Source organism: Nannobrachium achirus, assembly GCF_963921795.1.
Source record: "Nannobrachium achirus genome assembly, chromosome: 15".
Classification (NCBI taxonomy): Eukaryota; Metazoa; Chordata; class Actinopteri; order Myctophiformes; family Myctophidae; genus Nannobrachium; species Nannobrachium achirus.
Window position 1 is genome coordinate 25,148,319 of NC_137822.1, and position 60,948 is coordinate 25,209,266.

General features: G+C 41.4%; 4 protein-coding genes across 5 annotated transcripts in view; 3 read left to right on the forward strand and 1 right to left on the reverse strand.

Annotated features, from left to right (window-relative positions):
- Window positions 1-8,771, forward strand: part of LOC308300117 (ER degradation-enhancing alpha-mannosidase-like protein 3) — a 20,953-nt gene extending 12,182 nt beyond the window's left edge. For both annotated transcript variants that reach the window (XM_080743900.1, XM_080743899.1), the window contains exons 12-20: window positions 373-456; window positions 1,397-1,521; window positions 1,669-1,834; window positions 2,532-2,689; window positions 2,816-2,921; window positions 3,210-3,380; window positions 3,799-3,964; window positions 4,831-5,022; window positions 5,228-8,771. In XM_080743900.1, the coding sequence (XP_080600026.1) occupies window positions 373-456; window positions 1,397-1,521; window positions 1,669-1,834; window positions 2,532-2,689; window positions 2,816-2,921; window positions 3,210-3,380; window positions 3,799-3,964; window positions 4,831-5,022; window positions 5,228-5,514 (1,455 nt within the window). In that variant the 3' untranslated portion in view covers window positions 5,515-8,771. The remainder of the gene's footprint in view (window positions 1-372; window positions 457-1,396; window positions 1,522-1,668; window positions 1,835-2,531; window positions 2,690-2,815; window positions 2,922-3,209; window positions 3,381-3,798; window positions 3,965-4,830; window positions 5,023-5,227) is intronic.
- Window positions 8,772-13,101: 4,330 nt separating this feature from the next.
- npdc1a (neural proliferation, differentiation and control, 1a) lies at window positions 13,102-41,316 on the forward strand. The gene is made up of 9 exons (XM_080743033.1): window positions 13,102-13,377; window positions 26,476-26,643; window positions 37,036-37,131; window positions 37,409-37,612; window positions 38,615-38,681; window positions 39,612-39,711; window positions 39,912-39,991; window positions 40,463-40,562; window positions 40,952-41,316. Exons 1-9 carry the CDS (start codon window positions 13,200-13,202, stop codon window positions 41,021-41,023), a joined length of 1,065 nt encoding a protein of 354 aa, XP_080599159.1. The 5' UTR covers window positions 13,102-13,199; the 3' UTR covers window positions 41,024-41,316.
- A 9,352-nt stretch (window positions 41,317-50,668) lies between these two features.
- On the forward strand, window positions 50,669-53,720 carry pou5f3 (POU domain, class 5, transcription factor 3; the record flags this gene model as incomplete). Its single annotated transcript, XM_080743513.1, has 5 exons — window positions 50,669-51,460; window positions 51,673-51,784; window positions 52,341-52,471; window positions 52,719-52,883; window positions 53,457-53,720. 5 exons carry the CDS (start codon window positions 50,669-50,671, stop codon window positions 53,718-53,720), a joined length of 1,464 nt encoding a protein of 487 aa, XP_080599639.1.
- A 5,813-nt stretch (window positions 53,721-59,533) lies between these two features.
- Window positions 59,534-60,493, reverse strand: fut7 (fucosyltransferase 7 (alpha (1,3) fucosyltransferase); the record flags this gene model as incomplete). The annotated part of the gene is made up of 1 exon (XM_080743514.1): window positions 59,534-60,493. The coding sequence occupies one exon, from the start codon at window positions 60,491-60,493 to the stop codon at window positions 59,534-59,536; it is 960 nt and encodes a 319-aa protein (XP_080599640.1).
- Window positions 60,494-60,948: the final 455 nt, after the last annotated feature.

The following is a 60,948-nucleotide window of genomic DNA, read 5'->3' on the forward strand; positions in this document are numbered from 1 at the left end:
TGAGCTGTGCTTTAAAGCTATCCACAGAGGCTGCCTGTCTTAGGTGTAGTGGGAGTTTATTCCAAACTGTCGGTCCGTAGAAGCAGAAAGCTGCTTCACCATATTTTTTATATTTCATTTTAGGCACATCGAGTAGGTCAGCACTAGAAGACCTGAGTGGGCGGTTTGGAACGTATCTATGCAGGCAGTCATAGAGGTACGAAGGTGCCAGACCATTTAGAGCTTTATAAACAAGTAAAATAATTTTAAAATCAATCCTAAAAACAACCGGGAGCCAGTGTAGCGACGCTAAGACTGGAGTAATATGTTCTCTCATCTTAGCTTTAATGAAATTCCTCTTCTGAAATCTGTTATTCCTTTCTCTTCCTGCAGGCTTTCACCACAGAATTTCGAGTTCATTGGGGCCAACACCCACTGAGGCCAGAATTTGCAGAAAGCACGTACTACCTCTACAAGGTGTGTGTGTGTGTGTGTGTGTGTGTGTGTGTGTGTGTGTGTGTGTGTGTGTGTGTGTGTGTGTGTGTGTGTGTGTGTGTGTGTGTGTGTGTGTGTGTGCCTGCGCGAAGGTGGTATTAACTCAATTAGCGCCGATCCCGAGAATACTCGTGAAAAATACTCGAGTAGCACATGCTGCCGATCCCGAGTATACTCATGAAAAGTACTCTATTACTGTAACGGCAGTACTCTATTACCTGTTGGTGCGCGGAAGGTCCTGACACGATCGCCCTCGCCGATTCATCATCATCACGGATCCACGAGCACAAAATAGTAATCCCATAACATTGAGGCAGACGGGGAATCTCATCTTTAATGTCCATTATCTCAAAACAACACTTTCAAAGGGAGGATGGCAGTAGATTCTCGCTTATATAACACATGTTGAAAAGCACCGATCCGCCATTACACAACAGTATGTTGATGACGAGCGATTCCGGTGAAGGACGTGATGACGTCAAACCGGAAGTGTTTACGCTATGGACTTCTGGCCTTCAAAATAAGACAACGGTCGTGGATGCAGCCTGCGGGAGGCACGCTGGACATTTTAATCCGTTAATTTCAGGAGCACTAAATGAGTTAATATATGAATTAGGTGCGTAGATGTACGTTTGTGTGCATGATTGACAGGCTGTAGTTTCAGTTCATGTTAATCGAGCTCCCCTGATCACTTGAGGGATACTGGAAGAGGAAAGTGTTATGAAAGCTAGAGCATTATGAAATTGTAACAAATTACAATATTTGACCACAGTAACCAGCAATGTGAAGTCTTGTAGCCAGCAATGTGAAGTCTGTAAGGACAGTAGATGACTTGTTGGTGCATACATACAGTATATCTCTTTATAGTATTGAGAAATGCCTTCATAGAGGAGTGGTCTTAATCATGTGTTGATCTCTTTAGGCCACAGGGGACCCTTACTATCTCAGGGTAGGACAATCTATTGTGGAGAAGCTGAATGCCTATGCCAGGGTGCCTTGTGGGTTTGCTGCTGTGCAAGATGTCCGCACTGGGACTCATGAAGACAGGTTGGGAGTGCAGACCAAATATTACTGAGCACATATTCATTGTACATTTTTTTATTTCCCACATTCCATTAGGATGGTGGTTTGAATCTATTATTGATAAACTGCTTCTGAAATAATTAATGTGTATTTGCATGCATGTTTGTCTAGGATGGACTCCTTTTTCCTGGCAGAGATGTTTAAGTACCTGTACCTGATGTTCTCTGAGAAGAGCCAACTGCCCTTTGACATTGATGACTTCATCTTCACCACAGAGGCCCACCTTCTGCCTGTTTCTCTGTCCACCACGCAGCCTCCTTGGCAGGGCAACAACACTGTGAGGACCGTGCTCAATCACTCACATAGACCATATGAGATACATCTCAGACTTATGAGCTTGTAGATTTACTATTTTTGTTGAACGGTGAAATGTAAAACAATCGCGCCTAGCTGCCTACAGTATGTCAGTATGTCGTTACCATAGCAACCAATGCAGATAGGTCGTCAATGTCTCATTACAAACATTTTACAGTGTGTTTGTAGACAGTCAGTTCCAAAAATCAGATTTGAGAAAGAAATCTGATTTGCCTGCTGTCTGAAAGCCATAGACACTACACACACACACACACACACACACACACACACACACACACACACACACACACACACACACACACACACACCATTATTGCTGCTGCAATGTCTGAAGAGCCATAACAAAAAATATATGTTTTTAAATCTTATCTACCTCTACACAAGATGCAACAATACTAACAAAACCTTGAACCCTGAACCTAGACTGCTCGGTACAATGAGCAAACACAATCTTGCTGTCAACGTATTAACTAAACACTTAATTGTCATTGCATTACATTTTGCATCTTTAAGGCCCATGCACAGTGATTAGAATATTTGCATTTACTCTGAGTGGTAATGAATGAGAACTAACCAGTTTGTAGCTACCAGAGTCAATTTACTTTCTTCACACTGTCTTGCCAAGTTCCTTCTTGAATGTTTACCGTCTTGTGCTCCAGGAGGCTGCCACCTTAACCCAAGAGGAGGACCTATTCACCTACTCCTGCCCCAGCACCCAGACTTTATTTCCCAACAACCCTTCCTTTGCCAAGACCATACGAGACAGCTACAAATACCTTACTGGGGTGGGACGGGCCTTCCATTCCTTGCCTGTCAGGTGTGTTTGTCCACTCACAAGGGAACTGTGAGATTTACTACAAGAGTGAATGGATTGTTAGAAATTGTAGATGTATTTATTTCTTTAACCCCTATTTGTGTGTACATCTGTGTGTTTGTTCTACAGGGAAATTGAACTACCACTCCATGATACTGGTATGGAGCCAGTGGAGTTCCTGAAAAGCATGGGTATCTCACTCACCCCACTGCATGAAGCTGCATCTGGAGAAAGCGTAAGTCTGTTGGTACTTTAGGTACCTCGTACACACAAACACTTTAAAGGTTTATCTTGTACCTGCTCTACATTTCCATACCTACAGTATGGCTTGCTGGGATGATTTTTGTTAGCATGTACCAGGGGTCTCCATATATGGGTAACTGGTCCGATATACATGACTGGCCAGATGGCCAAGAATTGGCACCCTTTAGGGCAAGGTCGCATGTCGCCCTGAGGTGTCTTACTAGTGTTTGACTTATTGATTTATTGATCATTATAACAAGTCCCATGTTGACTGTTTTAGGAGCACAAAGGAGTATACAGAGTGAAACTGGTAGCAGAGGTGAGCCAGGCACCAGAGGAAGAGGTTTTGCCACATATCGTTCAGCTCATATCACCCCCATTTCTGGGTAGGACAGTCCTCACCGCTGGACCTGCAAAGTTTGGGATGGACCTTACCAAAAAGGAGCACGGGGTGAGCTACTCATTTCACACTGGGTGTGATGCTTTTAATAGGTTTAAAGTTGTTTTTTCCCCGTTTTTCGCAGCTGCTTTCACTCTCTCTCAGCTAAGGGGTCCTTGGTCTGATTTTGGATTTCGAAAACGCAATGACAAAACGCACCAACGTGCAACCACCTTTACTGTACTATACCCCGAATGAGCCCTTGATCAGGAACCTTTTTTACGGAAACATTATCTGTGATTTGTTTGTATGATTTGTGAATAGATAATGATATTTTGTGACTCCGTTATGGTCCTTGTAATGTGCCCACCAGAGATTATTATGTTTTCATTCAAATGTTTTTATATGACATTTAACATCTTCTTTTCAACATGCTAGTGTGAACACTGCTGATTTCTCCTCTAACACAAATCGTGCATTTGTCCCCCAGGTAAAGGGGAGCATAGTTAAGGCTTCTCCCTACACGGCATGTGGACCAATAAATAATGCGGCTGAGCTGAAAGGTCATATAGCCCTGGCGCTGCGTGGAGACTGTATGTTCGCTGGCAAGGCTCGCAAGCTGCAGGAGGCCGGAGCCATAGGGGTTATTTTCATTGGTAAGTATTACTGCAGGATCTGGAAGCACATCCACTCTGAAAATGGTCAGATAAATACTTTGGAGCAGGGGTTCTCAAACCTTTTTAGACATTTAATGTGACTCGGTTCTACAGATAAATATTGTGAAAATAGACGATCTACATGCTCACAACGCCTCGCACTGCGAAGCGTTGTGAGCATGTAGATCGTCTATTTTCACAATTTTTGCCTCTTGCTTACTTAATATTTGAGAGTTTGGTATTAAAACGGTCTTGAAAGTCCTTAAATTGTCACTTTATAAATGGGCAGATACCCTTTATACACTTATGTGTGTTTGTTTGTTTACTGTTGAGTGAGAAAAGAAAATGACATTAAGCTAATCATCTGGGGACCCCACAAAATAATTTGGGGACCCCACTTGGAGTCCGACCCCAAGTTTGAGAACCACTGCTTTGGAGCATCTACTTTACGGCTTTACAGCAGGGTTTATAGTTTTTGGACTATTAATAATATCACCTGGACAAACATTCTGTCTTTCTCTTGGTGTCTACACTAGGGCACAATACATGGACACAAAACAGAGTTATATCAACCATTACAGATAAAATAATGTCTGTCATGATCGTGATGTTCTTTTGCCAGAAGTGATTGCGATCATGCAGTCTGCTCTCTCACTTAGATGTGCTCCCCTCGCTCCATCTTTTTCCCTCTCAGTGTAAGCTGTCAAAACCTTTACGGTTCACACTGGGCAAATGCTAGCGGCAGCTTCCTCTATGAGAATATCAATATTTGTGTGTGTGCATGTAGTCATTAGTTTTATTCAGCAGAATTTGAGAAAGTTAAGTGGCGTTTGAAACCCCCTGCCCCCACCTATTATTTGTCCCAGACCACCGTGAGGGGAGTAACAGCGAGGAAACGCCACTGTTCCAGATGGTGGGAGATGGCGACTCCACTGTGGACATCAATCTGCCACTGGTCTTCCTATTCAGCCGCGAGGGTGCCGTGCTCACAGCAGCCCTGGAGGAGCACCATAATGTAGATGTACTGTTGTTGCCAAAGGAGAGGCAGCTGGGACACGGTGAGGGCTTTGATTGAAGAATGTATTAGAAGTTTGCAATAGAGAGGGCCAGGAGATCCGTCCACATTACAAAACAAATGTATTTACAATTGTATCTGAACTGGTGCTGTGTTTGATGTGCATTCTGTGTATGACGTGTGCAACACTTATAGTTGATTTTCTTTTTATCCTCCTCATAATAATAATAATTTCCTTTGCCATCCAGAGAAGCCTCTTGGAATGAACATCAAGTTCCGTTTGGCAGAGGAAGGGGAACTTGATGAGGGGCTGGCTAGAGGACCCACTCTGGAGTTTGTCCTGGAGAAGGGAGAGGTGCTGCTTGAGGAGGAGGAGGAGGAAGAACTCGGAGGAAAGGCGCAGCCAGAGAAACCGTACTGCACAGCAGTGTCAGACGATGGCAGCACTGAGCCATGCTCAGAAGCCGAACAGATTTCCCCTTCAGACTCTTCTCAAAACCTCGACATCAACAGTGGACCAGATACAGATGTTTGATCAAAGCCGATCCCAGAGCAGCCAAATTCCTGTGATACTCGTGTAGTGACAATGTGGCAGCAGCTTCCTAACACTGATCTGTGGTTAGTATCCCAAACAGCACGTGCCTCCGAGCCCTCACTGCCATGGACAGAGCCGTGACTGCCATATCTGCATGTCACTAGCTAGTAATGGAGAGGGGGGCCGTGTGGGGTTGCCACTCTTCTCAACCAACTCTGTAATTGTTAACGCTTCGAGATGGCTGTTTAAGTAGGCTGGCAGTGATGTCCAAACTTTCTTCTGTGTGGTATAGGTCTCTCTTGGATTTCTTTTTTTAATCTGATGAGACTAACCTGGGTAGGTACAAATAGAGAATGAAGTGTGGGTTGAGGTGATATGAAAGTGTTGTCTAAAGCCCAGCCTGTAGAGTTGCAAGTGTAGGCACATCATCTTATTTTTATTATGTGCTGATTATGACGTTTTGAGAGAATTCTCCTTTTCAGCGTTCTTGATGAACACTTAAAGGCAAGGCACGAGAAATGTACTTTTAGTTTTTGCATTTTTTGAAATGCAGTTGTTGTCTATACGTTATTGCACCTTCAGAGTTCTGACTGTTAGAGCTGTATAGAAATGAATTGGCGGACAAGAGGGTTATTTACCTAGCACAGTGGTCTCTCAGTTTAGCAATGTGTGTGGTAATTTCCTCCATTTCAACTAGTTCAATGTTATGGTGATGAGGAATGAGCTATGACCTGGCCGGTTGTCTGCCTTGGTTATAATCTATAACTTCCTCAGTAATATAATGTTTTTAGATGAAGGTTATAATGAGGCCAATTATGAAAACCAGTTTTATTTGTTTTTTACTGGTTGGCTACTTCAGGGAATTTCAAGAGTGAAAGTGACTTGAACTTTGTGCTGAAGTGTGTTTGGGTGCGTGCGTCTGCGTCTATTTTCTATGTGTGTCTGTCTGATTACTGTAACGGTTGCCCTACCTACACCATGACTGACCCTAGCCTAGTAAACGACCAACTTCCGCTATCCAGGAGAAACAAATGAAATGGTTTCCGGAAGAGGGCGGGTACGAGGCTAGACTGACCCTTACAACACATCACTACTGTCAGATGAAAACTCTTCAAAGAGTATCAACTTTTCAGGATATTGACATCCAGTAATTCCTGATAAAAATGTCTGGGCATCAAAATGGGTTCTGTGGGCCTTAGGTGTTGACATGCTATTGAAGTGTCAAGATGTAAGGCCTACTACAATGGGAGCGTAAAAACGACGATGCCAGTTTTTTGGGGGGGTCCGATGCTAAGCCAGAATTTGGGGAGACCTAGATCACCTAAGTTTTCTTGAAATCAGTTTGAAAATATGTAGGTTTTATTAAACTTACTGTTTGAGAACATTTAACTTATGAGCAAACAACTAAATATAAAATATACACATGAACTAAAACTTTATTTTATTTAACCACTTGATCCCTATTCAAAAAGTTTGAAAATAGCAGCTCCACAAGCTCTCTGCGTTTTGATGCAACGTGTTGTGTGCTTGTAGATCTATTTTTTTAAAGCTTTTTTTAAAAGGTAAATCTGGTCACATCGGCTGCATAACGTCCGTTACCGATGTCGTCACAGAAGGTAAATAATGGTCGATGAATCGCCCGAAGCGATATCTGTCTGGCTCTAGTTTCTGCCCACCAGTTGGCACTGGATGCATCGTGACTAGGCTTAAGCCTAATTCCTACTTTATCGCACTTTTCAATGATAAATGTGACCCATAAACAGCACGTTCTTTAATGAGTGAAACCATCGTGCAAGTGCAGTGAAGCATACATTGGGGTTTAGTTTGATATTCAGTCAGGTTGGTCTCTAGTCCCAAAATGCTATGCACTTTGGAACACAGGCACTTTCCTCTAAGGATTATTCTTAAGGATGGCTACACAGCCTGTCTGTTTATGTATGCGTACCAATAGACATATCATCTGTGGTTTTATGTTGATTGCAGAATATTAATTATGAATATGTTTTTTTTTTCTTCGTCGGATCACCATGAGATGTTTTTGTTTTTTTTTAGCCCTAATCAAATTGATCAAATATTAAAACCCTCAAATGTTGATTCCAAAATACAGTAGAATTCATTATGAGTTACATATTTTTTAGAAATTATAATGAGATTGGTATCCATGCAATTCAATCTGCCAAAGTTCTGAACCGGACTGGCCATTATTATTGTAATATGAAATTCTTGCATTATCTCGGGACCAGTCCTGTTGGATCTTTTGTCAAGTGCTGATGATATGAATTGTGTGTCGATCCCGCCCCAACTCTCCCGTTGTCTCTTTCTCTCTTCACAAAATTTAGATCATGACCATTACATGGGCATTATTCTGTTCAACAACTGTATGTACAAATTCTGAAAGATGTTTAACTTTTATATGCAGTATCAATTCATTTTGTAATTTCCTTTGTTCACACTAACTTTAATTGTTTCGCATGGACCTTTTTGTGGTATATAAATGAGGGATATATGATTCAACTACATTGGAAAGTGAGCTGATGTTTCTGTATAAATGGGTCGTTACGGTGCCAGAGTATGATTATGATTATTTTTCGTGCAATGGACCCTTTGTTGATGCTGCTGAAGTTCATGTATTGACTTAACCACTTAAAGCCCATGTGGTCGAGCAGAGTCCCTCAGGGCTCCATGCTAGTGTATTTTTAGTTTTCTGTGGGGAAATCCTTTGCTGAAAATAGGTTGTGTTGTGAGCTTGTTGATATCCTTTTTTCAGCAAACGCTTTCCCCACAATACGGATGCTGGCGTTTAAGTGGTTATTCCAACATGACGGTCTTTAACTTGCAAATATACAAGGCATTGTCAACCTGTATACCTCAGGACTGTGTACATGGCCTTTTAAGACCATTACTTACTCTTTACTCAAAGGAAAGGGCCAGGCGCTAGAAATAAATAATTTTTAGGTGTTCTGTTAAATTATTTTCATTATCTGCCATTTGGAAAGGATAAGCCTAATGTATGCTTTTTCATAATGGTGTTGCTTGCCATAAATAACAGATTTACAAGCGGAAAAATATGACGCCGTCATGTGAAAAAGCATAAATTAGCCTTTACTATTGACGAGAGAAGGTGAAGCTCAAAAAGTGCCAAAGGGACGCATGACATGTTTTTATTTCGTATTTCATATTTTTCTGTACTCTATATGAGAAGTATTTATTTATGGACTGTGAGCTAAGGCAATCTCCTCAATAAATTTACACTCTTAAATTTCCCTTCATTGTCTGTTACTGTATCTTAACTGGTCCCTGATAGTTTAGTCACAGATAACTGCCATAGTTACCTGCTTACCCCTATAACAGGGGTGCCCAAAAGGTAGATTGTGATCTACCAGTAGATCACAAAGGCTGTGCAGGTAGACCATATAACATGCCCCTAATATAAAGGGAAACAATTATAAACAAAAATCACAAAACCCCTCATTTTGGCATCTGTCACTTGAATTAAGGTGACTTGACTTGCCTGTCCGCTCCCTTCACTGCTTCTAAAGTAGGCAAACCCCCACTTGGGTTTCAAGTCCGTAGCATTACAAAGAACCCAAAAACCTGTCACTTCCATTTCCCATTTCACGTGCGTTTGTATCACTTCCATTTCATATTTCAAGTGCCTTTGTATCACTTCCATTTCCCATTTCAAGCGTGTTTGTATCACTTCCATTGTCTTATATGTAACGCCAGTGCCGCTACTATTCCAAAGCCCCCCATCTACATTTTTATGGGGTGGGTAGATCATGTCGAGCTGGTCAGCTAGCTCTCCAGTCAAAAAAGTGTGGGCACCCCTGCCCTATAATAAAGTACATCTAAATGTATTTTTATTGATCATATACATACAGGCACCTGTCTTTGTACCATTCTACCCATTATTTTACTGGTAGCCTAGGTCAAGGGTTCCCAAACTATTTTGGCTCAGGTCACCCCGATAAATATTATTTTCATCCATTATATTCATCATTTTCACTCCCAACACCTTATATTTATGCCATATTTTGGCAATTATGTTGCGAGGAAAACGTTGAGATAATAACCATGTTGATTAGAACTGACTGAAAATAACTTTGTACTTAAGTTTAAAATTATACTAAATAAGTGTCCAAATGAACTCCAAATATTATCAAATTATCTCGCGGCACCCCTGGACTGGCACCCCTGGACTACCATCATCAGGGCACCCCAATTAGGTGCCCTGTCACCCACTTTGAAAACCCCTGGCCTAGGTACCCACCTCCGTTTACTTGTTCAATAATATTTAAGAACAAAATGTAGGAAAGAAATCATTTCCTCGCGACATAAAAAATGGTCCGGGACCCACAAACGGGTCCTGACCCACTGTTTGGGAAACGATGTTCTAATTCAGTGACAGTGGTTCCCAAACGTTTATCCCGTGATGACCCAAAGAAGAAATTAGACATTCGCCCAGGACACAAACTACTGAAATTAGCAGATCTACAAGCTCACAACACAACACTGCGCTGTGAGCTTGTAGATCGGCTATTTTCACAACTTCTTAGACATTTGTTTTCGAATTTATGGAATTTCTTTGTTTTTTCTTTGATTTCTCCATGAAATTACAACAAAAGTAAATTGAATTTTGTTTTTAATTCATGGAAAGAAAATGCTTTTTTTCCTTGCTTTTTAAATATATGGGTGGGTGACGTGACGTAACGTTTTCGCTGTCCTCGGTGTCAAACATGTATAAATAAAAAATATATTTGTCAAAAACCTTCTGAATATTGTGCAGGACATTAAGCTTTATGTGAACTTACTCAAGATTAAAACATTTCATTCCTCATTTCTTCAGAATCTTCAACCAAACATGGCAAAACTCATATGGTGTGACTGTCCTGACCTTGTTTCTCAAAGTGGGAACTTGAATAAAACTAAGAAAAAGAATTGCTAAAAATCATTTGAAAATGAATTTAGGCTAAAAAAAAATGTCTATTTTGAGCCTATATCTTTTCAAAGTCAAAGCATAATGTTTTCAGTCATTTCTGATCAAAAACATTTTGTCCCCCAACCCAAAATCATTTGGTGTGACACTAGTTTGGAAAAATTAAACAGGCAATTATTTGGACACCTATTGGCTAGAGAGGTCCTTCTTCTGTAAGGCTATTCAGCACTCCCAGCACAACTGCAAGACAGGTGTCTGAGGTGAGTTATGATTTTAACATTTTCATGAAATGCCATCTTGTTGAAACGTTGACAAACTCACCATTCTGGATGTCTTTTGGTGTGACACCTTTTCTTTAAAAAAAGCTTAAGTTATTTGAAGTTTTGGTCATATTTCCATGTAGATCTAGGCTGCTTTGTTATAGCTAGCATGCTGTTAGCATGCTAATGTGTACATAGTAGCCTCAAGGTAAACCTAAATGGAGAAAACAGTAATATGGTGTGACACTTAATCATATGGTGTGACATGTCTGCTTGTCACACCATATGACTTGACTGTCACACCATATGATTTATACTGTATTTAACTACAGATATAACAACAAATAACAAAGTTCCATGTTTCTTTTGTACATTTAAACATTTGTTTTAAACATTTTTACATAAAATGTAATTTAGCTTCATTCAGTGATACTTCAAATTCATCAGACAGAGCAGAAACCCCTTCACAGAAACCTTAACATATTGTTTCAATCTAAACAATATTTTCTCTTTGTCTTAAACTATACATTCCATTTTCTTTTGTCAGCTGGAAAATGACAAGTGCTGAGAGAACGAGAAAGTACAGGGAGAAACTAAACAATGACCCAGCAAGGAGAGAGGAGCCAAAGGGGCGAGACTGCATTTTCTACGAAGAGCAGGAGGTTGTCTGTGGCATAGCAGAACCTCAACAAGGCAGCCGGTTTTCTACCCTCACCAAATACGACTGGCTGATGTACAATACAGTCTAAATGTATAATCTAATCTGATCTAATACTTTTGTACTTTGACTCACTGGACTGGACAGTGGACAGTGTTAAGGTAGGACCCGAGACAAAACTAGCGAAAATAGCTGATCTACAAGCTCTCAACACGTTGTGCTGCGAGAGCTTGTAGATCAGCTATTTTCAGAGTTGCGCAACCCAGCACTCTTTAGCTAGTGGAGATGTGGTGTAATGTCATGATTCCTAATTACATTTGTTCAACACAAAATGCTGTGTTCAAGTTCAGGAGACTTCGGAAAAAAGCAATTTACCTGAATGCTGAGTTCTGTTTCCACTAATTGGTGTTAATAAAATGTTGCCTTCAATGCCTTGGCTCCAAGTGTGGCTATGCGCCTTATTGTCCCTTTAGGATCCTTCTGCCGTGGGCCGGCAGAAGACTTAGGTGTGCGTAGCATTCCTGTGCACATCCTCATCATCCATCTACTACTACAATTCTTTCTTATCCCATGTTAAAGCCCTACAATAATATCCTGTTCAGAAATATTAAGGCCATGTTATCCTGGGTAATTGTTTAATCAATCAGTAAAGTTCAGTACTCACTAATAGGTAGGTTAAAACACAGTTTGCTTTGACACATGAAGATATGATCATACGGTGTGACACTAAATCATTTGGTGTGACATTCCAAATAGTGAGAAATCATACCTTTATTAATGATTAAACCAAAAAAATGTTTATGGATTACATAGAGAATATTATCAGGAAGAGTCACAAATATTTGTGTAATTTTAGAGAAAGTTTTGACAGAATACATTTAAAATATGTTGTAAGATCATGAACATGGGCCTCACACAGAGTGTCGATTATGAAAAAAATATACAGATATAATTAATTTTCAAAAAACTATAGTGGATCACTGGTTAGTTATGATAAAGGACTTTGATAAAGTGAGTAACTTAAGAAGGATGTACTCCATTTTCATTTTATGAACAATTATTTTCATGTCACACCATATGACGATTTTAGGCACAAGTACAACAAACTGCTGAATAAAGTCTGATTCCAATAAAATATCTAAAAACAAAATGTATTTCCATAAGGTTGAGAGTGAGTAGAACAAAAGTAAATAACTTTTATGCCTTCAATTTAAAGTTTTTTTAAAAACACATTTTTTGGGGCGTCACGTCACTGACCCATATATTTTGAATAATATTTTTCTTTTTAAATGTAAGAAAAAAGAAAATTAAGGGACCCATAAAAATGTGTCCAAGGCCCACAAATGGGTCCAGACCCACTGTTTGGTGCACAGTGTTCTAATCTTTTAGCAAAGCTGCTGGTTTCCACTTGTCCCACGGCCCCGCCCCCTCGTTAGAGCAGCAGCAGCCAGAGGCGTCAATTGGGTATGGCAAGCTATGGCAGCTGCCATACCTTGGTTACAGGGGGGAAATAATAAAACGTACTGTAATCGTGCCTGTTGCTAAGGTGTGGCAACATGACTGGTGTCTTGCACGCACGCGAGGGCGCGCGTGCAAGACACCAGTCATGTTGCCATACCTTAGATTTTTTTCTGAACTGACGCCGCTGGCAGCAGCTCCACTAGTCTACTAGTAGTACCACACTGTCACTGTCGACTGGAGGATTAGTGCGCGCAGAGCAGAGTGACTGCGCTTGCTGGGCTTGTCGGCGGTGAGTCGGTGTCTTCAAGTCGATATATTTATAGCCAGACGGTAACTGGCGCGGATCCGAGACAGAAACAAGACGTGATGGATGAATGACAACAACCCCTTCCCCTGGTGGTCCTCGCTCTTGGTTCTCTGCCATACAGACAGACAGAACAGAAGGATGCTGCTCTCCGGTCCACGGAACGAACGGCAGCACCGGGCCTCGGTGCTCCTCTCCGGGCTGCTGATGTTTATCATCGCCACAGGCTGTGCGAGTTTTCCAGGTAAAAAACAAAAACAAAAAAACAACAACGATAATATATTTTTTGAAACAGCAGATTATTTGATCTGAAGAAGAAATTGTGACAATTTACAAGAGGATTAAATAACCTGAACACGCGTTTCCATCTTCTTTTTTCTTTCTTTTTTAAATGTGGTATGTTGATCTTCGATGTTTATGTAACACAGCGGGACATCCTGTGAGCTCCCAAGCTGACTGCGCGTAATGCTTGCTTATGCCCACTAGCGGGGCAGTTAAGGAGAACAATACTTCAGTTCTGGAAAGAAGCACCAAAATTTGACAGAGTGTACCTCTTGGGTCATTCTTTAGAAAAATCACATTAGACACTTAATTTTCAAAATGGCCGCCAGTTTTAAAGATGGCCGCCTTTTCGGATATGTTTTACAGTACGCCAGCCAGTTAATATCGAATTTTTATAATATTAGAGTTGTTTTGTAGGTTTTAAAACATCCTGAGTTCATTTATTACACTTATAAAGCAGCCAGAATAACCTTTCTGACTTTTGGTTGGGGTCTTTCCTCACCTGGGACCCCCCAGACAGACCCCTGAGCCTATTTCAGTAATCACTCTGCTCCTGCTCCAGAACAATGTTAAATTAGATCTGAAGTTTGCTCAAAAATGACTAGTAGCAAATAACAGAGGTCTTCCACAGGGGTCCGGGACCCCTGGGGGGGGGGGGGTCCTCAGAGCTACTACAGGGGGCCTGCCAAATCTCGATGAGATCTTTTATTTTTTATTTCTTTATTTGAAACTTCGAATGTTTTTATGTATCCTGGTTTTATGTATTGTACTTTGGTTTATTAGTATTCTCAGTATTATTTATAATGTTTTTGTGTTAAACAGTTATGGTTGACAGCTGTTACTGCAGGGATTGCAATAATGAAGGTATTGCAACATTTCGCAGAACAACATTTCCATTTATTGCACTGCACTCACACTGACCCCACACACACACACACACACACACACACACACACACACACACACACACACACACACACACACACACACACACACACACACACCTTTGTTATTGTCACCCCAAAATCCTCACCTTATCCTCTTATAGAGCCCATGGTCAATTACACCCAAAGAGATTCACTACAATACAGTAATTTCAGACATGCAGGATATATTCGTCTTCATCATCATCATCTTCAATCTTCAATAGTGTTGACACAGTCTCCACCATAGCATAGAGTGAAAGGCCGGTTATTTGAGCAGCTGCACCGTCCCTTACAACCTGCTTTGCAGACACATTTGATGAGCTCAAGTACTGCCTTTGGAGCAGGGAGAGCAAGAAACCTGACTGGAATATACCCTCCACTCTCTGAATTCCATCTATTTTCTTCGATTGGTGGAAGCACAGGGCAATTTGTCAGGTATGATTTATCCTGCATTGTGACAGAGTTGGCACGGAGGTAATGTGGTAGCAGTGCAGCATGAGTTGAAGGTAGCATCTCACCTTCAAGTTCTTTGACAGAAATAGTTCCCATCTGAGTAATCCCAGGGTTGTTGGACCTTTTGAACTGTAAATATGGCATGCAAAATGTTCCGACTGCAATGTTGATGGAAGCTCACCATTTATAAGCTCAGGAGGAATGGCCAATGACCTTGCCAAGGTCCTTGAAGCAGTTAATGGCTTGGTCATCATCATCATCATCAAGTAGGCATTGACCCATGTCTTTTTGGTGATTCCAACAAATGTTCTTCCCCAGTCAGCACCTGAAAAACTGTACGCAAAGGAACCCTTGACATTTGAAACATCCAATAACTTGAACTCACTCGAATATGTCAATTTCCTTTTTTTGTACCGGAGGCAAGGACTTGATAAGGAATCTGGGTATCAGCCTCTTCATGTGTTTGCACCTCCTCAAAATCATGTCCCTTGATGAAGGTATCGTATTATGATGCCTACTTTGTTATACCTGACAAATTGCCCTGCGCTTCCATCAATTGAAAAAAAAATGATGGAATTCAGAGAGTGGAAGGTATGTTCCCGTCAGGTTTCTTGCCCTCCCTGCTGCAAAGGCAGTATTTGAGGGATGGTGCAGCTGCTCGAACAATAACCTGCCTTGCACTCTCCTCCCTGCAAATGCTATAGTGGAAACTGTCAACACTATTAAGGAGGACATGTATAGTAGTGAATTTCTTTGGGTACAATTGACCGTGAGCTCTTTAAAGGACAACTTTAGTTTTTTACAACAAGGGTTCATATTTTAGATTGTAATTAAAGAATATAAAAGATGAGTGTTAAAATGACTTCATTTACTTTTTTCTATTGTTATAGAGATTCTTATTTCAGTGGTTCCCCAACCACTTTTACACAGAACCAATTTTACACAGAATAAGCCCATTCCCAAGATACAACGCAACCTTTCATGGTTGGATGTGACTTATGGGGGCTAGAAGTGTTACTGTAAACAGCAATAAAGAAACTGCTGGCTTATTGTGTCTAAAAAGACATATTTAGCCACTTGTACGCATGCCCCCATGCGTACGCATGCCCCACATTTTAGCACGGTAAACACGATAAAACATTAGAACGAAGCAAATGAAAACATTTTAACACTCACTTTTTCTTTTCTCTAATTACAATCTAAAATATGAACCCTTGTTGTAAGAGGATAGGGTGCGGGTTTTGGGGTGACGATAACAAAGAGGTGTGTGTGTTGTGTTGTGTTGTCAGTGTGAGTGCAGTGCAATAAATGGTTAGATAATAAATGTTAGACTGCGCGCCCAAAGTGAGAAGTTGCAATACCTTAATTCTTGCAATCCCTGCAGTAACACCTGTGAACCTGTCTGTCTAACACAAAAATGTTATAAATAATACTGAGAATACTAATAAAAACTGATTCGGCAGGCCCCCTGTAGTAACTCTGAGGACCCCCTAGGGGTCCCGGACCCCCTGTGGAAGACCCCTGGGTATTTGCTACTACTCATTTTTGCTTTCAGAGCCCAGTTACAACAACTTTAATGCTTCAGTTATGATCTAATTTAACATTGCTCTGGAGCAGGAGCAAAGCGATTACTGAGATAGGCTCAGGGGTCTGTTTGGGGGATCCCAGGTGAGGAAAGACCCCAACCAAAAGTCAGAAAGGTTATTCTGGCTGCTTTAACAGTGTAATAAATGAACTCAGGATGTTTTAAAACCTACAAAACAACTCTAATATTATGAAAACCGTACATTAACTGGCTGGCGTACTGTTCAGAGGCAGCCATCTTGGAAACACGGCAGCCATTTTGATTTTTCAGTGTCTAACGTGTTTTATCATAGGAATAACCCCTAAGGAGTACTTGTGAAAAGTTTTAGGTTTCTTTCCACTTGTGAAGTATTTTAGTGCAAAAATGCATTTATCTGCCCCGCTACACAGTCCACTGTGCCTTCAGCAACAGAGTCAGTATAGGGTATGGCTATAATAAAGTATCTATGGTCACTTCAATTAAACATGTGTTAAGCCACACAATAAGACTGCCAGCAGTGCCCGGATAGAAACAGCTAGTATGTTGAAATTAACATTAATTGAATATAGGCTATCCTTCTTTAGAAGATGATGCATTTGGTCTGATAATTGAATAGACATGCATAATGTGTATACTATAGCCTACATGTCGCCCAAAGCAAAGAACAAAATAAAACAATAAAAAATACAAATTCCACTCTTTTAATTTAAACCCTTATAGTCTATCTTCAAATGGAATACAGAGGTCAAAACTAAAATATCAGACAGTTTAGCCTGAAATAATCACCAAAATGTGCAAATTGATATTGATGTTAAATAAGCAGGCTGTGTGTGTGTGTGTGTGTGTGTGTGTGTGTGTGTGTGTGTGTGTGTGTGTGTGTGTGTGTGTGTGTGTGTGTGTGTGTGTGTGTGTGTGTGTGTGTGTGTGCGCGCGCGCGTGTGTGTGTGTGTGTGTGTGTGTGTGTGTGTGGCTAACTATCTACATATTGTAGTGATTGTCTGATTGTTGATGTCACTTATTAGACTGAGATAGCCTAATGTATGGTTTACCACCTCAGATTAAAAAGTTAGCCTAATCTATCTCTGAGAATACTAACAGCTGGGGTCTTATCTCATCACACGAGGACCATCTGCACACACACACACACACACACACACACACACACACACACACACACACACACGTAGGCCTACGCACGCCCGCGCACACATAAACATGTCATGACTCATGATTCCAAATCACGTCATGGATCATCATCACTATGTATGTATTTAGACCACAATGTATTTACATATTTATTTACTTACACCTGTAAACGTGCGACACAACATTCAAGATGATTCTGATTCTAAAAATCAGCATTAATAAATACACAGTATATTCATTATTTCCATACCACAATACAGGCTACAATCCCGTCTACACCTTTCCCACACTGAGTGTGAAATTAACTCTGAGAGTGTACTAAAGCTCAGTGTAGAAGATAAAGGCTAGGGAGTAGAGTTACTCTGACTGTGAATCCAGTAAAGCCTGTGGATAAAAGCAGCTTTGGGTAGTACGTTAAGTGGACAATGGTTGTGTGTGCACACGTGCGTGTGTGTGCCTAAGGGGAGGGGGATTGCCTGTAACCATTCTTTTCACCCTTATTTCTAGTTAGTTCATTATGTTCAAATAGATCAATACATTTTAAAGTCGTACATTTGAGTGTCAAAATCTGTTGTAGCTAGAAAACCTGTCTGCACACAAAAGTATTTTGTCTAGAAATATAATGCCCCTTGCTACTTAATGACATTTTGTGTTACTTTTCTCCTTAATTAGAAAAGTGAAGATTCTATAGGTCTAATGGCTTGTTTTAACTTTGTGTCTATAGTTTTTCAAGGATAACCATGACTGTACCCACTACCAGTGGCTAGCTAAATTCACATGACTGAACAACTAGAACTAGATGATATTTCTTTTTAGCTTTTCATCACATCACTGTCTTTAGGTGTATCTAGTCTATTTCTAGTCTCGCATCACACCTCCACCAAGCTGTGAAGGGTTCTTTGGTTATGTGCAATGTCATCATTTTTAAATATATCAACTCATTGAGTCAACAGAACAGACAGGGAAATTTCACCACGGAAAGGTGTCAGAAAGCTTCCAATGAACAACAAGAATTTTGAATTCCGTTTTCTACCATAAAGACAGATAAAACCTAGTTTTGTATTTAGGACCATTTCTTTATATTTCAGGGTTAGCTTAGTTATATTGTTAATATTTCATGTTGAGTTGGCAGGCTCCTTTTTACTTTTCTCTGCGGTAAATGTCATTTATTTATTCGTGAAGCGTCTCACAGATATTGAGCTTCGCAGTAGAAACAACACCTCTTGTTTTATCTGCCTGCTTCCTTATTATTCTCATACAACCTGTTCCCTGTTGTGCTGCTCTTCAAATGCCAGGTTTGTCATTCTCCAAAGGCCAAGTTGTACCGGTCGGTGTGATTACTATTCAAAATGCATATAGTCCACCTCTGGGCTATTTAATTTGTGACTTTCAGAAACACACACATTCTTTCTCTCTCTCTCTCGCTCTTTCTCTCTCTCGCTCGCTCGCACGTACGCACGCACGCACGCACGCACGCACGCACGCACGCACGCACGCACGCACGCACGCACACACACACACACACACACACACACACACACACACACACACTGAGCCAGGTATATTTAACCAGTCAGACACCTGACTGCCCTGTAGCAGTTAAGGCTAATTTATTCTTCATCACACAACATGTGATGCTTAACAATACGTAAGCCATTTACCACGAGAGGGTAAATCAGCCAACAACCCACGACCCTCGAATAGTAAATTGCTTTTCTACCTGCACTTCTACCATATAAATGAAAGAAAACACAGTTGTAACTTGCAAGGTTATTTAGTTAGAATCATTAATTGTTCAGTGGGCGGGGTTCATGAGCCAACTCAAGGTTGTTGACTGATTTACCACTGTTTTAAGCCAATCAGAATCCAGTATCTGAACATGTGACCACAAAAAGTGGTAGAATACTGTCTTGTTTTCCCATGTTGGTCGAGTGAAGTAGTGGATTCGTATTAAGCACTTGTTGAAAGGACCATACATGTGCCACAGCATAGCGTAGCGTAGCTTTGATTAAAACAAAAAAATGTTGTGCTTCTAAGCTCACAAGTCACAACCCAATGATGTAAAGAGTGTATCAACTTGGATATTGTCATCAAAGAAATCACAAATATATGTGTGTATAATCATTTTCTCAGAAAAAAAAATGACAGTACAGTTGTTACCAATGCACACAAGACAGTGAAAAGCATAACGATTTTAATTTTAACAACAAAGTAATGAACACATAATTATGTTTGCTACTGTCCCTGCACAGTAACATCCTCAATGATCATTTACTGTAAATCTGAGATTGCATTTTGGTTTAGAACTCATTAAACCTTTGTTGGGTTCTGCATCCTGCTCTGGAGCTGATGACACAGTAATTATCCTCTGCCTAATGGGTTAGAAGCATGTCTGTCAGACAACATAAATTAATCGCAGTGGGAAGAAAATAATGACCGATGCGGGTAATCAGGAGGATGGTAGATCAGACCACTACAAAGTTGTTTAAGTAAGTGTTTTTTTTCTTTATTTTTTCTTTTAAACATAATTTTTATTTTGTCACATGCGCATGTTTACAGGGTCAACATTTTACATAATTTTCATCATCATATTACAGCCCATTTCAATCCTCTGCGGTGTCATTCTTCTGGGTTGTGTATTCAGTACATTTCTCCCATTTCTCAAGAAACAGATAGATAGATAGATAGATATATAGATAGCTTTATTATCCCAAGGGGGAAAATCAGTTGCCCAGAGTCAGCACAGCAGTATAAGGTTATTTACAAAGTTACAGAGAAGTAAGAAGAAAAAAATAAAAGAAACAAGAACAGAGTACAGTAAAGAGCAAGGTACATCAAGAGAGTGAACGAATAATATATAAATATATATACATAAAGTGTCCTTAAGCACAACTATCAAAATAGTACAATGTCCAAATCAAAGTGACCATAGCAGTCAATGCTACAGTAGTTAGTGCAACTAGCAATGACTATTCTTTTGCATCAAAAAAGTACAGTGTCCAAAACAAAGTGACCATAGCAGTCAATGTTAGTTAGTGCAACAAGTATCTCACTATCATGTCAAACACAAGCAAAATACTCAAAAACTACTAACACAACATAATAGTGCAGTGTCAAAAAATCTGTGCGAAAAAAAACAACAACTCGAAAGGAAAATAAACTAGAACAACTCCTCCTGTATCCTGAATCTATGTGTAAATCTCTCCATTACATACGTTTCCTCCACAATGCACAGCCACTGCTCACAAGTTGGGGACGGGGAGTCACTTCTATACCATAATCTCGTTATTATTTTTTTGCTGGCTGCTAGTGTTTAAGAATTTCTGAAAGAGTGTGAGAGAGAGACAGACAGACAGACAGACAGACAGACACACAGACAGACAGACAGACAGACAGACAGACAGACAGCGACAAAGAGAGGATTAAAATCGGTTGTGTGACGTTGGGGTTTCGTCATGAAACTTTTACCTACTGATAATTTCCTCTGCACTCCTTTTCTGCCCTGATTCACTTCCTTGTCACATTATCTCTCTATCTACTACTCAGCCACCAGTTTGTTTCCTGCTTTATAATTAGATGGTGTGTGTGTGTGTGTGTGTGTGTGTGTGTGTGTGTGTGTGTGTGTGTGTGTGTGTGTGTGTGTGTGTGTGTGTGTGTGTGTGTGTGTGTGTGTGTGTGTGTGTGTGTGTGTGAGTGAGAGAGAGAGAGAGAGTTTGTCTAGCTTATAGTCTATACTTATGGGGACGAAATGCATGTTCACACAGTCACCTGCAGGGGACCTCTGACAGTGTGGGGACAAAATAGTAGGTCCCCACAACGGTTAGGGTTAGGGTTAGGGTTAGGGGTTATGTTTAGGGATAGAGGTTAGGGTAAGGCCACAGGACTTGCATAAAATGAATGGAAGTCTATGTAATGTCCCCACAAGTGATGTAAATATATAGTTGTGTGTGTGTGTGTGTGTGTGTGTGTGTGTGTGTGTGTGTGTGTGTGTGTGTGTGTGTGTGTGTGTGTGTGTGTGTGTGTGTGTGTGTGTGTGTGTGTGTGCGCGTGCGCGAGCGTGGGTGCGTGCGTGCGTGCGTGCGTGCGTGTCAAAACACTCATACCCCAATTTCTTCTGAGCGTGTCGGAAAAACAAAAAATCGACACGGAAAGAACCCTGAACCAGTTTATTGTGAGAAATACCGTAGAAAGACGCGTCACGCAGTAGAACTCTACAAAATGTGCCAGATATAGAGATAGTTTCCAGGTATTTTTTCCACTATGGCTTGGGTCAGGGTTTTTCTGCCTCTGGCTGTATTCTGAGAAAGGTGACAGCTTGTGGTGATAAGGTGTGCTTTTTCCACTACGTTGTCGAGGAGTCTGGTTAGTGGTTAAAGTTGTGGAGTAGTGGGTGTAGAGTGGGACACGACATAAATTCCTCAGTGGCGTCCAACTCTCAATGATTTTCCTTTTTGATGATTGAATCACATTGTTTAAGCATATATCAATTCATCGTCACACTCTTTAAAAAGGTATTGACTATTAAAATCCATTTATCTAATTAAGCACTAAACCTTTTACATTTGTTGTTCAACAGTGGAATAATAACAAAAACAGACGCTTCAAGCTGTGATCAAATTGTGATACAATGCTTTGTGAGCCTATTAGATTGGAAATCGATTATTTTATTCAAATTGATTGGTTTTTTTTTTTTATAATAGATTACATTGAACTGAATAGTTCCATTACTAGTTAATAGTTGCACCACTAATCCTTGGTGTTGGTGTAGAAATGCACCCTGACTGGTTCATACTGTATACAAACCAATATACAGGCCAGTTTTCATGCCAGTAGACCTGTGTGAGTTGAGTTGAGTTCATTTCAGTTCAGTTCAGTACAGTTCAATTGAGTTGACATGACTTGACTTTTCAATTGAGTTTCTTTCTGGTGATAAACTTGAAGCCATGAACAAGTATATGAACAAATTTGTTCATATACAGTAACTATAATTTCTCGAGGGACCCTTTTTCAAGCTAAACTTTTCAAACCAATCTTCACTTTAAACTGCATTAAACGCAACACTAACACAGCTGACAAAGCATGGAGGAGGCTTAATCTGTTCCCAAACAAGTTTTCAGGTTTCTGCCAGATGGTTTTCATACCTTACAGAAGGAAAACTTAAGCCATGGCTTCATGGGAGGTATGAAAACCAAATTTGAAAATCAAGCAAACAATGGTACAGTATGCTTTGGAATACAGTAATGTAACTAACATGTACACAACTTAAACATATCAAACATCAGTAATTGTCCTTTAAGACAGTACTGAGGTTATTAAGTAAGCAAACCCCAAAATATGTAAACCCGGGTTGTTGCCTCAAACCTCTGGCACCTGGCATTTTATTTTAAAACACAAAATAAGTATCCTTTTTTGTCAGGGCTGGTATGGCAAAGGGATTAATTGCAGTAATACAACTAGAAAGAATGCAGGTAATTGTCTAATTATCGTGTGCACGGCTCAGAAGAGTTCAATAAAAGGACAAGAATGCCAGCATTCACGGAAGTGTTCTGTGCCTATCTGATTTAAAAGTAGGCCTACCTGTCCCTGAATGACACTTCCTTTAGTGCTGTACTGACATTCTTCTGCTTTTAATTGCTCTTATACCATACATACAGTATGTAGAAACTTTAGTCACCGAATCACATTATTCCCAGTTATCTGGGAATTAGCGTGCATACACTTAGTTACAGTATCATAATGAGCATGAAGAAAACAGTTGAGAAAATTTGGCCTACATTGGAAAAATGACTTATCTTTCTGTCCTGAATCCTGATTCGTCACAGTGCTTTCTGTTCACTGGTTGGGAATTTGGTGTGGTGCTTTCCTTTGAGACATTTGCCAACTGGTTAAATCACATGACGGCATGCAAAGCTTTTCTGCCTTTATTGGATAGGACAGTTGAGAATGACAGGAATCAGGGAGAGAGAGACGAGGAGTGACACGCTTGCAGAAGTCTTCAGACTTGGGAATCAAACCTGTGAATTGCCATCAGGCTAATGTGGTATGCACCTTGACCACTAGGCCAAGTTACCCAGCGACTCTTATTTTAAAGGAAACATTGATTATTAATAGAATATTGTATTCAATTATTGATATTCTTTTTTCTTGTTCAACATGTTTATGTTTTACTATCACATATCAAAAACTCCAGTGCACACCTAAGAGGCTTTACGAAACACTGCCAAACCTCCAGTACAGTTTGGCAGGGTATTGGGTTGCATTGTTAAGCGGTGGTTTCGGGTGGCTTCTGCTGGTTTCTTGCTGTTACGCCTCCTACTCATCCTGTCTCTGCATCTCTTCTATCAATCTGTGTCGCTCTGCGACGGCCTCACCCACATCAGCACCACACTGGTATTCTGAGAGCCCTGTGGGGGACACAAACTGGCCAGGCTGCGTCGCTGAGGCGATAACCTCTGGCTGTTCTTCGAGCCACGAAATCTTTCATTAGGCCTGTCACAATTATTACATAATCCTCTAATCGCAATTATTTGACATAATCGCAATTATTTGACATACCTGTAATCGCAATTATTTTGTCATAATCGTCATAATCGTTTCCATGTTGAAAATGTTTATATTTTATATTTTCAAACATTTTCAAAAATAGTGGGAATTGCAGATCTACAATCTCACAACGATGCGACGCGAGCTTATAGATCGGCTATTTCCACTATCAATGTTCTTTTTTAAGTAGAAAGTTGTCAAATATGTCATCAATTTCTTTGTATAGGTTATGTGTCATATCAGCCATGTGCAACTTCAAAGCCTACAAGCCAAACTGAACGAATGTAATTGTCAACGACAAAAGCACAATTAAATTGCTAATCGCAATTATTTGAGTGACTAAATTAATCGTCATGTAAAATGTCATAATCGTGACAGGCTGATTCAATGAAAACTATATAGGGCTGTCACTGACAGCCCTATAGTTTTGATTGAATCCACTCTCATTCTTAAATGCCAACCAGAGTATTGGTTTTCACCTCCTCCTGGCTATGCATTTCAGCAGCCTGACGCTCTCTAGCCTCAAGGTCAAGTTTAATCTTCTTTCTCTTGTCGTCTAATTTCTTGGTCCTTCTCCTCGGCTTGTTTCTTGGCAGTGCAGATCTTGCCTGGCAGTATCTTTCAGAATCTCTAAAGCACTGTTTCCCAAACACTGGGTCGGGAGTGGGACCCATTTGTGGGTCGCAGACATATTTTTATTGGTCCCTTAGTTTTTTGTCTCCTACATTTTGTTTGATCATTATTAATATTCAAAATATTTACAAAAAAAAAAAAACATTTCCATACAAAATTCTGTGATTCTTTCTCCCCTTCATGAAGAAATGCTATAGATTAGTAGTGAAAATAGCCGATCTACATCTCGCTTCACGCCACGAGATCTGCTGTTTTCACTAATTTGTGTCCCGGGCAAACGTCTAATTTCTGTTTTGGGTTCTGAGCTGAAAGGTTTGGGAACCACTGAACCCTTAACCTGTAGATAAAGGCAGGATGTACTGGGTGTTATGTAATATATATATGTTGGCTATGGTGTTTTGTAGAATGCACAAACTCACGCACGCACGCACGCACGCACGCACGCATGCACCCGCACACGCATGCACACGCACTCACTCACTCACTCACTCACTCACTCATTCACTCACTCACTCACTCACTCACTCACTCACTCACTCACTCACTCACTCACTCACTCACTCACTCACTCTCACACACACACACACACACACACAGACACACACACACAGAGTACATACATAGTACATACATAGTACATACAGTAAATACAGTACATACTCAGTCAGGTTTAATCAGCCAAAACAGCATCCTAGAGAGTCCTGCCACTTGATTTGGAGTGTTTGGCATACTTCCTGTCTGCTATCAGAGGAAGCTGACACAATGGAATATGGGCATCCCGTTTCCTGCCCCCGTCTCTGTTACACGCACACACGGGCGGGCAGGCGGGCACACACACACACACATATGCTCAGTTTGGGTGATATTTGTTACACCTCGATTTAGATCCAGCCATACTGTATATGAGTCAGGATTTTAAAATGTCCCTCATTTGCTCTGCAACCCTCCATCTCTCTCCTGTTCATTTTTCATCCCTCCATGTCACCATCTGTGCACAAGCACATGTGCTGCTTTAGTCTAGTGTAGCCAGAGGATCAGAGATGTCCGCCTACTGACACATCTTTGAAAATCTAAATTCATTGAATGGGCTGCTTGGAATGGATGCTAGAGAAAACCAGCAGTAACAAATCTACAAGATACTGTTAAAGGGGACATCCAGAACAAAACTTATCCCCCCCTGAAATTGCATGTTTTCATAAAAGTTCCTACCTGGTTTAGTGGATTTCTGTTATTTTTGCCCCTCATCCGAGTTTTGATGACCACCTCCTCACAGCTAACATGGGGCTGTTGGGACTCATCCAAAAGCGCTCATTTTGGTCGTTCCAAAGTAAAGATTTTCTTCATGAATCGTCTTTTTAGAGTTCCAAGCGACGAATCGATGTGTTGATATTCCAGCACATATTGACCCGGATGAGAACGGAGCGTTACTCCTGGGAGGTGCTGTGAGTGAGACAACACGTCGATTCGTCACTTGGAACTATAAATAGACGATTCATGAAGAAAAAAGTGACTTTGGAACGCCCAAAATAAGCGCTTTTGGATGAGTCGCAACAGCCCCATTTTAGCTGTGAGGAGGTGGTCGTCAAAACTCGGATGAGGAGCAACAATAACAGAAATCCACCAAAGCAGGTATAGGAACATTTATGAAAACATGCAATGCAATTTCAGGGAGGGGGGATATGTTTTGGTCTGGATGTCCCCTTTAAGTACTAAATCCCATGCAATCAGGCCTAACATGATTCAGATTAGAGCACTAATGTGTCCCTCCTTCCATGTCTCTCTCTCTCTCACACAGCTCACTCACACACAGCCAGCTCTAAGTGCCCTCGTATAGACTGTGCCCTAAAGAGTCGGCATCCCTGCAAACTGGGTTCCGCCCACTGTGGCCCCTGCCTCGATGGATTTAAGGAGAACGACAGACAACACTGTGTGGAGTCAGACAGGGTGAGGCGCCATCACAAAGGTATAGAGGATAACACACACATGCATGCACACACACACACACACGTGTGTGTGCGCACAGTCGCACACACACTGACAAAATAGATGTTGATTATGCTGACAGACAGTACTATCTATTAAATACCTTTCTCCCACAGACCATCACTAAATCACACCATCACCCATGTATTCACTCGCACACACACACACACACACACACACACACACACACACACACACACACACACACACACACACACACACACACACACACACACACACACAATTCTCACTCACTCACTCACTCACTCACTCACTCACTCACTCACTCACTCACTCATTCACTCACTTACTGTGAGTGAATGGCGGGGGTTTTACACACACATTTTGAGATATCTTTGGCATGTAACATTATCATTGATTGATTGATTGATTGATTTAAGACTTTATTAGAAGTTTGCATAGGAAAAAGTACAGTTTCAGGAAAGCTTTTGGGCTTGTTTCAAATGGGGTCCTTTTTTAACCCATTCAGGTCGGGAACACTATTTAGTGTATTGCAGTACATGTACAGTATGTAGCAACATATTTGTTTTTGTAGGCTAATTTTTGAATAATATTGTTTTTCAGAAAACTTAGGTCAGGCCTAAAAATTAATTCATATAACATTGAATGACAGATAAATAAAACAGTACTATGCAGAAAATACAATGCTAAACAAATGGTATTTACAATAGAAATGTCAGGGGGAGGTAAGCATAGGCTTTGTTTGCTTTTACCAGTTTCGAGTGGCTTTTCAGAGTGGTTTTAAAGGAAGGTAGGGATTTACACTCCTTTAAGGCCTTCGGTAGGGCGTTCCACATTTTAGCGGCATAGTTAATACATCATAAAGAGTATGCTGCTTCACTGCTTTAGCAATAACGTTGTGAATGCAGCAGTCAGATCACAGTTTCCCAAACAGTGGGTCGGTCACAGACCAATTTTTATGGGTCACGACTTGAGTAAAAATTTGATTTTCTTTTCCTACATTTAAAACATTTACAGATCCCTCTCAAAAGTTTGAATATTGTGTAAAAGTAAATTTTCTTTTGTAATATAATTCAAAAATTTTAACTTTAGTATATTCTAGACAAACAAATCTAAGAAATTCCATAAATAAAAAACAATAATAATTAAGAAGTAAAGTAGTGAAAATAGCCGATCTACAAGCTTGCAGCCAGTTTCACTACTTTGTGTATCGGGCAAACATCTAATCTCTCTTTTGGGTCTCGAGGGAACCACTGGCTTAGATGGGGCGCGTGGTGATCGCTTTTAGATGATCTGTCAGTGAATAAATGCTCCTAATTTTAGAGTTAGAGTTGTAGAGTAGTGGATAACATGCTTTCATGGGGCACACACACATGACCCCTTTCAAGAGAAAGGGGTCAGAGAGACAGGGAAAAAATAGAGCAACATTTTAAAATGGTCTTGTGTGTACGGTAGGTTTGTGACGATCCTAGGCTGTGAGTCTGAGATCAAAGAAGAGACGGATTTCACCCTGTGTCTCCATTCCACCACTCTGCCATTTGCATGTGTGTGAGCTGAGGCTATTTTCTAATTTATTTTAGAAAAACAGGAAAGGCAGACAAAGAGAGCAAGGGAATGCCACAGAGCAAACAGACCAGCCAGCCAGGAATCGAACCGGATGGGGATGCCCATAGCCATTCGGCCATCGGCTCGCTCCAAATAGACCCTTTTCTGCAAGTTGCTTATAACAAATGTTCACATATTAGTAGTAGGTGGCCATGTCACGTGTGTGAGACGCGTGTATCAAAACAGCATCCCGTTTCCGGCAGTGGAAGCTTGTGATTGGCTGAACCGCGTTGTGTTCGCATGGACCACGCGGAGGTGCCGAGAGCTCACTTGTGTATAGGTTATAGGTAATGTAATAGGGCTACATGCGATGTTTCATAACATATAACATAAGAAATAATCATAACACATTATAAACAAACATTCTATATTCATAAGGTGAAGTATTCTAGGCTACTTAATAATTGGGACTTACAAGAACCATTATCATAGTTATAATAGACCTACATTTACAGTAGTTTAGGCATTTTGGTTTGATAAGGTTGTGGGCAGAACAATTTGTCCTTGTTATTTGACTATTCTTTATTTAATTATAATTAAAGACACTTCATACTAGTGAATTAGTGATTATAATAAATAGCATATGTTATGATTGTTGTCAAGATCAGATTGTGTTTATATCCTAATATAACGTTGGCGCGCCTCTGTCATCTCCACCGAAAACAAGCGCTCTGCCCTTGTTCCATTGTCCGAGTTTCACCGGTGAAACCAAAGTTTCACCGGAGTGAGCTCGCTCAACGCCACGTCTCTCAGATTGCTCGCACCTCCCAACATGCCCACTCACCTCACACTGAAAATGAATTCTCAGGCCTGTCTGTCGCTCCCTGTCTGAAACTTCGTTACAGTTTATAATACAGATTTAAGGTATATATGTGTACACTGTATATACAGCTATACATTCGGTGACATTGTAGTAGACTAGTTTTAGTGTCTTTTGATGCATGTGTTTATCATTTTGATTGTTACAGTTTCTTTTTCACTGGTATATTGCATAGTGTTATGAGAAATTATTTAGTCTATGAAGTTAGAGAGTATGAGCAATCTGGGAAATATATTCTGTAAATTCTGAAACAATTGAACAAAAAAAAAAAAAAAAAAGATACAATTCTGGCATGTTTCAAACATCCATGTAAGAGGGTGAACAAGTATTGCAAGGCATACTTAGTTTACACTGTGTGTGTGTAGTAGGACTTGCTTGTGTTTGACATGGGGGCGTACACTACCATTGGTAAACATTCAATGCCTGGGAGCTAATGTCCTTTTTTCATCAGAAGGACAAACATACAGTGGTAGCAAAGTAGTCTGCATCCAGTTAAATAGTGTACTAAAGGCAGGGCCCTGTCTATGTTCTCTGTGTTATGCAAGTGTGTGTGTGCGTGTGCGTGTGTGCGTGCGTGCGTGCGTGTATGCGCGTGTGTAAATACCGTACATGTGTCCACTCAGACTCTATACACATCTCAGTGTTATCAAGAGAGTTATTATATTTGTGCCACAAGTAGGGCAAGGTTATGATATGATTTTACGTGGTGAAATAGATAGACCAACTGAACCAACCTATCAACCAATGATCAATCATTTTGATCTACATTGCGTGTTTTATTTAAAACAATGCTATTCATGGTTTTACACCTCTTGCTAATAGACACACACATATTGGAGTGGCAAGTACCCCTCCGAAAGCATTATAAAAGAATAACAATATCCTAGGCAAGAAAGAGGTAGAATACAACACTTGAACGCCTAATTCCCATACTGTCTGTAGACTCTGTCATAATTATTCTCTGGAGTTGTACCTGTTTCTTTTTCTGTTTTAAGTTTAAAAGTGTGCCATATACCACACTTGGTGAAAGGGTCGTTCGATGAAGGAGGCTATACATGATAAATTAACAACTTGAACCCTATTATCCCTATTCCAGGGAGAAGCATTTGCAGAAAACAGAAGATTTACAAGCTCACAGTAGATTGTCTAAGTGTTAGTTAATTAATCATTATAGAGGGTTTAAAATGGTTCAATCATAACATTATCAGAGTCTGATGTCTTTCTCTTGGACTAACAGGAAGACTTCTTGCTCTGCTCTTGATCAGAATTGTATATGGACTTTGTACACCATGTTCCTGTCTGTTCAATTGTAATAGTAGACATTAATCTATGGAAATAATCTATGGAAACAGACTAAAAATGCAATTTTGTAGCATTATTAGGTTGTATGTTGGTTCAGTACCTACAGCAACAGAGTGCTATATCAAATGCTTGTGGTAAATTCTGTTGCATTTATTTGTTTGACAGAGAGAGAATGACAGATATGGGCCCTATTTCCGTTGGTGCCTTACTACTTATACCTAAACTTCTTTACCTTATTTTACTCTTTTGAAAGACATTTTAAAATACTTCAAATGGCCGCTGTACAGCGACACGTTGTGAGCTTGCAGGTCAGCTATTTGAAATATAGCACAGAGCTTTTATAGGTGAGGGGGAAATCCGTTATGCAGCTACCTTGTTAAACCAGAGCTTACGCGACAATCTAATAAAAGAAATATGAGTTTCTGTGTGTGTGTGTGTGTGTGTGTGTGTGTGTGTGTGTGTGTGTGTGTGTGTGTGTGCGTGCGTGCGTGCGTGCGTGCGTGCGTGCGTGCGTGCGTGCGTGCGTGCGTGCGTGTGTGTGTGTGTGTGTGTCATCGTGTTGTCATGGAGATACCCACTGTGACAGGAACTACCATACAAGTGCTTTTTAGTACTTTGCTACAGTTTACTGTGGACAGATTCTGCCAATGTCACAGCACCGTGCAAGATGCAGCCATGATGAAACGTGTGTAGTGCAGCCCAGCCGATGACAGATGATTTTTGGGTCCAATGCCGCTCACGATTTTGGTGAAATTAACGGATAGTTGCCGCCAGGGGCGTCTCACCAAATTCTGGGCCCTGGGTACAAGGATTCACTGCGGGCCCCCCATGAATCTTCTTAATCTTCATAGGGGGAGGGAGTTTAACCCATTTAGACTGGGAACGTATTATTACGCATTATTTTTGCTTTAACTATTGAAAAATAGCAGATCTACAAGCTCACAGCGCGGCACTGAGCTTGTAGATCTGCTATTTTTGAAAAATCGGGAAATGTGCGCAAGTCTTTATTTAGAATATTTCAAATCCTTCTAAGGTTTTTTGAAAAACCTGTTTCTATGTCTGTGGTGCTCAAACTGTTTCATGTGAAGTATCCCCAAAATGGTATGTATTTGGCCACGGACCCCCATCTCAAAATATTTAGTTCCTGGGACCCCCCAGAAGCAAAATTTGAGTTACAAATGTTCGCTTAAAAAATACGTATATTCAAAGATTTGCACACATTATCATGACTTTTCAAAAATAGCAGATCTGCTATTTTTCAATAGCTAAAGTATAAAATAATTATGGCCCCTCCACCTTGGGTCCTACTTTTCCCCCCCTTGTGAGTTGTGACGCCCCTGGTTGCGGTGCAAATCTCCTTTTCAACAGACCGGTTTCTCAGGCCTATGCTGCTGCCCTCCACAAGAGGGCAGCAGGTGTCTGAGTCTGAATCAATCACTTGATGACATGAATGGCGTGAATGTTTCTTTTTAGTGTGTTTCCTTAGTGATTCTCAACCTGTGGGTTGGGACCCCCAGGGGGTCCCCAAATAATTTTGGGGCGTCCCCAGATGATTAACTTAATGTGCAACATTGTTTTAGCCTCTCAGTAAAAAACAACTTAAGGTTAAAGTGTATATAGAGGGTATCTGCACATTTCTAAAGTGATAATTTAAGGACTTTTTAATACTAAATAATACAAATTTAACATTGGCCAAATTGTCAAATATTAGAGGCAGAAATTGTGAAAATAGCCGATCTACATGCTCACAACGCCTCGCATAGAACTGTGTTATACCAAATGCCTCAACTCTTAGTGCTCGTAGGGTGGGGAGGTCTCAAGTTAAAATATGATTATTTTGGGGGTCGTGGCCTGAAAAGGTTGAGAACCACTGTCCTAGACCAGGGGTTTTCAACTGATCATGAACCAGGGACCACCACCCTGACTAAGAATCAACCTGGAGACCACTTTTGTGTTGGGAGGAGGGACATGGGCATGGTGTGGGGGGAGGAAAGGCATGAAATTAATCACTGTTAAGGGCTTAACTTAATGTGTTAATTCGAGGCGACTTAAATCAAGCATGTCTTATTTTCTATCGATTTCTCACCCCATGAAGCCTCGAGTTCATGGACTCTTTTTAGTTTTTTGACCGGCAGAGTCTGAGTCTCCTATTGTACGGTCATCAAATTATCGGCTTAGGAATGCGACAAAAACAAAAACATTTTTGGGCGAACTACTCTTTTAGCAGTCATTATTTAACTGCGATATCGTCACTGTTGGGCAGAAACCTCGTAACTCCAAGTTTCAAATTTGTATGTGTCCCCCCCGCTGTAAATTAAAGCCCTACATCATACCAAAGTGTCACACAAAAGTAGTGAAAATAGCCAATCTACAAGCACACGATGCCTCGCAACGCGAGGCGTGTGCTTGTAAATCGGCTGTTGGACATGCAAGGTTTCCACCCGACAAGGAAGATATGCTAGTATGGTCCCGAGCAAAAAAGAAAAAAAAAAGATTTAGAACCACTGATCCTTTTTCCATAGTTGCCCGTATTCCGTTCTCTTAACCTTCCATGTTAACTGATTCATTGCGACTCATGTATGAGTGAGCAGACACAGGCGATTGATTGTATGGGCACATTTCCTAATAATTCTTGGTAACCCAGTAACTGACAACATTGACGCGTCATCGTGGTCATTTGGTCATTCTATTAGGCATCGGTCTGTAGAGCGTGGCGTTGTTATCATTATCATATCAAGAAATAACACACAGCTTGTCCTAGACCTATAGACCATTGAGGGAAGTGCTGCTAAGGAGGTTGCATGTGTGTGTGCGAACGAACATGCATGTGTATCTATACAGTAGGTGTGTGTGCGTGTGTGTGCTTGTGTGCCACTCATACTCTATGCACACACTCATACTCTATGCACACACGCATAATCAAGAGGGTTATTATAATTGTGCCACAAGTAGGTCAAGCATTTGATATGATTGTCATCGGTCAGATAGACACCCTATTTTAATCAGTGTGTGTGTGTGTGTGTGTGTGTGTGTGTGTGTGTGTGTGTGTGTGTGTGTGTGTGTGCGTGCGTGCGTGCGTGCGTGCGTGCGTGCGTGCGTGCGTGCGTGCGTGCGTGCGTGCGTGCGTGCGTGCGTGCGTGTGCTCGCGCGTGTAAGTAAGTGTCTGTGAATGTTTTTTAAGTGGTAAAGAACAGCCCAGATGTGTGAGGTTTGTTGTGTTGTTTATTGTTTGTTTGCCTTAAATCTCTGCCCTCCTGGGTACCTCTCAAGGGGTTAGTGGTCATTATCATGCCGGTGACAAAGCTCTTACATGGCGAGTGGTGTGTGTACTTTCTCGCTGTTTGACGATCTACTGACAGCTCACACACACATACTGTATGAACACTACACACAAAGCATTCACCAGCCTACCGGTATATACAAACGGCCACAAAAACATATGCACACACCCACGCGCACCCACGCACACACACACACACACACACACACACACACACACACACACACACGCACACACACACACACACACACACACACACACACACGCACATAACACAACTGCCACTTTTCGAAGTGAATTACCTACTTGGGTTTTGCTGGCATCCTGTGGTCTTTCTTAAAAGGCAAACAAGTGTTTTCATTTGGTCCTAAAGCTGATGCATGATCCGTCATCCACAAGCCAAACCCCCTGCTTCTTTCATAGGCTTATCTTTTATAAAAGTAAACTGAGGGGGTGCAGATAGCGGAGTGGGTTAAGATGCACCACATAGGCTCTTATGATGTCTGACAGTCAATCCTGGGTTTCGGTTCCTGAAGCCCCGCGGAAAGAGTCATTCCCTGACTCTTTCTACCCATTTCCTGTGAAATTTCACTGTGGAATGTCTTTAAAAGTAAATTAACCTTGCCTAAATCCGATTTGTTTTTCTCAAATCTGATCTTCAGGGCAGACCGTCCAGACTGTGCTCAGATCAGATGTGTATTAAGACATCATCAACCTATCTGCATTGGCTGCTCTGTAAACATACATCACGAACACCATAGGCAGGTGTAATGTAATGCTTAATTCAGGCGCTCGCCAAAAATAAACGTTTTGTGAGTTTCTTAAGATTCATTTTGAGGATTAATTTTGAGGCTTTTTATGCTTCTATTGATAGAGATGGGTGAGTGACACACAGCAAAGGCCGTCAGGAACGGGACTCAAACCTGCAACGCCCTGTCAGGCTACAGTAGATAAGCTATTTTTGATGAGAAACAGATCACACAACAAATATAAATCAGGCTTCAGTGTCTTGAGTATTGAGAAAAAAACTATATGAGTCCAATCTGTATAGGCCAAAAATTGGATTTGGGTAGTAACTTTTGGGTAATAACTTTTATTGCCGAAAACACTGGCACACTTGGAGCACTGGACCACCTGCAAAGTCCAGATGGTACGAACCGCCTCTGCAGACACATGCTGTTGGTTGCACTGAATTGCCAGGGACGGAGGGGGGTGAGAAAGTAACAAAGCAGAGAGTGAAAGTGCTGCTACATCATATCGTGCATGTTAGCACTGCAGCCTGGCCAGATGGCCAGCCGAGAGGCACATTACTGTATTGATTAATGTAATGCTGGATGAACGAAACATACTTTTATTCAGATGACTAGGTAATAATAGATAAAACGTGTAACTTATTTGTGTTTAGCAAGTGTTTTTTTTTTGGGAACAAGTCCTGAAAAAAACACAGTGTTGAATCATAATTCATCCCCTTTTAAAATGTCTGCATGACACAAATACCACTTTTGTGTTTTCTTGTTTGTGCTCTCTTCTCCTGGTCTGTCATTTGGGATATTTTGGTAGAGCAGTGTTTCTCAACCTTTTTTCTGCATGGGCACACTTTTCATGTCCAAAGAATCCATGGGCACACCAACATAATACGGGGGTGTAAATATCGTCACTGTTGGGAAGAAACCTTGTATCTCCAAGTTTCAAATTTGTACGTTTCTTCGCAAAGTAAAGCCCTGCTTCATCATACAAGGCTGTCGCACAACAGTAGTGAAAACAGCAGATCTACAAGCACACAACGCCTCGCACTTAAATAATTTTTTAAATTATAAATACAATACTGGCTTTCAAGCAGTTTCAAGGGGCACACTTGACCCTTCTTAGGGGCACACCAAAGGTCCCCAGGCACAGTGGTTGAGAAACACTGTGGTAGAGTAACGTTGCTGGAGATGTGTGAGAGTGTGTGAGTGTGAGTGTGTGAGTGTGTGTTGGGGGGGTTTGCTTGGCTTAAGGCCATTGATCACCTCCATTAGCAGTGAGATTCGGGATCTATTGTGTGAGTCGTAGCCATAGCCCAGTGAGGGCATGGGGGTGGGCTGATTGCTCCTGCCCCCCGCTGGGCTTCCTCCCCATGCCACACACACACACACACACACACACACACACACACACACACACACACACACACACACACACACACACACACACACACACACTATAAGCCCCGGTAACCCCAGAGACATCGGCCGGTCACTAGGAATGTGGCTAACTGTCTGGCCTACGGAGGCTGTTAAACAACGCTTTACTATTGTTTCCCTTTTTTACCAGGTCCCAAACAAACAACATGCACTGGCACACTCCCTGTGTGCACCACACACGCGCACGCGTCGCACGCATGCACGCAGGAGTTGGTGGTACTCCTGCATGCACATGTATGCTATCAAACATGCGTATGGTTCACGGCACGCAGTGCTGAAAAATCTCTTTAGAGAACCTTATTTTTTAAAACAATTCCAGTTGTCAAGCTGTAGTATGTGTGTGTAGATGATCCTTTGAAAGAATAATGACTATCACCACATAGATTCACTGTGATAAAATAAGACTGTAAGCTTACAGCCGCATAATCTGAGTTCCCAGAAGTTCCTAACAGCCAGTCAGCCACATCATGGCAACACAAGACATTTTGTTGATTTAGACAGGAAAAATGTTACTCCTGAACCCTGTCGAAACATTATAAAACAGAGCTTAATCTACCGGTATATGCAACTGAGTAAGATAGTGTGTGGGCCAGTGGCCATTAATTCTTTCCAAACCAGGAACCGTTTCTCCTATGCACCTGTCACCTACTGGCTGTGTCTCCTCTCCTGTTTCTCCATAATCAGTCTTGCTGTGTGTGTTTTCTCTCCAATAGATGTCTCCTAGGGTTCTCTGTGTCCTCCTCCTCTTTCCTATTGTCTCGTCATCCCCATGTCTTTTTAGTCTGTCCCGTAGCCGTAGCTAGCTAGTTTAGAATTGCTTGTTCATTCATTTCTTTGTCCTAGGTGCTAACCTATTGTAGTTATTTTTTCTGTTTCCAAAATGCAGGTAATGTGACCATTTTTTTCTTTTTTTTTCTGAAAAAAAGTGATTCTACAAGTTCACATCATGTTGCGATGTGTCGTGAGCTTGTAGATTGGATTTATTTTATATTTTATTTTATTTTTTAACCACATACAAATGTTGTACGTTTGGGTCCCGAGTAGACACCATTTCTCTTTTAGGTCTTGAGCTGAAAGGTTTGGGATCTACTGGTCTAGTGAAATCAATCGGTTGATTCCCATCAGTTTACCAGATAACAATTGCATTTTTGCACAATATGTGAAATATTTAAATAATCTTGAATCTTGTCCATCCTCCAGCCAAAGAGATGTCCTACACTGACCTGGATAAGGAGGAGATTGACATCGACTCTGTCATTGAAAAACAGCAAATCTTACCAGACCAACCCATACTATGTGAGTGCAATCTGAAGAAGCCAACTCAATAACTTATTTAGATTAGATTCCACTAAATTCAAGTATTACAGAAGCAATATATTAATAAGACTCCAGAATTATTTTTTTGTGTTAAATTTCAGGATTTTTTTTTAAATTGTTGTTTTACTAGTGTTATATCGTTTTTCTTGTGTCTAATATATTTGACTCCAGCTGATGTTCTACATGCTCTCTTCCCAAATAATGCATTCTTCTGCTTCTCATGTCTGACTCTCTCTTCTTCTCTCTGTCTCTCCAGCCGTCTCCTCCTCCCAAACAGGTTTTAAAAGCCAGACAGATGCTTCTAAGCTGAAACCCAAAAGCCAGAGTCGTTCTTCAACCAAAAACAACACCACCACTATAAAACCACCCACACCCACCCCCCAGCCCAGGGCCACAGGTGCTCCGCGAAGAGCTGAGCCCGTAGCTATCCCAGTCATCAAGAAGGATGGCATTATTCTCAGTAAGTAGTAGGGCATTCACGAATAGTGATTTTTAGTATTTGAATTATTCTACCTCAAAGTATTCGAATAGTCGAATATTCGACAGGACAGGCCAAACTGTCAAATATTAAGTAAGCAAGAGGCGAACATTGTGAAAATAGCCGATCTACATGCTCACAACGCCTCGCAACGCGAGGCGTTGTGAGCATGTAGATCTGCTATTTTCACAATGTTTATTTGCGGAACCGAGTCACATTAAATGTAATACCTACAATTCCAAGTGCTTGTCAGGGTGGGGGTCCCCAGTTCAAATATGTTTATTTTGGGGGTCACAAAAGGTTTGAGAACCCCTAGTATAGAGCATTAACAAATTCATCCACCAGGGCCATTGACAACTCATTCTTATGACTTCCTATCTAGCCAAGCTTTATAAACTATATATATTTTCAAAGAGAAAATAGAAAAATAAAAAAAGCGAATATTTGACTTCGGTGAACAACGTCGAATAGTGACTTTGATATTAGAATATTTGGTGAATGCCCTAGTAAGTAGGCCTATGTTTTCCATAAGAGAACAGCCGTAGATCCCATGAAGGCTTTTTTAATGACCCAAGCCAGTGGAAATAAACTGATATGGTCAGTGGAACATATCAGTGGTCAGTGGAATCTACAAAATACAAGCGACAGGAGGGAAGCTCCAGGGAGACATTATACAATGATAAGGGTCTGTTCAGATAAGGCTGTACCTCAAATGTTGTTGAGTCCCAGAGCATGTTTACCCCTCTTACAATATTTGTCAATGTGGTATAATGACCTCCACCTTGTCTTTTCTGTCGTTCACAAAGTGACAGGCATTAATATTGCCCCATCGTGTCCTTTGCCATTAAGATGCCTTTCACTATAGAGACAACCTTTTGATTTGACAGTCTGAGGATTGAATGATGAACACCCATAATAATGAATGCCTCAGTAGTTCTGTCCCTACACACATTTTCTATCCTTTTCTATTGTTTTTGTCTGCAGTCCTGATTTCAGTCTGCGTCCTGGTTGGCAGTGTGGCAGTGATCCTGGCTGCTGTTTGTTGGATCAGGTAAGATAATAATCATTTGTGAATAAAGACAACTCAAGCTCAATTTGTTTTCCATTGAAGTTACCTTTACAAATACATTACAGTTTGGCATAAAATTGGCAACCGAATTAATTAAGTTGCATACTTCTCATTATTGGGGTGCAGTGTCCTAAAGAGTAGAGAAAGAGAAACGAGCAAATAGTTTGGAAGAGTGAATGAGAAATGCTCTGACAAGCATTTCAACATTGTTGCCAATTGCCAAATAAACAGAAAACATCAACTCAGAAGCTCTGTATGTCTTGCCTTGAGAGGATTGATTTTGTAAGCAACCAAGAGAGGAACAAAACTGTGAAATAGGAAGTGGAAGGAAGTGTATAGTTAGAATCGCTACGATGCTACTACTAATAATACTGTAGGCTATGCAGCCAAACATGATATTTTTAGACCAACTTCAGATGATGGTGTATCGGGGCCCAGTGCAAACATGTGATTTATACACTGTTCTAAATCAAAAGTTGTCTGTTTCTTTCTCAACAACTGATATAGTTTACTCACTAGAGAGGACTCTGTCTAGTGGCTCTTCTTTTTCCCCGCTACATGAAATATCTTCGCCGATCAACAAGCGCTGCAATGCATTGTGAGCTTATAGATCCAGAATTGTTTGCCCCAGAATTGAGTTGCGAGGGTTCATATGGTGAATAGGTTTTGTTAGGCTACAAACGCTCTTCTTGAATATAAACCAAGGGGGGCGGGGGGAAATTGCTCCCCATTGTGTGAAATATGAATCATAGGAATTTCACACCATTGTAATTGTGCAAATGTCATAATTTTTAATCATCCATTCTGAAATCAGCCCTGGTGTCCTAAGGCCAAAGTGTTTACTCTGCTAAAAGACCAAAGAACACATTGTTGATTGTTGACAGAGACTCAGATTTATAGTGCCCCCTGTAGGTTGCAGAAGAAATCGCACCTTGCCCAGAAGGTTGACTACCCTGCCTTCGGAGGGGGAGACAAGCCTCCCAAGCCTCCAGCTGCTGCTAATGGCACCTCGGTAAGCAACAAGCATTCTTTACACTCCACTGCTGCTGCAAGTGAAAAACACTACCAGTCCCTTAGATGTGTGTATCGCTTTCCTTTAGCGACAACACAGGATGTATGTACTGTACGTGCAGTTGTGCACTGTGCATTTTAGTTTATGAACTAGAATGGGTCATATATCGTATGTTTCCACCTCTCTCTCTCTCTTTCAAGGTGGGTGATAAGACGCTGGCCCAGAGTGTTCAAATGTATCATTACCAGCATCAAAAGCAACAGATGCTGTCAATGGGAAAGTGAGTTACTCTTCTCTTCTCTTCTCTTCTCTTCTCTTCTCTTCTCTTCTCTTCTCTCCCTTTTTCTTCTCTTTTAATCTTCTATTCTCTTCTCTTCTGTTTCTCTATTTCTCGTTGAGGTATATTTTCCTACTGTCTGGTTTTCACACACAACCCCTTGCCACTCAAGCACACATGCACACATACCTGTATGCACAATTACCCACATACAGAAAATGCACAATATCACATGCATACTAACACATGTACGTAAATAGAAATACCCAGATATGTACACATACACAATTACTTACTCACACACGCGGGTGCACACCCACGCACACACGCACGCACGCACACACACACACACGCACACACACGCACACGGACACGCGCACACACACACACACACACACACACACACACACACACACACACACACACACGCACACGCACACGCACACACTAAACCTTTCCCTGTCCTTTGCTCAGACACAAACCAGAGCAGAAAGTTCCTGAGTCCGAGGTCACTTCAGATGAGGAGGAGATGGGAGGAGACTTCACTGTATACGAATGTCCTGGACTTGCACCGGTGGGTGGCAAACAGAATGCCTACACTCACATACTATGCACTATGCAGTGCACACACACTCGCTATATCGTCGTTGTCGGGTAGAAACCTCGTATCTCCAAGTTTCAAATGTGTACGTTCTTTTGCAAAGTAAAGCCCTGCTTCATCATACAAGTCCGTCGCACAAAAGTGTGCTTGTAGATCGGCTGTTTTCACTAGTTTAAATCATTTTTAAAATTATAAATGCTAACCGAACGGTTTTGGACATACAAGGTTTTCACGCGACAACGACGATATGCAGTGCACACAAACTCACAAAGTCACAACAATTCAATCACATCCCACACGTATAAATACTATTTGTTATTTGACAGACAATTAATTTAGTTTTTTTCCCCCCACCTGGACAGACAGGAGAGATGGAAGTGAAGAATCCTCTGTTTGATGACTCGACTCTGCATTACCAAGGGAATCACAAGTGATTCATACATACATACCTGCACAACCACATTATTGTTATTTTAACTCCTATACACTTTTAACCCGACTTGGAAGCATTAATATGCATTGGTTCATGGAAGACTTTGAATTTATGGTCACAGCTCTTGTGGACATCCAAATGAAGCCCCTTGTAGGCCAATTTCAGCCATTGAATTGAACAGAAGGTCAGATTTGTGAATTTTCGCCGAATCCATAGGGTATCTTTCCACACAATAGAAAGATAGACAATTGTGAGAAACAATGAAACTCAGCCTGAGATATAACGTTTGGAATTGCGGGCCCTTTATTTGTACTAGGAAATGGACTTCCATGGTTTCCTGTATTTTATCTGTGTTGTTTTTTCCATCCAGCTGTTTACTGTATCTACCCCCTCTCAGCTCTTTTAATGTCCTCATCAATAAAATACATCAATTGTTTTTTTCCCTCCATCTTCAGTATTTGAAAATGTACTGCTGTATGTTTCATCCTAAATTGTATCATTGTTCATTGGAAATGTATTGTATTTGCCTTGGGTATGCTATTCAGTTTTTGCAGATATTTCCCAAAGCGTGCGCGCGCGCGCACACACACACACACACACACACACACACACACACACACACACACACACACCTTTTTTGTTACATCTGGCAAGGAGCTAAACAAACTAATTAGGGTTGTGCTTGGTCTCCCTCCTCTGACCCACCTTACCGAGCATCACCACGAAAGCGTGGGGTGGCTCAAAGTAGCTGACAGAGTACAGCATCTTGCAATGGGCCTGGTGTACAAGATACACTACACCTCCAAGATTCCCATGTACCTGACAAACTACTTCTTAAAGGTCAAGGATGTTCACGATCATAACACCAGAGGCAGCTCCACTAATCATCATCAGCGTAGATTTAACACTAAACAAGGCGCTAACTCGTTCTCCTGCTATACCATCAACATGTGGAACGCCCTTCCACAAGCCCTAAAGGAGAGCAAATCCCTAGCCTCCTTCAAAATTGGTATGAAAAGTCACCTTCAGACAGCAGCTACCCGTGACTTGTAAATAGACTAAGCCCCCATGCTCCCCCCCCCCCTTTTTCTTTGTATCCTGCCTTTTGTATTTGATGTTATGCTTTTGAAACTGATATTATCCTAGATAAAGTACTATGTTCTATCCGTCTGTCTTTCAATGTTATATGAGATACTTAAAGTGTGGTTCCTGTGGAAATAAGCCTCGGCTTTCTAGGATCTCCTTTTAGTTGACCTTGTACCAGTGATTTGTACTGTCATGAAACTGTACTTTTTTCTATTGCAAACTTCTAATAAATTCTTCAATCAATCAATCAATCAATTCCACATATGCAAATGAATGAAATCAGTCTGTGATCTGATCTGGGCACTCAGGGGCTGTAGGGGTTTTCCTACCACCGTGGAGACTACTGTGGTTAGAGTCCTCTGTGGTGCCTCTGGCTTGGCCGGGCATCCAATGTGAACACAATTGTACCAAGTGTTTGTGGGAGGCAGGCACGTGCACACATACTCACATAGACATGAAAGGGGGCTTGCTTGAGCTCCTTCTGTAAAAAGTGCCCTCGCCAGAACATGAATGCAGTTTTTACTATGCTGAAATAAATGCAAATGCCCCCCTTTCTATGCCATACCTGAAGGCAGCATGCAATTCTCCTGAACTTGAATGCAGTATCTTATGTTGAAAGAATTGCCCTCTCTGTGTGGAAATCCTTGCCGTTCCGCCACATCTCCAGTATTGATTATGCTTAGTTCAGTGTGGTATCAAGCACCGAAAATAGCCGACCTCCAAGCTCACAACACGTCGCGCTGCGATGCGTTGTGAGTTTGGAGGTCGGCTATTTTCGGTGCTTTCACCAAAGGGCCCTTTTGGAAATGTCAGCCCCTGCCTCTCTAACATTCTCTGCACGTCCCTGGTGGGAGGGAAGCCAGGGTGAGGAGAGTGATATCTGTCATTGCTCTCCTACAGGTTAACTACGGAACTAGGAAGAATAGCGTGTTCCTCCACATGCGTTACGTCATTGCGGTGAAACTCCTTACGGTCAGGTGAAAAGAAACTGCCATGACATCACGCTCACGCATATCAGAGGAGACACATGATTGTCAGTGCTCTCCTCTCCCTAGGACCAACCGCAGGAGCAGCATTGACAAAGGGGCTAGAATACTCAGTGACTGACTGCATTTGCGAGAAAAATACGACAACAACAACAACAAAATCTGTGATCTGATCTTGAAACACATAGATAAATACTAGTCCACTACACAGGGTTTGACATCAACAAAGGTAACCACCGGTGTACCAAATTTGACTTGAGTTGCCCATATACACTATGTGGAAATTAAGTACCTGATTATGTCTCTTGCATGGTTTGATTGTGACATGTTTGAGTCATGATGAAAGTGGTTATGAATTCTACTTCATGTGTGTATGTGTCCTGTCGAGGTATGTAAAAGTGAATTCTCAGCACTTTAATGAAAACTACTCTGTTTACGGACTCATTGGCTTAGTTTAATTATCACTACTATTATCTAATTTTTCTTCCTAACATGTACATACAAAGAGTGAAAGGGTTCACTTTTTTATACAAATTATATTTGTACATGCCGACCCAAGCATTGAAATTAAATATTTTTACCACAAGTGGAAAATCGTCTTTTCTTCCCCCGAGGTCTACTTTATTATAGTATCAAGGCTACATGAAAAACTGTGCAACAATAAAAATAAATATTATGTCTTCAAATTATGTGACCTACTAACATAGATAACGGACCAGTGGAACAGAATTAGAGAATTAGAGTCAAGGGTATACTGTAACTTGTGCCAGTGGGACAGATAAAGATTGGAGTCAAGGGTTATGGAATAGATCAACACTTCAACGACTAAACAGTCAAGCTCCTGTAACAAAGCGTACAGTACAATAAACTGTACAATACAAACTGGCCTCAATCAGTGGCATTAATATTTTTTGCAGTTTTACTGTAAAACATGACTCATGTATTGAATGAAAATGTTAGCTAAAGGCTTAGGCTTACATGGTAAATTAGTCTCAGGTAGCCCATATCTATTGATTGATTGATTGATTGAATATTTTATATTGTATTAACCGTGTATTAAATTAATTGAAAAATGCCAGTGGCAGATGAAAAGCATAGTTCAAGTCAAGACATACAGTAGAAACCATGTACAGGGTACCACTACCAGGCAAAGCTATATAATAAGTATTAGTGTTGTGTTTTAAAATATAAGCTTATTTATTTAAAGAAACTAAGTACCGTTTCAAAAGATTTTCAAAAAACATAAAAATAAATACAATCTGACAAACGAAAAACTTTTACAGTAAGAAAGTGAATGTAATATATTTGGGAACCAATGCGTGTGGCGAGTGACAAATAAACCCCCCCCCCCCCCCCCCCCGGAGTACATTATGGCAATAGAGAAAAATTCTCAGATTTAGGAAGGATCCTGTTTGTCTTCATTGCATTGCTTGACTGACTGATGTAGCCTATAAGGACATGACATGAACGACTGCACCCAGAAACCTGGTGTTTTGGGATGAGAGTGGGTTCTGTTTGTGTGTGTGTGTTGGGTAGGGGAGGGGATGGGATGGTCACCTTAACAGTCTCTATTGAGCTGAATGCCAACTTGCCAAGAGTCACTGTGAGCCTTTGTGCTGGTCCCCAGTTGAAGGAAGGCAGCCATTGGCCAGCAGATGAAGACATGTGGTGGGTGGAGGGTCTGTGATGGGGTGTGAGAATGCAGGCCATTAGGAGAAAATCAAAAAGCCATCAGACTTGATTGTGGGGGGAGGGGGGAACAGGAGAGGTGCAGTGGTGGAAAAATATCAATACTGCAACGTAGAAATACTCCGTAGTGGAGTAGAAGTAAAAATATTGGAAATTGGAAATACGCAAGTAAAGCACAAATACCTCAAAAGTACAGTACTTAAGTAAATGCTCTTAGTTACTTTACACCACTGGAGAGGTGGTATTGATAGTACAGGACTGATGTTGACAAGACAATATATTTAATTCTGGTTCAATATTTCCCCAAGTTTCGAGGCAATGCGTGTTTACCTCTAAACTCTAAAATGAATGACACAAATCAAATCCTATTCATGAAATATGAAGCAATAATACAGAATAGGTGTAATTGTTGCTGGCAATGAAATGCGTGTCAGTCAGTATATATGCTTCTATTGTCTATAGAAAGAACAGTGTTTGCTTGAGATAGCAGACGGGTGTCCCTGATGATTTCACCCGAGTAGATATCTGTTATTGCTGCTGTGCAGTGGTGAACATGCTGCAGCAGTTGCTCAGGATGTGAGGAGTAGGAAGGCTGTGTCAAGAAACAAAGCAAAATACACATTTCCATGATTTTTCAAAAATAGCAGATCTACAAGCTCAGCTCGGCACTTGGTGCTGCACTATGAGCTTGTTTATCAGCTATTTTTGAACATCCAAAGTATAAAATAATGGTTAAAGTGGTTAAAATCTAAAGTTTAATGGGTTAAGAAATGTGAAGTGTTTAAATGTGACAGGAACGCCTATTATGGGCTGATCAGGCATAAGTTAAACTTTTAAATTGTTAGGTTTGATATTTAGAGTGATGATATTTGATAAGCAGATTCAGTGTCTTGCTAATTACAGGTGTTGATGGGCACATTGGTTGTTGCAAGAATTAAACCTGTATCAATCAAAAGAGAAGAACACAACTGGGACACAGTGCTGTAATTTGACATTTTACTAAAGTGTAAAAAGATACATGGCATGCAGTGGGGCATAGGTCCAATGAGCACAGAGTGAACACTGAGACATTGCTTGACCTCAACACTAATTGATATAGAAAGCTCTAAAGCTTTATTGTGTTTTGATCCTTTAGACAAAGTATGCAACAAATATGATGTCAATTCATATGTATTTATACAAATGAGATGACAATCAACAATCAAACCCTTCGCGAGGGACTTTCTTTTTCTTCAGGCATAGATTTTCTTTTTTCACTTTCAGTTTTTGTGACGCATTTGGCTTGGTAGTAATCTCAAGAAAAGAAACAGATGCAAAAGGCATACTGTGCTCGCTGTGCGTGTTGTGTGTGTTTGTGTGCGCGTGTGTGTGTGCGTGCGTGCGTGTGTGCGTGCGTGTGCGACTGTGCGTGCGTGTATGTGTGTGAGTGAATGAGAGATAGAGGGTGAGACTATAGCTGCCAGTTTTAATCCACAGCACCATCTAATAGGTTTCCTTTTATCTCAAACTTTCCTCTATACTAGTATGAACAGAAAATGTGTCTTTCACGTCAATCTTCAAGAAGCTACTTAACTAAAGATGAGATCTGAGACATCTGGGTGCATTTCAGCTAAATCCCTAGCTGTAAACCCCCCATCCATCTCCTCCATAGGCTACTGTACCATGCTATTCAGGATCTCCCCCCTCTGCCCCCTCCTTTGGACTCCCCAAGCACCCTGTGCTCTCCTGTCTCTTTTCTCTCAAAAACCCTGGAATAATCTCACTGCTTGTGTTTTGCATGACAATTCCTATCCCAAGTCCATGTCCCAGGACAATGACTGCATAGTTGTGGTTTGATGTCCTCTAAAGACACTGATGGGCCCCCATGGACCTCTTATAAAGATGTCCTGATCCTATACCTAATGGAATCAGAAAAGAGATCACATAGCATACTTGTATATAGGGACGGTAGTGTCTTAATTGATATACAGCTTCACTGTGAAAGAAACATACGTTTACATTGCCAAAGCAAGTGTTAAATAAAACAACACATAGAGCAGTGTAACATTACAACATTGCACTCATAGGTACAAAACTAAAATAACAATAAAGTAAACTAACAAGAATACACATGGTGTTGTCAGTCTTTTATCGGTGGTTCTCATCCAGTGGGTTCCAGGTCCAGGTGGCTCCCAGGCTAAATGATGGAAATTATTGTTAAACACCTGCATTACTTAATTTACAAGAAGATTATAAGATTACACAATTACAGAATGTAAAATAATTGTTATGTTGATCAATGTTTGCCTGTTGTCTCTTCTGTGGTACCACAGCAATACAGCATAGAATTGTGGACAAAATCTTATCCGATGACAACAAAATATTCTATGTTTTGGGTCTGAGAGCTAAATCTCATCAAATGGTGGTCCGTGGCTCAAATGCAGAATAAATAATGGACCTTGATATGAAAAAGGTTGAAAACCACCGTTTTATATCATTACCATCCAGATATTACTACGGTAATGATATTTGTGAACTGTGGCGATAAAGGAAAGGCTAGTGAATGGAATACAACCATCTTAAGGACTACAAACTCACTCAATGTGCAATAGGTCTATCTATGCAATATGCAATAGGTCTATGCAATATGCAACATGCAATAGAGTCTAGACCTGTTGCACAAACAGAGCTGCAACTTTTAAACACATTTTAAATCTGAAGCTTTTTGTATACTAGGCCTATTTTACTCGTTTTGAGAACAAATACATGCTGCTATTTGTTCCAAATTGACTGCACAATATTGCTGCTATTTGGTCCAAAAAGCTTTATACCTGTATATATAACATGTACCTATAACGAGACAATGTGACATAACTCTGTTTACACATGCTGTACCGCCTCCAACTGTGTATATGTTCCCCATTTTCATCAGTTTTTATTGCAACCGCAGGTCGCAGAGTATGTGAACGGTCACAGCTTGTCCGTATGTATCTCTGTCTGTCACGTCTGACACTGTGGTTCTATGGGTTTGCCGCTCTGACATCACACTCTGGCTTCACTATGTGTGATGTCACACTAACAGAATCCCCTTTATGCCCATATATGGAGTTCCCTGATGTCATCAATATTAAGCCCATATCTAACAGGACTTCATATGGGAATGCCCATATGGAGGCCACATCGGCCATATACCACACTAAAGGCCTCTCCATACTTCGACCGAAATGTTTGGTGAGTTGTGTTTTCCGACGTGCAAATTTCCGAACTCTCATTCGGTCCAAAGACATCATAGGACATTCACATAACGAATAACTGAGTAAGCATGTTTGGGCTCTCACAGCATATCTCCATATACATTACATGGATCTCCATATATGGGTACCAGGGGTCTCCATAACTGGTCCGATATACATCACTGGCCAGATTGCCCAGAATTGGCGCGACCTCGTCGGAATCTTACTAGTTATAGAAGATAGGCCTACTGTGTACTGTAGAATGGTTCTCAACCGTTTCAGGCCGTGACCCCCAAAATAAGCACCTGGGGACCCCCCAGGCCTCCATAAGCACTTGAATTGTGTGAATTGGCATTACATTTAGTTTGACTCGATCTATTCCTTTGTGAAAATGGCCGATCTGCATGCTTACATGCTACATTTATTGTAGATCTGCTATTTTCACAATATCTGACAATTTGACAGATGTTTGACCAGCTAGAGGTAGGCCTACTAAAAAAACAATCTTAAATTGTCACTTTAGAAATGTGCAGATACCCTGCATACACTTATACTTGGCCTGTTTACGGTCGAGTGAGAAAACAATGTTAACATTTAGCTAAACATCTGGGGACCCCCAAAATAATTTGGGGATCCCCCTGGGGGTCCCGACCCACAGGTTGAGAACCACTGCAAGTGGAGACAAATCACCCCTCCCCCACGCACACTGATCTAATGTAGAGCTATGTGAATCCAGACACGTCCATCTCTAGATTCTAGAGTGAAACTGCTGCCCAGGCCAGTGCCCAGTGTTTGTTTCAGAGCAGGGGGTGGGTGGCTGTCGGGGTGTGGGCGGAATCAAAGAGTTGAGACTTATTGTTCGAGTCTGAAAGGAAGCTAATGGTCGACCATCGCTACTCGGGGTCTGAAATCCGCGGGGTGTCCTGGGGCCGAGTCTCACAATGGCACCCCCCCTCCCTCCCCCGCGGTGCGGCTTCCTGCCAACAATCTGTAGCCAACGACTCGCACTGGGGGAGCGCATCTGTAGGCCTATCGGTGCGACGGCCATCTACGCCTTTCAATAGCCACCGATCAAGGGGGAATGGCAGGGGTTTTACCTGCATGCTGGTGGCTGTTTCATACATTTCCTCCACGTTGTTATCCATTAAGTGGTTCTAATTCTAAATCCAAAACAGCCCAAACAAAATCACAACTCTGAAGGCAGCTGATGATCAGACTAAAGGAGGGGGGAAGGGGGATAATAAAAAATTCTAGATTGTTTTTCGCCCATGGTTTGATTGACTGCTTGATTGACGTTTTTATTGAGAAAGGGGCACATGCCAAGCCAGGCTATATGAACATATATGCTGCATAGTAAAAAAAAAAACGGACCAAACACAACGAGGGACCAATGTCATCCTTCTTTTCCAAAGGAAAAATAAGTGTTGATTTTAACAAATCTAAATGCCCTTCAGCCATAACTTAACACATTGCCCCTTTCTCCCCCGAAAATACTGACACCAATTTGAAAACATTTTAGTAACTCCTTTATCTGTTAACAACCTCCCACTGGTAAACATCACCTAAACATCACCTAATGACACTCGACGTCAACATGACCCAGTCCGCAGTTATTGGTGCTAATATAGATTATTTAATTGAACTAAATTAGCATAAGCGAAATCAAATGTGTTAACGTGTAGGCTTAGCCTATTAATTTGCCTGCCTTATATGTGTTAATTATTATGAAAACAAGACATGCATGTGACTGCAAAAAATTGGCCTTTTATATATATTATCCTATAATTTATTGTCCAAATAAAGCGACTTTTCCCGGTTTAAAACAGGCAGATTATTTAGCCTCATAAGCTTTATACCTTCGCCTATTTGGACACTGGTAACTAAGTCACCTTTTTATTTAGCTAATGGAAGTGTTAGTAGCCTAATGGAAATGGGTTTAGTATTAGGACCTCGCATGTTAATATCAAAGATATCTCTCAGAGGGTGAATGATTTAAACAAACTGTGCATAATGAAGTATGAGGCGAGCTGTTGGTTTATGTATTCACACAAGCAGCCGTGTCTGTTTTGCAATGTAGCCTAAATAACCCACTATATTATTCGGTTGAGCTTGGGACAACTTGATATTAGGCTAATAAGGGTATAATGATGATTTTTGCATTGCACAAAGTGTGAAGAAAATGTAGTGCTAGTGCAGTGAAACTGGCTCAGCTCAGGGGGATTGAAAACACGCCCCCCTCCATTGACAAGTATCAAGGTCATTCACAACTTCACCTTCAGCTGTGCGTAATTGTCTCTGGTGACCAATGGGTGAAGAGATGACCCAAACGCCACCTCTTGGTTTAAGGAAACATGTTTGAGCAGCCAATGGTGCAAACTGCAATCGAGTGTTTGAGCTTGAAGGTGTCTGACTATTGGCGAGGAGGTGCTCAACTCAACTAGATTGTTGGTGGACATTTATTAGTAACAAGTGGATTACATTTGCTGAATTTATCAAGACGGAGACCTCGCAAATCCTCTGAGAGTCACCTTTATTTTCATTTTGGACGCATTTTTGTAGGACTACTTTTGTTTTTTGGGCAATGTTTGGTGGGTGAACAGACTTAACTCTATTCGACGCTCGTTTTCAAACATTTTACTGAGGCCGCCGCCTAGGCTACTTGATTTTTGTAAAATGTCTGAATCTAACAGCCCGACTTCAGATTGCAACAAGAGCCCATTCTTGGATTGCAACAGCCGACCGTACGACTTCAGCCGGGTCAATCCGTACGCCCAGGCTTTAGGCCCGGAAGGCGTCATGAGTGCCGGGTCCATCCAACTCACCCACGGCGTCCTACAAGACCCGAGTCTCTTCTTCAACAAAGGCGCATATAACGGGATGGCACCGTCAGCGGCACAGGCCTTTTTCCCCTTCCCACCGGTCAGTGGCGATTACCGGCCTCACGACCTGCAGGCTGCGGCCGGAGACTACGGCCACCCCAAGCACTGGTATCCCTTCTCCGCGCCCGAGGCCTACGCCGGACAGGTGCCCGGCGCGACGGCGGCCTCCCAGCCCGCAAACATCAGCCCGCCCATAGCCGAGACCAGAGAGCAGATCAAAATGCCCGAAATAAAGACCGAGAGGGACTCCGGGGACGAGTACTCGGAGGTAAAGATCCAGCAATATCCCACGCCGCCACAGGCCGCCAGCATGGCGCACGGGGTCTACTACTCGACTCCTTGGAACCCGAACTTCTGGCCCGGCCTGGCCCACATCGCGCCGCCCAGCGCCAACAACCCCAACCCGTCCACTTCTTCGGCGTCCTCCCCGTCTCTTTCCCCCTCGCCTCCCAGTAATGGGGTTCCGGGGAACGTGTTCTTCAGCGGCAGCGCAAGCCAGCCCGTCTCCGCGCCGCAGACCCAGAACCCGGGCTCCACGAGAAGCAGCGGGTCGTCCAGTGGCGCATGCAGCGACTCTGAGGAGGAGGTTAGAACCAATACTTTAAAAGTTTTATACCAGTGTTTCTCAAACTTTTACACTTCAAGGTCTCCCCTTAACTCTTCAAGGGTCAATTTAAACCCCCATGAAAGTCCATTGAATCCACTTTGAGAACCACTGGTTTAAACAATTATTTTAAGCAGAGCTTCGCCTCTTGTAGTGGGCATATATTTATCTGAATGTAATCTCATCTTTTATAGGAAAATCTTTCCACGGAGGAACTGGAGCAGTTTGCCAAGGATCTGAAACACAAACGCATCACCCTAGGATTCACGCAAGCTGATGTGGGCCTTGCCCTGGGTAACCTTTATGGTACGTTTTTATTGTATTTGTACATTTTTGTATGGATATTTTTTTTAATGCAAAGTGGAATATATCTTAGTAGCTGTAGGCTATGTGTTGAATGAGAGTGAATTGAACTAGTAAAAGTAAAGAGAGTGAACTGCTAGTAAAGTCAATTTATTTGTAAAGCCCATTTCATGCATGCAACAATGGTAGTGAAATACACCAAAGTAGTTGAGATTGAGAAATATTTTCAAAGCCCACAACCTTACACACACACCACCACATGAACACAGACCAGGCATCCACACATAAGCGCACATTCTAACTATCAAGAACAGAAAGGTCTTGGGTCTAAATGACAGTTTCCACTCCACTTAATACTTTCCAATATCAGGTCATTAATTACAGTAGTTAAAGAAATTCAGTGCAACCTCACCAAGCGTGTACACTTGTACGCATACACCATACTTAACTGGTCTGGTGTCTGTAATCGTATTTAGACAAGTTAGAGCTTAAGCCTGGAACAAATTGATTGAAAAGTACAGTACTGTATTAATGTATGCATTTATTTATTTGTGCGCAGGTAAAATGTTCAGTCAGACCACCATCTGTCGTTTTGAGGCTCTCCAGCTGAGCTTCAAGAACATGTGCAAACTGAAGCCTCTTCTCCAGAGATGGCTAAATGAAGCAGAGACCTCTGACAACCCACAGGATGTAAGTCTGCCACTTGCAAACTCCACTCACTTTTTAGTCTTGTGAGACAAATGTACCGTTTATAGCATTGGCTTGTTCTTTGTATAATCAAACCATGTGTACTTGTTGATTGAGGTCCCACATACTTGGTCCCCTCAGACAAAATGTGGTGCATATGGGAAAACTATCACTGTAGAATGTCAGAACTTGTTTCCTGCTTCCTGTCGGATTAAACACTGACATTTTCACCCTCTTTCTTTTATGTCAGATGTACAAGGTTCAGCGAGTATTTGTTGACACCAGGAAGAGGAAGAGACGGACCAGCTTGGAGGGAACAGTGCGTTCTGCTCTGGAGTCGTATTTTATCAAGTGTCCCAAGCCTAACACAGGGGAGATTACACATATTGCTGATGACCTGGGCTTGGAGAGAGATGTAAGACATGTGCACTCTTCATCACAGTTAAAGGACAACTTTAGTTTTTTACAATAAGGTTTCATATTTTAGATTGTAATTAAAGAATATAGAAGATGAGTGTTAAAATTATTTAATTTACTTCTTTCTATTGTTTTAGAGATTCTTATTTCAGTGGTTGGGGGCATGCGTACAAGTGGCTAAATATGTAATTTTACACAGAATAAGCCCATTCCCAAGATGGAACGCAACCTTTCATGGTTGGATGTGACTTATGGGTGCTAGAAGTGTTACTGTAACTGCTGGCTTATTGGGTCTAACTTGTACCACTTGTACGCATGCCCCCATGCGTACGCATGCTCCACATTTTAGCACGGTAAACGCGATAAATCAATAGAACGAAGCAAATGAAAATATTTTAACACTCACTTTTTATTTTCTCTAATTACAATCTAAAATATGAACCCTTGTTGTAAAAAAACAAAGTTGTCCTTTAACATAATTCTGTAGTATTTGACTAGTATGCATCAAAGGTGTTTAGACACAACTTATGTGTTCTATGTGTAACTTATTTATACTTTTTTTTTTTGGCAGGTTGTACGTGTTTGGTTCTGCAACCGCAGGCAGAAGGGTAAGCGCCTTGCTCTGCCCATGGACGAGGAGTCCGAAGACCAGTACTATGAGCAGAGTCCTCCTCAGATGAACATGCCCCATTCTCCTATTCCCGGCCAACTTCAAGGCTATGCTACTGCTGGCTACCCTGGAGCCCATCCGACTGTATACATGCCTGCACTCCACCGACCAGACGTCTTCAAGCAGGCCCTGCACCCTGGGTTGGTCGGTCACCTGACTGGATAACCATGCTTTTGTAGTCACTCAACCGAACAATGTCAACTCAAGACTGTCTCCTCGACACTGAAGCTAAAGACTTTCACTCGCAACCCCAGTCATCCTACAGGCTGATCATCCCTCGGCCATGGGCTGGGTGTTGGGTTTCCCCTTTTTCTTTTTCAAGATGGGGATCGCTCAAAGACTATTTCATAGCCCCCTTTTTAATTTTCTGGTGCATTTTATTTTTATTTTTTTAAAGATGGGGATCATTCAAAGACTATTTTATAGCCCCCCTTTAACATTTTCGGACTTGGTGCTTCCGGCCAAAGAATGTTGGGTTCGGCGGGCATCCATGTACCATAGAAAATGATGGTTCTTTGCAGAGGGCCAAATGCACACCCATCTTCACTATGATTTTAAGCACAATGTAACCCCATCGGAGCATGAGCCTGTCGATATTGTAACTGTTCATTCAGTACCAGGACTTGTCATGACAATGTTTTTTATTTGCTCCATGTTCAACTCAACTACACTGTCCCAACACCAAAGACTGCCATATGTAAATTATTTCAGGGTTTGACCATTATGTATTATGCTTTTGCACAAAGTAGGTTTATAAGATTTTTTTTTACATTGCCTTAAATATTGCTGCTGTTCCTCTATCTATGCAGAGCTGCAACTTTTTTGTTTTTGATTGTTTACATCATTGGAAAGCCTTTTCATGGCCATGTTGAGATTATATAGTTTAAAATATTGAGATTGTGTCTCTAGAACTTAAACTGAATTGTCATCCTGAAACGTTTTAAGTGAAAAGAAATTAATGGAAAATCTGTTTTGCACAAAAAAGACGCAAGTTACATGAAATATGTGAAACTTAACTACTGCTTGCAGCTTTGAGTAAAATGTAAATGGGTGGCATATCTGTAAATGGGTGGCATATGCTGCCTAGCCTTTCAATAAAAACATATATTTTCCATCAAAATGGATTGGTTTGTAATCTGTATTTTATGTATTTAACCAACTTACAAACCATGCTACAGATGATCATTTTGAATGCTTGTTTCTGGTAAACATGGAAGTTGGTTCACCACAACCTGAAATAAGTGCAAACAATTATGACATTGCTTCCTCTCAAGAATGACTGTCATTGACCGTTAGTACACTTGCACGTCACAATTGCACTCTTACTGCTGACAGTGCAACTAGATATTAGTCCATTATAACTGCTGAAAAAATGTATGGCCTCCAAATTTTCTGATACTTTAACAAATTCAAGAGGTTCTCATTTTTTTTTGAGTAGACCACCATCACACACCATCACAGAGATTTTAAAGCAGTAACTGCTTGTTCTCAAAACCTGTTTCTCAGATCGGGGAACATGTACCCATAGTGCCATCTATGTGGAAGGATGTACTACAAGTGGTATGGAGAAAAATATTTTGCTATGTCAATGATAAAACATTGACAGATTTTGTGAACCTGCCGTATTGTAACGTTTCAAATTACAATAAAAACTTGACCAGCACAACTCTTGTTTTTAGCAATATGTATCCACCTGTTTCCGCGGGAGTTGGTTTACTGGAGATTATTTGGACCTGTTTGGACCACACTTCCGGTTTAACAGCAGACATACAAGCTCACGTCGCGTCGCAGATGCAACCCATGGTGAGCTTGTAAATCACACTCGGCTGCGGCGCCGGAAGCTCGGTACAGCGTCTGCGCAATGCACTATGGGGCGTTGGAAACTCGTGGATACTACAATACTGTTTTATTTTGAAGATATTGATATCAAAATATGGCCACTGATTTCAAATCTTTCACTCCAGTTCTTATTTGTAATGTTATATTCTTCAAAAGGCTGCTAAAATGGTTTTCTTGTTTTTTGTATTTATTTAAGTTAAGTACAGTAGAGAGACAGGAAGCACGTAGAGAGGTTAGGGAAGTGATACGCAGCAAATGGGTTGGCCGGCCAGGAATCAAACCAGGGACTCGCTGTCAGGCAAAACACACGTTTACATTGTCAAAGCAAAAGTCAAAAATAACAAAATCAGTTGAAATTGGGGAACATAATATATACTGTTGGAGGTTGTACAGCATAATGTAAACATAGCTATGTCACATAATTGTCCTTGTATACAGTTGGTTATAAAGCTTTTTGAAACATATAGCAATCTTTTGCAGTCGCTTTGGAGCAAATGGCATTTATTTTTTCTCAAAACGATTTAATTGGTATACAGGAAAAAAAAGCCTCAGTTTTAAATGTGTTTAAAGGTAGCAGCTCTATTTATATGTGCAGGTAGGTGATTGTATTCCATTCTCTAGCCTTCTTTTATAGCAACAGTTCACAAATCTTGCTGCTGTGTTCGCACATTGTTGTATATATATATTGTATATATATATATATATATTTTTTTGTGTGTGTGTCTGTAATCATGTTTTCAAACTCACTAATAGGGTGTAAGTAATCTGTGGGAAGTATGTGTCTCTGATGTCTTGGCTTTGAGTTTGGGCAGGTGGTTTCTGTTTCCACCAGATTTTGTTTGCAGTGGGTGCAGCACCCTAACCAATTTGGAGAAAACCACCCAGTATAGTGGGTAGTGTACAGTTTCCTGTCTAAAAGTGACTAAAGCAAGGTGACATGACAGTATGACTTGCATGCAGCAAGGAAGGACTCACATGCACACACAGAACAAAAGAGGAGTTCAGACTACTGAGTGGCTTTTTAAATGTTTCTATTTGATACGTTACAGGGCTGTTACGTGGTGCATAGAGTAAAAAGTACAAATGTTTCAGATCATGTTGGACTTTGCACTGAGGAAACAACTATCCCACACACGGCTACTCTATATATTTAGTGAAATTAATGTATAGGCTATTATAAGTCTACCAACAGCTACCAACACACACACACACACACACACACACACACACACACACACACACACACACACACACACACACACACACACACACACACACACACACACACACACACACACACACACACACACACACACACACACACACACACACACTTTCAACAAACATTACTATTATAGTAGAAATTAGCCCCACCCAAAACAAAACTAAAAGTAACAACTATCAAGTCTCCTCTTTTAGCGGCCTCAAACACAGTGACTGTTACTGAGGCATTTGGAACAGAATTTGGTCAAAGATTTATGGCGTTATGCACAAAATGAATCTGGACGTTTATATTGCAAAATGCTGTACTGAACGGCTACAGCAATGTACAATGATCACTTTTTAACATACAATGACCACTTTTGATATGCTTGTGCCTATTAGATTTATTGCGACCGTCAGGGAGCAGTTTACTATGAAAACCTCCACCGGCCGTCCGTCCGTCCGTCCGGCCGTCCGTCCGTCCGTCTGTCCGTCGGTCACACGTCACACGTCACACCTTTTCCCTGCTCATATCTCCGCATCAGTATGACATCACACCACATGTGTACACAAACCTTTGTGTACGTTGCTGTGGCAACAGTCTGTTGTTGCTGGTCTGTTAGTGTACGTTAGCAACCACCTTAGCAACCATGGTTTTACCCTAGCAACCAACTGTTTACCCTAGCAACCAACTGTTTACCATAGCAACCATGTTTTTTTACCCTAGCAACCAACTGTTTACCATAGCAACCAGATACGCAGAGCAGGGATCTCCATATATGGGCATAAACAGGTGACATCACACTGATGTCAGATACTCAGAGCAGGGATTTCTCCATAATATATGGGCATAAAAGGGATTCTGTTAGGGATCTCCATATATGGGCATAAAAGGGATTCTGTTAGGGATCTCCATATATGGGCATACAAGGGATTCTGTTAGGGATCTCCATATATGGGCATAAAAGGGATTCTGTTAGGGATCTCCATATATGGGCATAAAAGGGATTCTGTTAGGGATCTCCATATATGGGCATAAAAGGGATTCTGTTAGGGATCTCCATATATGGGCATAAAAGGGATTCTGTTAGCTGTTAGTGATCTCCATATATGGGCATAAAAGGGATGCTGTTAGGAATCTCCATATATGGGCATAAAAGGGATTCTGTTAGGGATCTCCATATATGGGTATGAAAGGGATTCTGTTAGGGATCTCCATATATGGGCATAAAAGGGATTGTATCCCAGATGATGCCCTGTTAGGAGATCCACACTAACAGAATCCATATATGGTCCTACCGACAGCTGCTATAAGCCAACCCTGGCGATAAGGTCTGAGTCGAAGAAATGCTTCTTTCCTGGCAAGAATTGCCCCTTTATACTGTAGGGCTCGTTTGTGTATTGTATGACATCACGCCACATCATCGGCTGAGGACTGTGTGATGCCATCATATCTCCATATATGGAGACATAAGTTGCTCATGCCCAAATATGGGCTGGTGAGGTCAGACTTAGTGTGATGCGTAGGTTATCTCCATATATGGAGATTCAACTTCAATGAGTAACCATGGCAAACTGTCAACTGCCCGTATGTCTTGATAATTGGTAAAACAAACTTTTGGCCTATTTGTGGAGATAAGCGACCAACGGTCGCTTATCTCCCGATTAGGGAGTCTTACTGGTATTCAGAATTATACCACAATACCAGAATATCAGTACTCAAAGACATCATAAGACCCTCTCCTAACCACAAAGTCAAAGTACATGGTAACACACAGTCAAGTCAACCCCCAAAAGAAAACAAAAACAAAATCTCCACTGCTCCAGAAGCAGCAACTGCCGGCACACCATTTTCAGATTGAATGGCAGGGCCACTTATAAAAATGATGATCAATTGAAGACGATCGAAAGAGAGTTGCTATATAAATGGTTGGGAGTGTTATTTGATCTCTCCCTCTCTCTCTCTCCCCGCCTTACTCTTGTGATTTCTCTCTCTTGCCTAATTGATGCTCGATAAGAGGAAGTTGCAGTAGTGAGAAATCTGAGAATAGGAGTGTCCCACGTTTCATAACCTATGTTAACCGAGAAGAGGGACATTTAAATCAAATCAGTTGTCCACATATTTTTCAGTAAAATATAGGGCTGGATGTGACAGGGTGGAGGGTGTTAAGCGAGTTGGGGTGTGAGTATTTTGAGAGAAATGCCATGAACAAGTCATGATGAGTTGTGACCATGTAGATCTGTTATCAATTAAATAGAAATATATATTTATATATTGAAATTTTGAAAAATGACAGAATAGGGACAGCAGGGATAATGTGGCTAATGACGTGAGCATGAGATAAGCCTGGAGAAGCAGTGAACACCCTTACTTGTGGCTTTCAAAATGATCTCGATGATGAATATCAGTACTGTATCTTTGCAGACTTATTCAAGTATTTCATTATTTTAGCAAATGTCTTTTGTGTGTGTGTGTGTGTGTGTGTGTGTGTGTGTGTGTGTGTGTGTGTGTGTGTGTGTGTGTGTGTGTGTGTGTGTGTGTGCCTGTGCGTGTGTGTGTCGTAAAACAAAAAAGATAAAATAAAAGGTATACTATTTACAGTAGAGAGGTCAAGGGGAGGTACTATAGGCCATGCCTGTAAGTGACTCTTCAGAGATCAACAGGCATGGTGAAAGATTTCCAGCCATTCAGTTTTCTTACCAAGTGGGTTTATGTTTAGGCCTATGTGCACACTGCACAATGAAGCAGGTAAATAATTGAATCTCTCTTATTTCAAGTGCCTATACGTTTATTTGATACAGTTTTCATTTGGACACAGCATTCTCACTCAATTCTACTTTAGGCAATTACTCCAGCATGCATTTAACAATGGTCATTTGTTGTTTATGTTATATTAGCCTGATTATGCTTCTGATGTACCAAGTTGACATTATGTTTACCCATTAACCCAGGCTTCAAGGTCAGAGTAAACCTTATGTTGAGGTAACTTATCATACTGAGAGCAGATTCTACACAACCTCTCTCTCCAGTCGGTGTAAAGCTTCACCTTCCAGTTTTGCTTCCAAGCAAAATAGTCAGAATAGCTTTTCTTGTCATCCGCCAGCTGTTTCAGATGATTCCCCAAGTCCTCTATTGATGCAAACTCATCGACATGGATGAAGGAGTTTGGCGGGGCCACAGCCGCGTAGTCCTCCAGCGACGGTCCGAGGACAACAGGCACAGCGCCTCCCTGGTAGGCGTTCCTCCACAGCTTCTCAGTGATGTAATCTTTGGAGCATGAGTTCTCAAAGGCCAGATAGAAATAGCAGTGAGAGATGGTGGGTAGGAGGGCGTGGGAAGACAGCGGTGCATGGTTCCATTTACCATACACACTCACAGGAACTATGGCATTTAGCTCTTTGTAGACTTGGCTCCTCCTGTGGCGGGCACGATAGTTCCTAACCACCCAACAGACCAAATTGTTTTTATTCACTGCACTGCCTTCAGCTCCATGTTCTCCACTGCCAGGCTCGGTCGCGAGCAGCTCCCCATAAGGGATTTTAATATCAGCATCTCTCCTGTAGGACATGGTCAAGTTGAAGACGTTGGCATAAGGGCGCAGGTTCCCATTGTTTTCTGGGGACTCCAGGGACATCCAGACCCACCTCTGACCCGGTGGCCGTGGCAGATCGTGGGGGGTCTTTTGGTGCCCCCGTTCCAATTCTCGGCTGTGGAAGACCACCACATCTGCTGTAGGGTACAGAGAACGCTGGTCCACCAGTCGACAGCGAGGGACGCGATAGAGGTCCCAGCACACATCACCTCTTAGGTTGTAAGAGGTGCCGAAAGGCCAGTGCCACAGCAGGATGGTTATGTTGAAGATGTCATGATCAGTGGAGGTAATCCGGTTTATCATTGTCAAGGCCTGGAATCCACCAATCCGCCACCCAACAACGAAAATGACAGAAGAGGCACAAAGAATACAGAGAAAGGGATGTCTCCTCATTGAAGTAATTATTGTTACCTGTAGTGTCAACATGAGCCCTGTCAAAAGAAAAATAAATGGAATCAGGTTGTTATACGGGTTGGAATTACGTTTTCAGCAGGGCAGTCCAGGTTCAAGTGCTGTATGGTTGAGTTTGGTTGGACTGGTGGCTCAACCAGCTAACGATTCTAACATCCAGGGAATTGAACCCAAATTCAGTACCCATGCTGCATGTCATGCCTTCTCTATGCCCTCGACTTCCTGTCACAATTTTACGTTCCTATGTCAAAAGAGTTCAAACTTACATGCTGCGAGGAAGGACTCGCACACAGAACAAAAGAGGAGTTCAAACTACTGGCTTTTTAAATGTCTGTATTTGATACGTT

Coding starts and splice junctions, on each gene's coding strand:
- npdc1a (XM_080743033.1), top strand. CDS start 13,200: ATGAATGACAACAACCCCTTCCCCTGGTGGTCCTCGCTCTTGGTTCTC. Junction 38,682..39,611: donor GCTGCTGTTTGTTGGATCAG/GTAAGATAATAA, acceptor TGCCCCCTGTAG/GTTGCAGAAGAAATCGCACC. Junction 39,712..39,911: donor CTGCTGCTAATGGCACCTCG/GTAAGCAACAAG, acceptor CTCTCTTTCAAG/GTGGGTGATAAGACGCTGGC.